The following is a 52,465-nucleotide window of genomic DNA, read 5'->3' as shown; positions in this document are numbered from 1 at the left end:
CCTGGACACTGGTCATTTGATTAATGAATTTGGTAAGTTCTATTTATTATGTTATTAAATGCAAAATTTATGATCCGAGTAAAATCTGTTATATTGTCAAAACGAATGCTATTAACCCAACTATTCACAGCTATTAAACTGGAGTTTAATAAGATACAACAATTAAAACTGGGTTTCTATTTATTAAGTGCGCGCGTCTGCATGTGCGTGCGAATCTCCAGCACGCGCCTTCTCTGTTCTGCAAAGAGACAGGCGCTCACATCATTTAAACGTTAACGGCCATTTCTTCTTACCGCGCTGCCTGATACAATACTTTAGCGGTTTATTAATATTCTTTCTTTACTTTATACCTTACATATGTGAGAGTAAACACATAGTTTAGAGATTTTCGATCAATTTGGCGTGTTTAAATCAACAGACCCTGATGTTTGTGAGTGTGATTGAAAAAGCTTTTGAGTGTTGTTTCTAAAAACAGACAACCTGCTAAACTTATGTGGTAAGACAAGACTATAATGTTAAGCTTAAAGATAATGTTTATTCATCTCTGTCTATAAATATCTGCTTTAAATCCTCTATATCCTCTATATTGTGTTGAAACAAGTCTTTGATTATTTATGTCATTTATTTCAGTATCTAAATAAAATATCTGATTGTGATGTACAGTGCTGTGTTGAGTTTCATCCATCTTTATACTGTGCTTTATACACATCTGAATAGAGAATTACTCCAATTATGCATAAAATCATTTTTATTTAATCCTCCATGTGAGGGATGATAATTGTTTAAATAAAAAAACGATTTTAACAACGTGACTGTTTGGTCGTTAGGACGTGCTCATCACGTCCCAGAAACATAATTTGGTACGTCGCTCTGACGAATATGGTACGTTCCAGGTATGTCTTCAGGAGGTAATCACCACGTCCCAGCAACGTCCAATGTTACGTCGTCACAACGAATACGGGAATCATAAAGTTACGTCGCTGGAACGTTATTTGGTACGTCGTGGCAACAAATATGGTCCGGCCCAGGTACGTCGTCACAACGTAACTGTGTTAGCTGTGTATAAATGTAGTCAACATAGTATTCAGTGTACACAATGTGCTAATATATTTAACAAAACTCATGCAAATATAGTTGCTGTTATCTGTCTCGCTCAAATCCATTTAAATAGGTTGACAGCACGGATTTGTTTGGAACTATTGAGGGCTCCATGAACCACGTGACCACACGGCGGCGAGATCCAGTGTCGTAACTCTCATATTCAACGGCTCTGGCCGGTATCTAAAAATTTGAACAGACTGCTAAAACAGCGTATACTGCTCAGAAAGTAAGCACCACGCTATTATTCTATTCTACATCATAGCCGTCGCATGGCATTCGCATAAAACAGCGATTACTACCTTAAATCTCCTAGTGGCGGGCTGCGCTATTTCCGGAATTCTACCTTAAGCGCTCAATGTGATCAATTTACGCACGCGTACAGTATGTTTCCGTTTTTCTCTCAGCGCGCTCGCGCGTCGGCTCGAAAACCCGCGAGCGTCACGTCGAGGGCAAAACACTGACGCACTTCATCCACTCTGTCACGCTTGAACCCCGTTAGCAATAATGTCCGAGCCGTACCGCGAGTGGATCCTGGGCTCCATAGACTCATTGAGGTCGCGGAAAGCGCGACCCGACCTGGAAAGAATTTGCAGAATGGTTAAAAGGCGACACGGGTCGGACTGGGACCGAACCCGCACAGAACTAGAGAAACTGATAGAGGAGCAGACGGTGCTGAAAGTGAACTATAAAGGCTCGGTTTCTTATCGCAACGCGGCAAAGGTGCTAAGAGGCAGGAGAAAAACCGAGCAGAGCAAGTGTGCGGTGAAGCAGCCGTCTCCACCGGACTGGAGCACCGGGGACAGCGCGCTGGGTCTCGCGGATGAGGATCAGATGGAGGACATGGAAGTAAGTAAACCAAGCGCTCGTGCACAAAACAAGTGGCTGCGGATTATCAACATATCGCGGACGTTTTGCGTTGCAAAACAAGGCTAAAGCGTCGTCCTTTCACTACTATTTGAACTGTTCGTTGGCGCATGCAACATAAAGGCAAGTGCGCACGCACGCGCGCGGACTGGCGCAGACGGGGAGCGGCACAAACCTTCACGAGCGGCGGAAAATCGCCAACAATGGAATCGCATGATCTATTTGGTCGAGATTTTCGAGAGCGAGCTTTGTGTAAGATTAGACACTGCACTTACAGACTTCAGCGAAAAATCCTTGTCAGTATGTGAATACGCCGAACTCGCGGGGGAAAGTCACGCAAACATCACGGATCAGCCGACTGGCGCTTTTCGCCCGAGGAGCCACTCTACAATTACAAAAAAGATTTTTTACTAACATGAGGTTGCGTTTTTGGGCCAATGCAAAGAGCGACAAACTCAATAACACCATTTTTAGAGATCACTGAACCGTAAGTCATTAAACGAATGATCCTTTATGTTTGTGCAGACGAAGTGCGAAGGAAGTCATCACTGCGGTTCGTAAACCTATTTTTTATATACGGGGTAACCCGTGCTGTCAGTCAAACAGTGCTTTTAAATGTGTTTAGATCCACTTTAATCATTGCGGCAGGGAAAAATGTCGGATATAGCCACGTTTAACGTTGGCTCGCTTTGGGACGCGCTTCTCTTCAGACAGGCAGCGCGCCTCGGAGAGCGAATCGGGGCGGGCTCGTGAATATTAACCAGTCCACGTGACGTTTGCCACTAGCTTGGCTAATTAATATACATGACCTCACCACGCTTCACTTTGAAGCCACTGGCTAACGTCACGCACTAAATATTCATGACCACGCCCCTCTCTACTTTGTGGGACTCGCTGCCTGCTACAGAGCCGTGGTTTCAGCGCGTCTCCGTTCAGCAAACTCACCCAAGGTTTTACTTATATTGTATTTTAAGTCATTTAAGCACGTTCGCTGCTCTGTTTGTGAGGCTTTCTAAACAACAAAGTGTCAAACAACTACCAATCGGGTTTAAAGAGTACGACAAACAACTGAGGTCATCTCAGACTGTGCGCGGCCTGGAGATACTGGAGCGCGAGCAGACGGTAATCCAGTTTTGCAGTGCGACAATTGTCACTGTAGCGTGATGCGGTGTGAACATAAGCACGGAATGCACACAAGAGTTGCGGTTAAAAAAGGTTTTGAAATGAAAGTAGTAAAATATGACAGCGCACATTTCTATTTCAATTGTATGCTTCTGTAACATAAGCCCGCGTGACAACATCTGTTTGTTGTGGGTCGTATTAGAGACATTTGTGCACAAAATGGGTTTTAGAATAAGCCTTTATATCTAGCTTACATAAAGTTAGTTGGAAGTGCTCATGTATAATCAAAGAGAAAAGGTAATGAAAATTCATTGATAAAATGTAGTTGGAATTCTGGGTATTTACTACCTCAATGATATAGTGTACACATGTGTTTCTATTTTGTCACAAACACAACACCATGTTTTTTGTGATGCCCAAAATGTTTTAGCCTGCCAAATACAATATCTTTGTTTTTTTGTAGTAATGTGGTATTTCAAGTGTTTTGGATGCATCAAATAATCACAATCCTAGTATCACATATAGAACGAATTTTTCTGGCCGTCATGCCACCACTAATCTGACTAATGGAGTATTCAATGTTTATTTACCTTTTCAATGAAAAACACATGTATGCCGGGGCCAGGAACAACATTCAAAGCATGTGTTCTAAAATCACACTGCCGTGTTTTCAGGATGAGATGTCCACAACAGCAGGAATGGATAGCAGTATGGATGAGGAGGGTGATGAGAGCAGTCTGGACACCATGTGCGCTCAGAGCACCACTGACTCTGGCATCAGCATGAGTCCCATCACCAGCAGTAACATCAGTCTTCCTGCGCCCTCCCCCACTACTTCTCCAAAGAGCTCTCCGACCCACGATGCTTTGCGGCAGGATGGGGACAGTGCTTATATCCTTCCTGATCATGCAGCGCAGCAGCAGGGCACAGGTACTTATGAACAACTGGCAAAATGCGAAATGTTGTTTTCTAAAAACAAGATAATGGGGATTTTCAGGTTTGGATGGTTTTCTTGCTGTCCTGGCAGCCTCAGGTAAAGTGATTTCATTGTCACCTGCAGGATCTCCAGAGTTGGGGCAGCAGCCACTGGCCATCTGTCCGTCCGCTCAGCAGAGCGCTCCTCAGGGAGAAGAGGGGCCGAGAGCGGAGGAGAGCGCGCTCACCTCTGATCCACCACTGTCAGACTGCGGAGCCATGCCAGTAAGCACGTCCATCCAAGCACTTCAATCACCGCATGTCAGTTTTGTGCCTGCTTGTCATACAGTCTGTGTTTGTCATTAGAATGATGCAGTGACGTCTGACAGAGCGCCTCATGCCGTCTCTGTTAATGTCGAGGATGGTGAGTGTTCTGCTTCTTTTACTTTGACACTATATCTGTCAAGTCACTGCAAATGAGTGCAGCTAGACAACAGGATCAATGCGACCAATGCAAAAACGAATAAATCGTCTGCATGGAGTGTCACTTTGGCAAATTGCATAAATGTGAATACGCATAAATGGACTTGTTTTTTTCAGGTGAAAAGTGCAATAATGAACTGAACAGCATGACAGAGGTACACAATGGAGGAATCAATGACGGAACGTGAGTGAAAGCCAAAAACATCTATCAATGGTTAAACATATCGAGACTTTAAAATGCTTGTTTTGCTTTATTCTCAGCGAGGCGTTGAAAGAGGAAATTGGCCAGGACCCCTCGCACTGGACCGTGGCTGATGTGGCCAAATACATCACTTCTGTGGGCTTCCCGGAGCAGGCAGCAGCTTTCAAAACACAGGTTAGTACTGTAACCAACCACCAGAGGGCGTAATTATGAAAATTTTTCATATTTCAAAAGGCATGATCAATTTGAAACCGTTTTAAAGGATGCGCTTTTTAATCATTTCAAATAATTATATGGATTACCTTTGTCTATACATAATACTAATTATTGCGAAAATAAATCGTGATCGTCAGTTTTGGCCTTCAGCAATTACAAAAACAAAACAATCGAGGTAAAACGATTATTGTGCCGCAAAGGATCCTCTCTTTTCTTGTGGTATAAATCCACAGCGCACCCCTTTCCTTTACAGTGGTTCAGCTGTGCTATTTCTTTACACTTAGTTTTCAGTTGAATTCACAGTTTTTTTCGATGTTGTTTTAAAAGTTAATGAGTAATCATGTTAAATAACCGGGATCTCAATATTGGCCAAAATAATCCTGATTATGATTTTTGTCACGATCGAGCAGCCCAACGTGTGCATCATTGATTTCATATTCATATTTGCTCCGCTATGACTCTTGAAGTTAAGTCTCCATGGAGCTGCTCAAAACTGACCTGATTTTCTCATGAATTCCAACAGGAAATAGATGGGAAGTCTTTAATGCTGATGCAGCGCAGCGATGTGCTGACCGGTCTGTCAATCAGACTTGGCCCTGCCCTCAAAATCTACGAGAATCACGTGAAGGTACTGCAGAGAAGCCACTTTCAGGACGACAACCGCCTCTTCTCATAGAGCTCGTTTTCACTGCGAACAGACTGAAACCTCCTGGCTCGGAACGTTAGCCATGAAAGGGGAGAACGGAGCTCTTTAAGACTGGATTTGCACAACGCTTTCATCTCCTCTGGACATACAGCATGATTCAGCCCTGCAGTCTGTTCCTCTGTTCTGTTTTGTGTCCTTCAGTTTCCCCCTCACAGGGCTGATGGGACCACTCGTGTTTTTTCTCGGTGAAGCGTTAAATTCACCAGCGTTCCTACTGTTTGTTGTCAGGTATGATTGACAGTGTCGCAATACTATATAAACATGGTTTATGTCCTGTTCAATGTACTATGTTCATTAATGTTATACAGCAGTCTTAAAAAAGCCATGTGAAGTTGTTAGGAAATAAATTCCAGTGTCAGAAACTGTGGTTTCAGTCTTTTCTGTTTTGCATTGGGACTGCCAAGCTGAGTCAGAAAGTGATTTACTGATGTGTTGATCCCAGCACTGCACAGCAATATAATTCACACAAAGAGATGTCTTCATAGTGAGGAGATGGCAATAGAAGTTGATTAGAATTTAGGTGGATAAATCTCACAAAAACACATTCACGAGAAAAACAAAAAGTAAGAAATTGTATTTTGAATAAAGAAAAATGGGAATGTTTTATGTTTGGGGTGTAATGTGTCATGCAGGTAGTGTAATCCGACAATAAAAAAGGTATATAAAAGAGTCGACATTCAAGATACATCTCTGTCATATCTCATATCACCGCTCTAGACTGAAGCTCTGAACAGAAACAGTCACTTATGATTTCTACATTGTGGTACTTGGTTAACAAAATCATTGTCACTTTGTTCCCGTAAATTAGCACCATTTTCTATATGTATCCAGATGTATATGAACAATAAAATATTTTTTTATTTATGATAATCTGTCTTTCTTTGTCATGACAAAAACACAACATTACAATGTCTCTTAACTTTCTACAGTTATATTACACATGAATATATATTAAGACTGATACATTTGTTAAAGAATGTTTTGTAGTTCACAGCTTTCCAAACGTTTTGATCATGGTTGAAACATCTTGAATGCATGGGTATTTCCTTTACACCATGTAAGGTGGTCATTTTATGGCATTTTTATAATGAAAGAAATATCGGGTTGCGTATAATTGGCCTTAAGCCCTATTGTAATTTAAAATGTATTTTTACTAACAAATAAAATGATACTAACCATTTGGCTATTAAACATGAATTGAAGAAATAAGGTTGACTTGGTCGTCTACACTACAGAACCCCAGACTTACTACAACCTCAGAGTTCATTGTATGACTCTTGACCATTTTTATTTATCACTTAAAATATATTTTACTATAGCAAAATGAATGGGATTGTTAGTTTTGGAGACAATCTTTACTGATGTTGCGAAGCATTCATTCTCATTGACTGGGATTTTCAGTGTAGGCTATAAGATGAAAGGTAAGATTGGGGAGCGCAGTGTGGGATACTCTTTAAACTCTTTTAGGTAGCTGCGATGTTTCCCTTTGGCCCAAACTGTCATCTGTAAAAATCCCACCACGGTGAAGAATAACACTGGGACACACTGGGTCATCAGCGTGAATCCAAGCCAAGCTCCCACCTGCAGAACAAAGCACTTTAGTTTTAGTGTTTGGTAGTTACTGTATGTAACCGCTAGAGGTCAGCATTTCATCGTTGTCAGGGCTATTGACAGGTTTTTACAACATACTTTCACGATGGTTGCCACGTGGCAGTTCACGATCAACGTAAAGCTAAACAACTGAAAATAAAACAAAATTAAATATTTGTTTAGAAATTATGCGTCGCGCCAGATCCGACGACTTTAAACAAATCGTCGCATGATCTCAATGTATCGCGAGAGCGAGTCGAAACCACAGCAGTCGAACACGCAGAAGAAAACACACACACGCGCACGCACGCACGCACGCACGCTCACACACGAACTACTGCTATTGGTATTGATCAGCGAATGAGGAGGTTCACTTTGTTTTGCTATTGTCTGTGAACAGCACCTGCATAGATGAAACCTTCTGGCTGACTCTCACCTCATATGTGTAGTTTGGACATGAAACAAGTGCAAATATCCACGTGAATGGATTCTTGGTTGGATAAGGAATCTTCTTCACCTTAGATCCTTAATAGAAAAAAATGAAACAAAAACATGCTTTTTATATACTACAGTACAGTTTAAAGTTTAGGGTGATTTTTTCCCCTCATTCATATTTTTCCATAATAGTAAACTTATCAAAACTATGGAATAACACGTGTAATCTTACACTCTTAAAAAGGGTGCTCAAAAGGTTCTTTGATGCCATAGAATAACCTTTTGGTTCCATAAAGAACCTCCAAAGAACCTTTCTGTTTCACAAAAGGTTCTTTGAGGCGGAAAAAGGTTCTTCAGATTATAAAAATTAAGAAAGAGATGGTTCTTTAAAGAACCTTTGACTGAATGGTTCTTTGTGGAACCAAAATGGTTCTTCTATGGCATCGCTGTGAAGAACCTTTTAATTACCTTTATTTTTAAGAGTTTATGTTACTCAAATAAAATATAAAATGAATCAAAACTGGTTCTTATTTCTATTATTAAACCATTTTTATTAAACAAAAATTGTTATGAAAGTAATTAATATGTTGGCACACTATACACAAATTGTAGACAGAAAGTTTATTAAGATTAATAAACGTTAAGATGAAAAGGTTCAAGAGAAACATTTACTCCTTTCACGAAACAAGTTTTCTTAACTCAAGATTGATGTATTTTGTATATCTTACCAGATTGCTTGATATTTCTCAGAGACATGTGAATTGAGAAGTTGCCAAGTTGACAGAACTGCAGAAATCAAAACTTTCGGTAAGAAGTTTGCTAAACAAAATGACAAGATTGTCAGCACAGGAAAAAAGTTCTTACCAGAAAGATTCCAAGTGCTGTTTTCACCTGCCTTTCTCCATAATCTGCATGTAAACATTGACGGTTCACTGCATTCAGAGTATTTACAGTGTTCGTGCTATTTGGTAAAAAGCATATTACATACATGGAGGTGTGTAGAGAGGGTGATTGATGTAATATGCCATCCATGCTGCAAAGCACCAGTGATAGGAACAGTTCTATAAAAGAAAGATTTGTTGTCAATTTTCATATACATTTTTTTTAAACGTAATTGATTTTGGTTTACATTAAAAATGCGTGCTGCAAATGTGCTGCAAATACAGTAATTGTAACATGCCATTGATAGATGGATTTTCTTTGTTCCCCAAACCAGCATAAAGGTTTAGGACCAATATAGGGGTGAGTAAAGAGAACAGAAATGTTAAATAGGTGAACTGTAATACGTGTTGGCGTACTGTCCTCTAAGCATCACGAAAACCACCAATAAAACACATATTTCTCATCCAAATTATATGACCCAAAAATGTAATGCTCACTTTGAAAATGTTGCGCATTGGCATGGTACCATGAGAAAAGCGATGGACAAATAACGTCTCCAAGATTCTCTTCGCATAATGGAAAGTGTGACACATACAGGCTATACTGAGGAGAAGAGAGAGAAGCCGTGAAAAGCTTAGGTCAACAAGTTCAGCCTAATACCAGATCATCACATAAAAGTTTATTCCTGAGACACATCAATCAAAACACTTGGCAGCATTATTCCTACTCCTCTGCTTGACCAATAGGTTGGGTGTCAAAAGGCACTGTTCATGGACTGAGTCCAACAGTCTTAAAGAAAAATCACACTATTCTTATCCAACGAGGCATCGGATACTTACTGCACAACCCAATGTTTACTGGTGGTGAATTCATACTTGGGAGCATAGATGAGAGGCAGTCGAAAATAAAACAGCAGGTATATGACAAGAGGTCCAATGCACTCGATTAGGAACACCTGCCAGGAGGAAAACACACACACACTCACACGTTCAGTTTTTATATAATGACGATAGTCTATGAAAAACACCCACATGATATTTGTTAGAATTAAACAGGCATTGTCTGCGCTTTTATTATATATGAAATGAGCAATAACTCTCAATCATACACAGGCTGTTTTTTACCTTCTGTTTCTCATGAAATGACGTGTTTAAGTACACTCACCTAAAGGATTATTAGGAACACCATACTAATACGGTGTTTGACCCCCTTTCGCCTTCAGAACTGCCTTAATTCTACGTGGCATTGATTCAACAAGGTGCTGAAAGCATTCTTTAGAAATGTTGGCCCATATTGATAGGATAGCATCTTGCAGTTGATGGAGATTTGTGGGATGCACATCCAGGGCACGAAGCTCCCGTTCCACCACATCCCAAAGATGTTCTATCGGGTTGAGATCTGGTGACTGTGGGGGCCATTCTAGTACAGTGAACTCATTGTCATGTTCAAGAAACCAATTTGAAATGATTCGAGCTTTGTGACATGGTGCATTATCCTGCTGGAAGTAGCCATTAGAGGATGGGTACATGGTGGTCATAAAGGGATGGACATGGTCAGAAACAATGCTCAGGTAGGCCGTGGCATTTAAACGATGCCCAATTGGCACTAAGGGGCCTAAAGTGTGCCAAGAAAACATCCCCCACACCATTACACCACCACCACCAGCCTGCACAGTGGTAACAAGGCATGATGGATCCATGTTCTCATTCTGTTTACGCCAAATTCTGACTCTACCATTTGAATGTCTCAACAGAAATCGAGACTCATCAGACCAGGCAACATTTTTCCAGTCTTCAACTGTCCAATTTTGGTGAGCTCGTGCAAATTGTAGCCTCTTTTTCCTATTTGTAGTGGAGATGAGTGGTACCCGGTGGGGTCTTCTGCTGTTGTAGCCCATCTGCCTCAAGGTTGTGCGTGTTGTGGCTTCACAAATGCTTTGCTGCATACCTCGGTTGTAACGAGTGGTTATTTCAGTCAAAGTTGCTCTTCTATCAGCTTGAATCAGTCGGCCCATTCTCCTCTGACCTCTAGCATCAACAAGGCATTTTCGCCCACAGGACTGCCGCATACTGGATGTTTTTCCCTTTTCACACCATTCTTTGTAAACCCTAGAAATGGTTGTGCGTGAAAATCCCAGTAACTGAGCAGATTGTGAAATACTCAGACCGGCCCGTCTGGCACCAACAACCATGCCACGCTCAAAATTGCTTAAATCACCTTTCTTTCCCATTCTGACATTCAGTTTGGAGTTCAGGAGATTGTCTTGACCAGGACCACACCCCTAAATGCATTGAAGCAACTGCCATGTGATTGGTTGATTAGATAATTGCATTAATGAGAAATTGAACAGGTGTTCCTAATAATCCTTTAGGTGAGTGTATGTACATATGTACAATAGAAATAAAGCCTCTGACCCTAAAAACTAAGATGCTCTGAGTCTAAAGGGTTCTTAGCAGTGTTGCAATGGAAAGGAGTGAAAGGTACAAAGAACCTTTTGCACAACAGAAAGATTCTATGGATGTTAAAGGGGTCATATGACACGGCTGAAACGAATATTATGGTTTGTTTTAGATGTAATGCAATGTTTATACATGATTTAAGGTTAAAAAAAGCTGTATTTTCAACATACCTTGCATGTTTGTATCTCCTCTTTGCCCTGCCTCCCTGAAATGCTCAGATTTTTTACAAAGCTCATTGCTCTGAAAAGCGAGGTGTGCTATGATTGGCCAGTTAACCAGTGCGTAGTGATTGGTCGAATACTGCAAGCTTGTGATGGAAATGTAACGCTGTCACGGTCCTGCATTCTTGGTTCTGTATTTCTAGTCATGTGGCAGGATCGGGACGGAGCCCTTAGGTTCTATGTGAGAAAGCCATGAGTTGTTCGTTATGACATCTCATGTGTTTTCTCGTGTCTTGTCATTGGCCCCGCCTCTCTCGTTTCATGTATTGCTTCCCTGCTGTGTCTTATGTTTCCCACCTGCCCTCGTCAATTATCCTTCGTTTGTCTTCCCTTTAAATTGCCCTCATGTTTCATTGTCTTGTGCTCTTGGATTGTGTATGTATGTGCTGATGTTCTTTGTGTGCATTTTCCTCGAGTTCCTGCCTTGTCCTGCTTTGTCTTGCCCGTGTTAGTTAGTTTTTGTTTATCTTTTATAGTCTTCTGTTATAGTGTTGTTTCCCCCCATCGAGGGTTTTTGTTTCTGTTTAGTGTTTAAATAAAATCTGTTAACCCCTTCACTGCCGCTGCCTGCATCTGGGTTCTTCCACCTCGCATTCCTGATAGAATCCACTGGGATCAGAAGGGGCTCGTGCATTCATTGCGTTCCATGTCTCCTGAGCTCTCTTGGTTTTCACACGCATGTTCCTGTTTAGTTGTCCGTCAAGTTTAGTAAGTTTTTGGTTTAGTTTTGTCCAGTGATGTTTAGTGTTGTTTAGTGTATATCAGTCTTCGTCCAGTTCATTTTCCTGTTTTCTTAAGTTTACCCCATCGTGGGTTTTTGTTTCGTTTTTATTTAATAAATATTCCCTTGGTGTTAACCCCTTGTTGCCTGCGCTTGGGTTCTGTCCACGCCAACCGTGACATAACGCCTCTTACCATATTTGGAACATCAGCTTCCAAAGCAATTGTACTGACAGGTACGCCCACCTTACTTGTGTATACATTTGGGCGGTCTTAGTCAAATCAGACCACGAACTGACGTAGATTTGTGGGGGTGAGGTTACACGAGGCGTTTCAGGCAGGTCTGGGTGAGCATTCGCTTTTAGATAGAATGCATCTTTTGTTCCCACACTTTCATTTGTGCAATTTTGCATGTCTAATACATGCATGGGCAACTTATAACACAGCAAAGACACAGAAAAACACGTGTTCGCGCCATATGACCTCTTTAAAGGGACAGTTCACCCAAAAATTAACATTCTGTCATTTACTCACCCTCATGTCATTGCAAACCTGTTTGACTTTCTTTCTTCTGCAGAACACAAAAGAACATATTTTGAAAAAAGTTGATAACCGAACAGCACCAATGCAATGCTAAAAAAAGAAAGTCATAAAGGTTTGAAATGACAAGGCGAGTATATGATGATAGAATTTTAACAAAATGACAAAGGTTCTTTGTGACCGACCGTTAAGAGTGTTTGTCTTGGGCGTGGGTCAGCATGGGCGCTATATGTGCAGAAGGTGAACAGGGGGTGATTGGGATCAACACCTGGGGACAATGGAGCCAGAGAGATTACGTGTTCTGAGAAAACGAATTGCTAACTGGTGAGGTGAGAGAAACTGAACCAGAGGAGTGAGTACTGTACACTAGCCTGAAATGCGTGCTGCCTGAATACAATCCAACTTTTCACTCTATAACACAATGAAAGATCATGAACAAGTAGTTATGACTATAAACTGTATTAGATGATCTATATGGAAGCTGCTGTAAAATGCAGACAAACACAAAGCCGTGACCAAGCATTGCTTAGCAATCACGAGTCTACAGTTTGACGTATTTTATATATAAAAAAACATGTTTGATCAAAAGAAGAAGCAGTAAACAGATTTGGTCCTCTATCAAGCAAACAGATTTGGTCCTCTGTTCCTACTTTTTTTTAAACAATTCATGTTGGAGCCGGTAGTCAGCAGCCCTTTGGTCGACTGAAGATAATATATATGAAGAGTTTGGTTCCAAAATGAGAACGCCGTTTTAAAACCAATTAAAAAATCATATTTTTTGTTATGTTATCACATTTTTATTGTGTTTTATTGTGTTAGTTAGCTGTATTTTTTTAGTTACTAAGGCTTAAATCAAAACAAACCAACTGCAGTTTGACATTTATTGGTATGTACAATAAAAAAACGTGAGTTTTGAACATTTTTAAAAACGGAGTTAACTCATTTTGGAACCAAACTCTTCATATAGATAGATATATCATTTCGAAGATTCAATTAATTTGCAGGTGCGTGGGTGTGTGTGTATGGAGCTCAAATCCATGTGTGCATATGTGGCTGTGTGTGTGTGTCAGTTGTTGTGTGTGTGAACTCTCACAGTTCCCCAGGCAATCTGGGCTCCCAAGTCTTTGAAGTAGAAGGTTGCAGTGGTTCCCACAGGAAGCTCCTGCAGGATTTCCTCATCTCGTAAGGGTTTTCCTTCTGAAAACAACCACCATCGTTTATTTCAGTATTCAAAGGGTATATGTGTATAAATGGGTAGTTGACAAATATTCTGTACATGTGTCCTATGGGTTGGCATAGCAACAATTTAGAAAACACAAAACTGTTCATAAAATATTATTTTATATAATTATTTATATTCATATCCATCTGTTATCCAAACCCACTTATCTTCTGCAGGGTTGCGTATGTACAGTTATGGCCAAAAGTGACATCCGACTTTGAAATTGAACTCTTTGCTTTTTATTGTAACACGTTATTAAGATGCATTAAAATGTGTATTATTAAGAGACATTAAAAATTCATATTGAAGAGCTATACTAAGAGTTAAACAAGAGTGTAAACTAAAGCTCAACTTTCAGTTTAAGGAGGCTTGACAAAAAATTGTGCAAAGATTATTCAGTCAAGACCCAGGAGGAGATCAACAAATATTAATACCAGTTAGTAGTCCATTTATGTTTTTTGTTTTTCTATACTTTTTCCTTTTGCCAAATAAATACCTCAAAAGTTTACAAAATTCATTAAAAATGTGTACACATAGACTCTCTTGACATCTCTATATGTACAGTCATGGCCAAAGGTAAGTCCGGCATATTTGGACAAAACAAACGAACAAACACAAAAATGTATTTATTGGACAAAATTATGCAAAAATGCAAAGTACAGTAAATCAGGGAATATGAGTTTTATTCAAATGCACAATAAAATGCATGGAAAAAAAGCTTGAAATAAATAAATGTAGGTGTAGGTACTGACTACAGTTTCATCTGTTAATTTCATTCATATTTCATTCATTCTGTCTTGTAGTAATATAAGGGTTTTGACTCAATAAGATTTCATGTGTAATTTCCTCCTTACATTCTTCTCAAAGCGGAGCTCATACTGTCATGATCCTGCCTCTCCTTGTCTTGCTTTTCTAGTCTTGTGGCAGGGTCATGACAGCCCCACGTGTTTAGTGTGGAGAAAGACATGGCACTGTCTGTTTTGGCATGCCATGCGCTCTCTCCGGTCTCGTCTCTTGACCTCGCCCCCTCGTTTCCTCGTTTAGCTTTCCAACGTTGTTTCATTACCCACACCTGCCCATTGTTATCTTCCCTTGTTAGTTCCCATATTTAATGCCCTTGTGTTTGCTGTCCTGTGCTGTTTCGTTTTATTAGACTTTGTAAATTCCTTGCAACATTAGTAAGAGTTTGCAACATTTGTAATTTGTGCCTTGCTTTGTTTGCCGTGTACCTTACCTTGTGGATTACCTTGCCCCTTTGGATTACCTTGCCCCCTGTCTTGATGTTTCGTGTATATCTAGTCTTGGCATTATCATTTTGTAAGTAAGTTTGAGTTATCCTGTTTCCTTTGCTTTTGCCCCCTCGTGGGATGTCTTTTGTTTCTGTTTATATTCCGTGACGTTCTTGTTTATCCCCATCATGGGCTTTTGTTTTTGTTCCAATTAAAGTTAAGTTGTTTCATACTGCTGCCTACGCCTGGGTTCTTCCCTTCCCTGAACACTCCTTGAACACCCATCCTAATTCGTGACACATTCAAACTAAAAAGAGTGAAGACTTTTGGCCACAACTGTATATGTTGTGTATGTGTACAACTGTCATACAGCTGATCTACTCACTTGGGTCCAGGCATAAAGACTGTCTGGCAGCATACCAATGTGGATCTGTGGAAATTGAAGCCTGACACGTAAGACTTTGCTATAACCATTATTTCAATGTCATCAACTTATCATGTTCCTTGCAGAAAGCTATTTAAAGAAAGGATTTGCAGCCTCATAGGTTCTGCACCAGAGAGAGGGACTCACTTGATTTGTGAAACATAGACTTAATGTCCAATATAGTTGCTGTTGGCTCAACCTGCAGAAAGATCAAAATCTTCTCAATATCTTCAACATTATATTTCAATGTTTGTGTTCCACTGGAGTGTCAATACCAGATCTATTTTTATACCAATGTGTTCTTAAAGCAAAAGTAAATAAATCTGTATAAAATCGCCTGTTTTCCAATTGTTATAATCTTTTCTGTAACGTTTCTTGTGATGGACAGACTTTTAATTTGCGTACTCTTTGTTTAATGTTATGCTACGTATAGTATATTTTATATTTCTATATTGTATTTTTCTACATAGACTTTTATTTTAATACTCTACGGTGCAGTTTTCCTATGCAGAGATCAATCAAACTCGCTGTACACTACACATGCATGAATAAACTCACATAGGAATTCCTGGAAGCTCAAGAGTCATTCTCATCTTCCAACAAGCGACACGACTACTGCTAAAGCACATTGCTACTAGGTTATGGCATGTGCTACAGTTCCAATTTTATTGTAGCCATCTATAATCGCTGACAGCAGATGATTTAATTTTACATTCAAATACCTTCACCTTTAAATATTTCTATTTAAACACCTAAAGCCACATACCTTATCCAGAAGTAACAGTTTCTCCTTGGTCTTGGCAGCCACAATCTCCACCTCGAAGTAAACGATGCGTTTAGGTTTTTTAGGAGGTTTTGGTCTGGGTTTGGCTGAAGGAGCGGGGGCTGGTGCACCATCGCTCTTAGCACTTTTTGCCTCTAAAGCTAATGTATCCATGACGCCTTCTCAAACTTCACACAATGGATCCCGTATTATAGACTTCTCTGTCGCGGCTCAGTTGTCACATACCACTCCTAACCTCTCAAACGTTCATCCGTAATCAATTGAAAAGTTCCTCAAAGTTTCTCTCCAGCGCACAGGGAGCAAGAGAGATCTCAAGAGACGTGACTGTAGACGTGAGTTCAGATTGCAGTGTGATTGGAATATCTCCCACCTATTAACACCTGCATGGCTACCCTGAAATCAGCTCTCCATGCATCACAATCGCTCCTCTGAAGACGAAATCTGAGAGTCCCAAGACATAATCCATGGCATGCCTTTCACGAAGCTAAATTTACATGCCTGCTTAGCTGAATGCCAGCCCTGTGACCTTGTGGGACTCAAACCCATCCAGTAGGCTCGGCCCCCTGCTACCACACTGCCTCTACTTGGGGTTAGGTAACATGTGCCATACAGCGAGGTTAGGATAGTGTATATAGATACAGGACAGCATGTAGTGGGAGTTATTTACAGCGGTGTTTGACGTATGGCACGGTTAGGGACGTGTGCAAGGCAGTAGGCACCCGCAAATCTTTAATAGGAGCCCACGGTCTGTTGCTTTTAGCTTCATGGATAAAAAAATGATACAAAAAGTATTTTTATCGGGGGCATAAAAAGGTGAACTAAAGTTATTTACAGGATGGTGCTTTGATGTGGCTATGAGAAGTAAAACATAGGCTTTAAAGGGATAGTTCACACAAAAATGAAAATTCTTTCATCATATTGTCATTTCAAACCTGTATGACTATTTTTCTTCTGCAGAGCACAAAAGAAAATATTTTGAAGAACATCAGTAACCAAATAACATTGCACCCACATTGACACCCATTTTACACACAAAACCACTGAGACATTTCTCAAAATATCTTCTTTTGTGTTCCATAGATGAAACATTTCATCCATAGATGGTCATTTACTCGTTTTGGTAAACTATCTCTTTAATACAATCTGGCTACCCAAACACTAATAATGAAATGAATGGGTATGTCTGGGATTGGGCAAAATGAATGAGTAAGTGGCAGAGTTTTGTATTCAGTTTGTTTATTTGTCAGTTTAACCCTTGTATCTGTTATAATGTTGGACATCTATTTATGCATAACTATGGAGCTTGTTTGTTCACAAGCCATTTCTAGAGTCCCTAGAGGTTCTCGCATTCAGTCCACTCTGTACAGACTTCATTTGTGTCTGTCAACTGTAAGTAGAACATAGTAATAAGCAAGCAAGGTAAGCAATACAATGTTAGTTTCCTTCAGCTGTTAAGGATTGTGCAATTGCACAGAATCAACCAGATCCTGGAAAATGCCCCAAAATGTATCAAATGCCTATGAAAAAACAACCAAAAGTTCTCAGATTATCAGAGTAATTAGTATCAAGTTTTCGTTTTGACACCACTAGGCATTAGAATGTCTCATGAACAATAAAGTGAATGACAACAAATACCAACATTTGTTGATTTTTCTTCAAAGCAGCTTAGCAACATTGTGAAAAGCAGAAGGAAGTGAACATTTGATAGATGATTTATGCTCAAATTTTTTAGGAGAAAAATTTTTGAATATTAAAATGCAGAAATTACATAGCTTTTTTGTTTTTGTTAAGAAAAACATAAAATCTAATATATGAATAGGAAATTTACGAATGCTTTTGGAAGGTGCTATATAGCTGCTCAAATGACATGAAATGATGTGATTAGTACACGTGAAGACAGTCTGGGTTGCTATATTTGACCTCACCTGCTGCTGAACCACTGGTGTTCTGAACATAGACGCATGGAATCAAACAAGAGCTTGTATTTCTGTAGACTTCAACATTTTAATTTGCAATGATAGAGTGTCTAAACATGAGATTAGAAGAATTTCACACTTAAGAACAATAATTTTCAAAGCAACAAATCATTTTGGTATATATTAGTTCAGTCTAAAATGTAGTATCTACTTCGTTGAGCATTTTAGAGAAATATCCAGTTGACTTTCGTGTGGACCAAATTGATTTTTGAAAGATATGTAAAGTTTTGGTTGAGGACCATATTTTAATCCAATCAGCATACTATATCGTATCTCACCTATACACCACTTTGCTATATGTACAGAGGTTGATAGACTTGGCATTTCAGACATTGATTAAACCATGAGGAAATGGACACCAAGAAGCATTACATGTTCATGTTCATCCTGAATGCTAAATGCAGTGTACACACAGTTGTTAACAGCCCCCCATTCACTTGCGTTGGTTACAATTGAAGTGAATAGGGGGCTGTGCTGTTCTGTTACCAACATTTTTCAAAATATCTTCTTTTTGTGTTCTGCAGAAGAAAGAAAGTCACTCAGGTTTGAAATGACAAGAGGGCATGTAAATGATGACAGAATTTTCATTTTGAAGGCGAACTACTCCTTTAAGGGGAACAGAAAGACAATCAAATGATTCTGTTTTTCACAAGCAATGCTGTATGTCCAATACAATGTTTCATCTATTGACATTGAGAGCTTTATTGTTTAAGTCGACTCTCACGTTTGTATTTCCCAACCTGCTTGCCATTATTTAAATTCTGGGATACTTTCCTTATAAGTCTGTTAAATAAAAAAAGTATTTTAATAAATAATTAATAAATGAATAAATAATAATCAAGCCAACATACCAGAAATACCAACGTGTCATTCTTTGTGAAATGTTTTAGGCTATTTAGAAAGTTTTGTCACCTAAGCCCTATAAAATCACAATCAATTGTCATTTATAAATCGAAAAGGAAAGGTTGTAATCATTATTATATTTTTGGCATATATATATATATGTATATGAAATGAATTTGTTTGAACAAATGTTGCACTGAGGAATCAATATTTTACAATAAACGCATTATGTGCTGTTGTTGCAAATCCTGCCGCTTATTGTTCGTCCTCCCATCCACAGGTGGCGCTGTGTTCTCTGCAGCGTCAGTCTCTACAGAAGCCGAGCGAGAGATTCTTCTCGCACTTTCTGCGGGCGGTCAGCGACGTTGTCAGTTACAGTACAGTGCGTGAGCAGGGAATTTTATGGTTTCTCTTTTGGTTTTTAGATGTACTCTTATTTAAAAAATCAGCACAGTCTTGGAACTATTATGACACATTCGCACGAGTCTACAGCGGTCGTGTGCGATCAATGACGGATCGGAAAAAATAACTTAAGGACAGTTTGATGAACTCCAGCCCCGCGCTTCAGGTTTGACAGGCAGCCGGTGGGTCATTTCCGTGAAGTTGTTGAATATTTGAGAAATATTCACACATGGAAGCGGATCGTTGTACGATAGTGATGTTTTAGTCGAGTGTTGTGATGGGGAAAGATTATTACAGGGTGTTGGGAATAGAGAAGGGCGCCTCGGATGACGAGATCAAGAAAGCGTACAGAAAACAAGCGTTAAAATTTCACCCCGACAAAAACAAATCAGCCGGAGCAGAAGATAAATTTAAAGAGATCGCAGAAGCCTATGATGTGTTAAGCGATGCCAAGAAGAAGGATATCTATGACAGATATGGAGAGGATGGTGAGTGCCGCATGAGTCGTGTGTTTGTCCCAGCAGAGACAACGTTACTGTGTTACTGATGGGATCCGATTGTTTCCTTTATAAAGAAAATGAAATCATCAAGTTACAAAGATATAGACATACACTCAAATGTACAGATATGTTAATGTCGTCTCATGAGGACCACAATACACACATGTTATGTAGTGTACAGTGTATCTATATACAGGTGCTGGTCATATAATTAGAATATCATAAATCAACTTTTTGATTTCACTAATTCCATTCAAAAAGTGAAACTTGTATATTATATTCATTCATTACACACAGACTGATACATTTCAAATGTTTATTTCTTTTAATTTTGATGATTATAACTGACAACTAATGAAAATCCCAAATTCAGTATCTCAGAAAATTAGAATATTACTTAAGACCAATACAAAGAAAGGATTTTTAGAAATCTTGGCCAACTGAAAAGTATGAACATGAAAAGTATGAGCATGTACAGCACTCAATACTTAGTTGGGGCTCCTTTTGCCTGAATTACTGCAGCAATGCGGCGTGGCATGGAGTGGATCAGTCTGTGGCACTGCTCAGGTGTTATGAGAGCCCAGGTTGCTCTGATAGTGGCCTTCAGCTCTTCTGCATTGTTGGGTCTGGCATATCGCATCTTCCTCTTCACAATACCCCATAGATTTTCTATGGGGTTAAGGTCAGGCGAGTTTGCTGGCCAATTAAGAACAGGGATACCATGGTCCTTAAACCAGGTACTGGTAGCTTTGGCACTGTGTGCAGGTGCCAAGTCCTGTTGGAAAATGAAATCTGCATCTCCATAAAGTTGGTCAGCAGCAGGAAGCATGAAGTGCTCTAAAACTTCCTGGTATACGGCTGCGTTGACCTTGGACCTCAGAAAACACAGTGGACCAACACCAGCAGATGACATGGCACCCCAAACCATCACTGACTGTGGAAACTTTACACTGGACCTCAAGCAACGTGGATTCTGTGCCTCTCCTCTCTTCCTCCAGACTCTGGGACCCTGATTTCCAAAGGAAATGCAAAATTTACTTTCATCAGAGAACATAACTTTGGACCACTCAGCAGCAGTCCAGTCCTTTTTGTCTTTAGCCCAGGCGAGACGCTTCTGACGCTGTCTGTTGTTCAAGAGTGGCTTGACACAAGGAATGCGACAGCTGAAACCCATGTCTTGCATACGTCTGTGCGTAGTGGTTCTTGAAGCACTGACTCCAGCTGCAGTCCACTCTTTGTGAATCTCCCCCACATTTTTGAATGGGTTTTGTTTCACAATCCTCTCCAGGGTGCGGTTATCCCTATTGCTTGTACACTTTTTTCTACCACATCTTTTCCTTCCCTTCACCTCTCTATTAATGTGCTTGGACACAGAGCTCTGTGAACAGCCAGCCTCTTTTGCAATGACCTTTTGTGTCTTGCCCTCCTTGTGCAAGGTGTCAATGGCCGCCTTTTGGACAACTGTCAAGTCAGCAGTCTTCCCCATGATTGTGTAGCCTACAGAACTAGACTGAGAGACCATTTAAAGGCCTTTGCAGGTGTTTTGAGTTTATTAGCTGATTAGAGTGTGGCACCAGGTGTCTTCAATATTCAACCTTTTCACAATATTCTAAATTTCTGAGATACTGACTTTGGGGTTTTCATTAGTTGTCAGTTATAATCATCAAAATTAAAAGAAATAAACATTTGAAATATATCAGTCTGTGTGTAATGAATGAATATAATATACAAGTTTCATTTTTTGAATGGAATTAGTGAAATAAATCAACTTTTTGATGATATTCTAATTATATGACCAGCACCTGTACATGTACTATGTGTGATAATTGTTTTTAATGAAGAAAACTTAAAGTTTACATTTGATTAAGTATTGCCCTGAATTATCTATAACATATGTTCACATATAGTCCACAGAATAATTACTGAATTAAAAAATATAAGTTACATACTATTGATTCTGAATATTGTGTCTCATGTTTATCCTGAGCCCTGCCCTTAAACTGGCCACTGGTCTTCAGTAAAATCCTCCAGTTCTGGCATAATCTAGTTTTCCAGCATCTTCTGCATATTTTACCCCTTTGCAACAGTGACTGTACGATGTTGAGTTTCAACTTTTCACACGAAAGACAATTGAGACTATTACAAACGATACAAACATTCACAACACAACCAACATTAAAGGGACAGTTCACCCAAAAATGAAAATTCTGTCTTCATTTACTCCTCGAGTTGTTCCAAATCTGTATACATTCGTTTGTTCTGAGAAATATATTTGGAAGAACGCTTGTAACCAAACAGTTCTTGTACCCCATTTTGACTTCCATAGTAGGAAAATTGCTTTATACATTTCTCTGTTCTGTTGAACACAAAAGAAGATATTTTGAAGAATGTAGGACAGCAAACAGTTCTGGGGCACCATTGAGTACCGTTGTCATTTTTCCTACTATGGTAGTCAATGGTGGCCAAGAACTGTTTGGTTACAATTATTCTTCCAACTATCTTTCTCTGTGTTCATCAGAACAAAGACATTTATACAGATTTGGAACAACTTGAGGGTGAGTAAATGATGACAGAATTTAAATTTTTGGGTGACCTGTCACTTTAAAAGCCAGGTGGCTGTAAACCTGATTATTGTCGATATTTTTGTTTAAATATCTTATGTTAATATCTGAATGAAAAAATGTTTTTTTATTTAACCGTCTTGAATTTTTAAAGTAAACAGATACTTGAAAGACATGCTGCCATTCATGTTTTTAAACCCTTACTGTGCGTTCACGCCGCCAGCGACAAAGCGAGGCAATGTCATTCATTTCAATGGAGAGCTGGTGACTTCCGGCGACACGAGAGATAGTGACCGTTGGCGACAGGAAGTGGGCGTGTCTACCGACGCGACAAAGTGGAGATTTGCTCAACATTATGCAAATCAGAGTTTGTTTATAAAAGTTACCAGAGCAACCAAAGCTAGGAACGCCTTCTAACGACCTCGTAGCAAGAGACTAGCGACACACAGCGACAGAGTCACTGGCGGTGTGAACGCACAGTTAGATACCATACCCTAACAGTTTCCATGTTAGTGCTCTAAAAACAAGCTTTGAACAAGTAAAAGAGTAAGACAAAAATTAGTATGGAAATAAATGTGTTGTATCAATAAAATGTGTTGATGAAGTGCACAGAATCTGTCCAAAGTTTTAGCAACTCTCAATGGCTGAAGCTTGGTGACATTTAGTGACCATTTAAGTTTTTTCTGAATGCTGCCAATACAGGAGCATGTTGCGTGGAATCGACGAGGGACTTTTTGACACCTCCTCTGACCTGCAGATTAAGAGTTGAAACTGTACCATGTGTCCGGGTTCCTGTGAGCTGGTTCTGCTGTTTCTAATCTATATGCTGTTTATTGTAATTACCACAGTGTTGACATGCTGTTTGTAGTAAACAGTTTTGTGTGTGCAGGTCTTAAAGGACACGCTGGCGGTGGGAGCAACGGCCCTAGCTACACTTTTCACGGCGATCCACACGCCATGTTCGCCGAGTTCTTCGGTGGCCGCAGCCCGTTCGATCAGTTCTTTGCATCCCACGGGGGCTTAGACGATGACATGCATATTGACGACCCTTTCGCTGCTTTTGGAATGGGAGGAATGGGCGGCTTCCCCAGGTCCTTCAAATCTCGTGTGACGGGTGCACACGGGGGCCGGGAAAAGAAGAAAGATCCCCCGGTCATGCACGAACTGAAGGTGAGCCTTGAAGAAGTCTTCTCCGGGTGCACGAAAAAGATGAGGATCTCTCGCAAGAGGTTGAACCTGGACGGTTGCACCATGCGCACCGAAGACAAAATCCTGACTGTGGACATCAAACGTGGCTGGAAAGAGGGGACTAAGATTACCTTTCCCAAAGAGGGGGACGAGACGCCAACCAACATCCCTGCTGACATAGTGTTTGTGGTAAAGGACAAGGCTCACTCTTATTTTCGGAGGGACGGCTCTGACATCGTTTACTCTGTGAAGATATCCCTGAAAGATGTGAGTGTCTAATGTCTTTTTTTGGGTTTCGGGCAAATTGTACTAAATGCGAATGCTTACACTTATTTTTCTTTGCTTTTGTCACATGCAAGGCTCTTTGTGGATGCACCATCAGCGCACCCACCCTGGACGGTAGAACTGTCACTGTGACATCACATGATGTCATCAAACCAGGCATGAAGAAGAGGATTGTAGGAGAGGGACTGCCCCTGTCCAAGTATCCTGAAAAGAGAGGAGACATGGTGCTGGAGTTCTTAGTAACATTTCCAGACAAGTTAGGACCGGGGACTCGTGAAGCTCTGGTTCAGATCCTGCCACCTTGATCATTGTGATGACTGAAGGAGACACTCCGAGCCGATGCTTCGAGAGCCACACACACGCCCTGTGATCCAACTGGTTTTCTACAGAACCAACTTGGAAAGCATCCGTTAGAAAAACATAAAAGAGCTGCAGTGTATGATATTAATTTATAGCCCTGTCATTATAATGTGTACAGATCACTGTGAAGCATTACAGAAGAAATTTATTGAGGTTGTTCTGCAGAACCAGAAGTTTTTTTTAAAACATTTTTGTTTTAATCCCATCGTTTTATTGCTTCAGGTTACTTGGACAGTAATCTGTGTTTGTTTTCTTATATTACATTTTTATTTCAGTTTTAAGGGTTTGGCAAAATTCAAAGTATAAGAATTGTCATTCTGTTCATCACGAGTCGAAATTCAAATTGAATTTGAAGTGGAATAACAGCAAAAGGAATTTACTGAAAAGGCATTTAAAGGGACAGTTCACCCCAAAAATGAAACTTCTGTCATCATTTACTCATCCTCAAGTTGTTCCAAATCTATGAATTTCTTTGTTCTGATGAACACAGGGAAAGATATTTGGAAGAATGTCAGTAACCAAACGGTTCTGTGCCACCATAGTAGGAAAAATTGCTTTATAAATTTCTTAGTTCTGTTGAACACAAAAGAAGATAAGTTTAAAGAATATAGGAAAGCAAACAGTTCTGGGGCACTTTTGACTACCATTTCAAATTTTCCTACTATGGTAGTCAATAGTGGCCAAGAACTGCTTACAAGCATTCTTCCAAATATCTTTCTCTGTTCATCAGAACAAAGACATTTATACAGATTTGGAACAACTCGAGTGTGAGTAAATGATGACAGAATTTTACATTTTTGGGTGAACTGAAGGAAATCAAACCAATACAACAGAGAGACAACCTACTTGTGTGTTATGTTTAAGGTTTTCTTCCTGAAAACCTGCTTCATGTTCTTTGATCCCAATTTTTCAGACCTGATAATTTTCGGATGGTGTTTATATATATATATAACTTATAATATAAATAACCTTATATATTGTACCATGTTTATGGCTAATTCATATAAAAAACTGAAATATAATGTTGTCATTTCTTTTAATTTCTTTATATCTTAATTCCACTTTAAATCTTCAACTCGCTTACAGTTATGTGGAACATACAAGAAAGTAATAAATAAATCACACTTTCACTCTTAAAATGATAGTTCACCCAAAAATGAAAATTCTGTCATCATTTGCTCACCGTCATTTCATACCTGTATAAATTTATTCTAATGAACACAGAAAGATATTTGGAAGAATGTTAGCAATTTTCAATTCTGTGACAGCATTGACTGCCATAGTAGGAAAAATTCAATGGTAGTCAAAGGTGCTCCAGAACTGTTTGTGTTTCTAAATTCTTCAAAATATCTCACTTTGTGTTTAACAGAACAAAAATATAACAATATTTTTTTCCTACTATGGTAGTGGATGATGTCACAGAACTGAAAATTGCTGACATTCTTACAAATATCTTTCTTTGTGTTTAACAGAACAAAGAAATGTATATAGGTTTGAAACAACCCGAGGGTGAGTAAATGATGACAGAATTTTCATTTTTGAGTGAACTATCCCTTTAATAAAAAAGTAATTTTAACTAAAAGACACTCGAGCTTTTATATGAACTATCTTAGCCTTTTTTGCAAACTGCTCACAAGGTGATTTTGTGGAAGTATGAAGTCAGTTCTGAAGTTCACAGAGTAACTATGGGTTTAGTACATGAACTGAGTGAGTGAGAAAACTACACAATGTCCAATTCTGGTCTTTCAAGCAGTATATACTGTATATATTATTTTGAGTTAAAACCTCACAAACTTTCTTTTTATTAAATGTTTTGCCTGAAAGTGTGCTGTTCTCTCTCTCTAAATAAATGCCACTTGTTATTTAGTTATGCTCAGTTTTGTGGGATTTTACAGCACAGATTTTTACACTATAAACAAAATAGATCATTTGTTGAATTTGTTGTTTGTTGTATGTAATATATTGCTTGGTATTCTTTCAGCGAACTTCTATCTTCAAACTGATTTTCTAAGCAATTATAGTATTTGTGCCAAATAATGTGAACTGGGTATGAATGAAAATGAATTTAATGTTGACACGTATGCAAACTATTGCTGTATTATCAGCATGCTGCCCCTAAAATTCACAACTTAACATGTTTTAGATGTATAGATCACAGTTCATGTGTGGCAATTACTTTTGCAATTACTATGTGTTTATAATGTAAAAAATACTTTGTAAAGCTGTTTTAATTAGCCTAATATGACATGCTTACCAACTAGTTTTCTTTGCTTACTTGTTTTTATTTACTGCAAATAAAGTCTTTACAACTGCTGTCTTTTTAATGTCTGTTCGCATTATTTGTTGTGTATTAATACATTTTGTGAAATAATGCAACAGTGTCTTGCAGTTACTGTATTAACATATATTTATACATATAGTTTATTGTTATTCAGTTATATTATATTAAGAGTTATGCACCGAGATGCCAAACTCAGAAACACACAGCAGCTTTAAGATGTTTTACTATAAAACAAATCTATTGAGCATTGTGAACGGCTTACAAGCTAATGCAATTGGTCTACCATAAAACAAGCAACATATTCAATATAATATTAAGGAGGCTTTTAAACTTTTTCATAGAAATACTTTGTCAAGTATTTGTTAAATCAAAATGTTATATCAAGTACACGCTCAATGCTGACACCTGCTGGTGTAATGGGGTTTTATAAGTATTCGAGCAATAGAAGGACCAAGGGGAAATAAAACAATACACACGAGCACATGCAAAAAGGTACATAAGCAATTGAAAGAAGTAAATAACATAAATACGATTTGGTGCCAGGTGTGTTCGACTTGTGCGCAGGGTAGGCGCAAGACAAAAACGTACCTCGAGAGCTGTACCTTTGACTCGCTCTCGCGGTACTTTGATGTCATTAGCTGATCGGTCTGCTCAGCGACGCATGAAGTCGTGCACATCCAAGCCACAACTTTTTTGCGAGAGTGATGCTACATTGAATTAACAATACAATTTTATTTTATAATGTATATAGTTTATATAATTTATATAGTGATAATTACATAAGAAATAATAAACGAAGAGAATATTAAACGCAAGAAGGAGTTACCGCTACACTTGAGCATGTTCCACTTCAAAATGAGATAACCCCGTTTTTTTCATGTTTTTTATTATATTATCGTGTTTTTATTGTGTTATTTAGCTGTATTTTTTAGTTATTATGGCTTAAATCAAACAAACCAACTGCTCTTCAAATATTTTTCCATCACAAAAAGACACGCAGTTACTCTAACTGACCGGCAGGTGTCAGCAGTGCGCATGCGCTTGAGTTGCGGTGCTGGACAATAGAGGAAGAGCTCCAGTCAGGTTGTGTTGAGTGATGTGATATCCGCCCTTCTTCAACATACCAGAGCGTACTCCCTAAACCTCTACCTTTTATTCCCTCATTAGTTATCTTCTGTGATAAGTGCACTATAATATTGACATTCCGGTTATTCAAGGTTTCCTCGCGGTCTGTTTGTTTGGTAAGTGTCGTGATATCCAGATGATGCTAACATGCTAACTCTCACTGTTGTCTGTGATATATGTCAGACAGCTTTAATCCTGACTGGAGAACTGAAACTTTTTGTAGCATTTAGTTTATGCTGAATTTCATTTAAACTATGCAGGGTTTTGTTTCGTAAAACGAGATTATGTGTTTTAATGAATTCTAAAAATAATGCATTTTAATTGTGCTCTTACCCCATACGAGATTCATTTTGCAATCGTTTATTTTTGTGATTGTGTTACATATACTTCATGAATGAACAACACCCAACTTTCCAGCTCTTCTTCTCTTTTTATATCATAGGTGTGGAGATTTCCTTGTGAATGGGTTAAACTGAAGAACTCACAGGCAGAGACTTCCTTTGATTCGGGTGCCAGGCTGTAAAGCCTTTCTGCAGATCAAAGACAGTGCACATCCACCTACAATAAACAAACACCCTAAAAATGCCTCTTGGATTGGGTCGCAGAAAGAAAGCGTCTCCTCTGGTAGAGAACGAGGAGGCAGAACCCATCCGGGCTGGGCTGAACGTTTCAGGAGTTGATAGACTGGATGGTGGGGTTAGCGTGGGTGAAGGAGCTACCCAGGAGGGCCTGCCACCTCCACCGACCAACATGCGACCTCGTCTTATCTTCCACACCCAGCTGGCACACGGCAGTCCCACTGGTCGGATTGAGGGCTTCAGCAATGTGCGTGAACTCTATGCCAAAATAGGAGAGGCTTTTGGGATACCTCCAACAGAGGTGAGGCCCTGAGTCTGTTTTCATTGGCATTATGATGAGGACAAAATTAGTATTTTTGTAAAATTTGTGATATTACCACTCATTTTCAGGTAATGTTTTGCACACTGAATACTCACAAAGTGGATATGGACAAACTTTTGGGTGGCCAGATTGGTTTGGAGGACTTCATATTTGCTCACACGAAGGGCCAGAGGAAAGAGGTGGAGGTGTTTAAAGGAGAAGATGCTCTTGGGCTCACCATCACTGACAATGGAGCTGGCTATGCCTTTATAAAAGTGAGAAGAATGATTGGATAGTTCACAAAAAAAATGTTTATTCACCCTCGTGTCAATCAAAACCTTTATTTTAAGAAATGTCTCAGTGGTTTTGTGTCCATACAATGGAATTCAATGGGGGCCAATGTTGAACTTGTTTGGTTACCAACGTTCTTCAAAATGTCGTCTTTTGTGTTCTTCAGAAGATAGAAAGTCATACAGGTTTGAAATGACATGAGGATGATTATTCATTTTTGGGTGTCTTTAAGGATACAAATAGTTTTTACTCTGTACAAGAATAAGATGCTGAAAGTGATCTATTTCCTTTGCAGAGAATCAGAGAAGGCAGTATTATTCATCAGATCCAGGTCATCAACGTGGGTGACATGATTGAATCCATCAATGGCCAGATACTCATCGGATGTCGCCATTATGAGGTTGCCAAAATGCTGAAGGAATTACCCAAAGAGAAAACCTTTGTCCTAAAGCTGGTTGAACCTCTGAAGGCATTTGGTATGTCTTTTTATGTCCTCCAACTACAGTAGTTTGATAACAATGAATCTGAGCTGATGATTTTTGAAATATGTTGTTTTTTGTCTTTGTTAGACATGATCAGTCAGCGCTCTGGAAGCAGGTCGGGTTCTGTACAGTTAGGAACAGGAAGAGGAACTCTGCGTCTGAGATCTAAAGGACCAGCCACTGTGGAGGAACTGGTAAGACGGGTACAATACTGATCTCAGTAAATTATTTCAGTTCATGGGTCACCTCTACCAGGAGCAAATGATGTGTTTGTGAAGATCTGGAGATAAGCCGGCATATCGCCAACTACCTTGCGTTACAAAACACACGTGTGTTTATAGACGGTTTCATCTTGACAGCATAAACAAACGTTACTGCGCATGCGCACTTTTGTTACCCCAACTGAACTTCCAGTACACATTCACAAACAAAAGAGTGCCTGTAGATGATTTCTGATAACAATCAAAAGAAACCGAGAATAACCGTTACTTGGCTAAACTCATCTCTCCAACATTTTGAATTTAGACTGCGAGACCAAACTCAACCGCTAGATATCAGTGTACCATACGGTTTCTTTAAATGCAACCGAACTACAGGACCCATTCAACAAACTGTTTATTAAATGAAACGAACATACAACAAAATTCAACAAATCGCTTATTTAATACAATTATTATACAGTAAAATAATTATTATACAAATTAATATGAACATAAATTAAATATAAAAACTAATATAAAATAGTTATATTATTAGTCACTAGCCAAACACAAACCGGAAGTTAACTGGGGGTCAGGTGCGCCTGCGTCTGAAGAAACGGTCTATATAATTCACCTGCTTGAACTACATATAATAGGAATGCACACATAACTATATTAATGTAAAGATTTGACCTATCCATCCAGCAATAACAAAAACGTGAGACATTGATGTTTTGCACAGCTTAATCTTAAGATAAGGGAACAGAGTTGTTCTTGTCATGAAAAATTGGAGGAATTATAGAGTTGTGGTTATCCAAGGCTGATAAAAGCTTTGAAATGACAAAGATCTGTAGTGAGTCTAATGCTCACCTTTGTGTCATTTATTATACTTTAGATAACTATCATTTGTAAAACATTTGTAAATCATTAAAATAAATGTTAAACCTAATAGAAACATGTTTATATAATACTATACTGAAAAACTTTTCCTGAACTAAATCAAAAGTAAATTCAAGAGTGAAATTTTTTTTTTAAAGATTTATTTTTGGCATTTTTTGCCTTTATTTATAGTACAGTAACAATGAGAGGACAGGAAACGAAGTGGGTGAGAGGGGGGGTGGGATCAGGAAAGGACCACGAGCCGGGACTCGAACTTGGGTCGCCCGGAGCGCAACAGCGCCATATATCGGAGCACTAACCACAAGGCTATCGGCTCCGACAAATTCGAGAGTGAATCTGTAAAAATGTGAAATTCAAATTTTGTGTGATTTGTGTTGCAGCCCTCTGCATTTGAAGAAAAAGCTATTGAGAAAGTAGATGACCTATTGGAGAGCTACATGGGTATTAGAGACAGTGAACTCGGTATGTTTACAAGGCTTTTTTATTCTTTTTCTCTTTTTAAACGGTGTTTGGAAGATGCTTCTATCCAAAGCGACTTACGGTGGATATAAGCTATACATATATCATCAGTATGTGTTCCTAATACAAAACTGTGTTTAACCACATTGAGAGTACGTTTACACGATCAAAAACGATGTTTTAATCTAAAAGCGCTTTTAATACACTTTGTCTGTGTATGTGTGTTTATAGTAGTGTGCATATAATATATGTTTGCGTTTTCGTGTAAAAGAACAGCCAAAACGCATAAAAAGTTTTCCGTTTTTAGTTGAAAACGGCCTCTAAGTGTCTATGTAGCTCTATTTCTCACCATCACACTTCTTTACAGCTGCCACGATGGTGGAACTCGGAAAGGACAAAAAGAACCCGGACGAGTTTGCCGAAGCTCTGGACGAGACTCTGGGCGACTTTGCGTTTCCAGATGAATTTGTGTTCGACGTGTGGGGTGCCATAGGCGACGCGAAGGTCGGTCGCGTGTAATTCTAGAAAACGCTGCTCCAAGGAACACTATATAATTTGTACATTTTTGTGCTGTTTGGGCGTATAATCCGAGATGTTTTAAAGATCGCTGGAACCACCTGTATGTAGTTTTTCTGTGTTTTTTTTAAGCTGGAGGACACAATGTTGGATGCAGTTTTAAAATGGTCTTACTAGTAGAATATTAAGCGTCGAGATGAATTGAAGGTGTTAATCGCAGGCTTTGGCTGCAGACGGGAGACTTTAGGGGTCCTGAAACAGCCATCCCTGTGAAGTTTTTCTGTTACATACTGTGACTTTCTCTTGCACTGTGTTGGCCTGCGCTGTATAAACAAACTGCACGCTATGGCACAGCTCACAGAACACACAGACAATACACAGTGCTGTGCTGGTCTGCACTGTAGTGACCTCCACTGTGTGGATCTGTATTATTATTGAAGAGTTATGGACCAACACTAGAAGCATGTGCTATCTTATGTATCATGTTCTCTCTTTATATGAAGGCTTTGAAATCGTGGTAATGAATTGTACATTGCTGTGACCTCTAGTGCTTCTTTCCATTCCCAGTTCTGTGACTTCCATTGACATAGGCGTTATCTTTTAAAAGAACACATTTTCATTGTAGGAGTGCGGTGAAGTACCTTCTAATGCCAAACAAAAGGAAATCTTTTTCAGTATTAGCAAAAGTATTATGAACAGCGTTTCAGCTGTTGCAGTATTTATCATTCTAAGAATTGCTGTCGGGTGGAAACCTTGTATCTCCATGTTTTTGTATCTTTGTTCACAAATCTTGACGATTGGTCTTCCTTCATGTTTTGTCTGTGGGGTTTGCTTGTTAACTCATTGACAAAACACAGTGTTTCATTATTTACAAAACACAGTGTTTTTCCCATTCCTGAATAGTAGAGGACAGTCTGAAGATCCAAGGTTTTCCGTTTGACAGCATTGAAACGAATGACATATAGGGCTGGGTGAGACATTGCTTAAAATGTTTCTGTGAAGGTAAAATGTAACTGGACGAAAAATATGCACACCAGTTTATCGTCTGATCATGTCTGATGTGAATACATCCATAGGGATCTATAGATTCAAAAGAACCGTTGCATCATTAATTCGTCGTTTACAAACTAAACACAAGCTTGATATTTCCTTGTTTTGTTTATGTAAACAAAAACACTACATGGTAATGTACATACAGCAATATGTACTGTTTTACTAAAAAATTTTTCGTGCATGAGGACATGTGTGAACAGTTCTGAGCGATAACTGGAATGAATTGAAGATAGGAATTGATTCATTGAATCGACAGTCTGAACAGATTCACCAAATCTGTCCGAATCAAATAGTGATATTAACACTGCTTCTTGATTTGTTAACACCCAGTTCTACATAAATGCTAAAAGATGGATGGGATGATGGAGTGAATGAAGTGTTTTTTACAGAAATCACACTACAGCCATATTCTTAAACATGGCTAAGAATAGCACACGTGTTACAGTATCCATGCCTTTAAGCAGGCACTTCAACACTGTACTTATGTATTTCACATCTGTATCAGAGCATGTTTGAAATGTTAAATATATTGATTATGTGATGGTAAAACTCTTTTCTTTCATTAATTAGCCGAATGTCTTATTTTCTTGTTTTACGGAGCAGAGCTGAAACGTTTTCTTTTTGTTTGTTTGTTTCTTTTCATACTGTAAAGCTATGCGTGTTGCTTGAACATAGCTCTCTCGTGCACATTTAGATGATGTTTCTAAGAAGTTATAGTTTACACTGATAATGTTTTGATGGTTTCATGTCACACTGTACTACCTTTATATGGCAATAATCATTAAAGAGTCTGTTAAATCTGTATTATTCAGGGCAGAAATGGTATTGCACCACATTGTATTGCATTTTTTTGTTAGATCAGTTTCTCGATAGTATTAAAGTGCAGAAAAAGATTTGTGTGTGTCGTGTTTCTTTATGCTCTGGAATGCTTTTTACGGTTGTTCATTGAAACATTGCTTGCGTTCTCCTTGGCTGAATAACCTTACCAAGGGTAAGGTTTTCTATATTTGCTATGGAATTGTAACCGTATTGACTTGCAATCAAAAGTGTAACATTTTTTATTTTTCTGAATATTAAACTATCTTGAAATAGGATAATCCATCATTAAAGGGCCAATGTGTCATTTTTTGAAGGATTTATTGTCAAAAATATAATATAATATACATAACTATGTCTTCAGAGGTGTATAAAGACCTTACATAATGAAGCGTTATGTTTTTATTACCTTAGAATGAGCTATTTCTATCTACATACACCGCGGGTCTCCTGACGTGGAATTTGTCGTGTTGTTTCTACAGTAGCCCTAAAGGGACAAACTGCTCAACAGAGCGCATATCATAAATACATTATCTCCTTCAGCAAACAAGCGAAAATGGGATTACATCTTAGTCTTGTGAGAGCCGTAGTAGTGTTTCAGAAGGGGTGGAGTGAGTCGTTGGTTGCAATTCACAACCTCACCACTAGATGCCGCTAAAATATCCACATTGCTAATTTAAAGCTTGCACAGAAAGCTAGCCTTGATAGGCAAGTTGTAGTCTGAAATGTTGTTTGAAAATGTTTGAAACGTCACTTCCATCAATGCTACTAAACACTATACAACAGTCTTGTGAAAAAGACATTAAGAAAAAAATCTTATGATGCATGTCTAGACGAACATTAACTTTGTGAGAGTTTGCGGTGTTTTATTTTCTAAAGGTCCTCATAGAGCCAAAAATGCCTCTAGAATAACTATTTATTTCCCACTTTTGTATGACCCTTTTCTCCTATAAAGAACATTTTGTGTAACAAAAAGGTTCTGTGGACGTTAACGGTACTTCTTGGAACCATACAGTCTGACATGGGAACCTTTAAAAGTGAAGTTTCGTTGAAGAAACACATGTTTTATTGAAACCCCTCACACCGCAGAGTATCCAAAACACTACTGCTTACACCAAACATTTCAAGGATCAATGACGAAGCTTGTTTTCCCCTCAAGCACCAGTTGATCCAGTAATGACCCAAGACCAAATATTACACCGCCATAAAAATGCTCGAGAGCATGAGGTGTGGTCAAACTCAGACTTCTCAGAATTTCCTGCTGGTGGTTTTAGTTAAGGATGGTCACAGCTTTATAGAAGGTCGTTATTGCCAAGACCAGCCTTTTTCCAGGAGATCTCACTTAATTCACGAGACAACACAACATTGGGAATAAACAACAGATACAACTTAGGCTTGTTGCATGTTCTCGTTTCAAAACCCAGAGGACTACACACTGTCAGTCATGCCTTTGCGACCGAGAGCTTCTTCTCAACCTGGACGAGCCACCACCCTTCCAAGCTCCAAAGTCACCCCGGTCGTGCGTCAGAGGGCTCTGTCTTCTTACTCCAAGTCGGCTTTAGAGGATGAGCTCTCTTGTCCGGTGTGCTGTGAGATCTTCTCCGACCCCGTGGTCCTGAAGTGCAGCCACAGCTTCTGTCGTCTCTGCCTTCAGCGATTCTGGAACAAGAAGTCAGTCAAGCGGGAATGTCCGGTTTGCAGGAGGAAGTGTTCTCTGACCGAACCCACGGTGAGTCTGGCTTTGAAGAACGTTTGCGATGCCATCTTAAAGCAGCAGACCGTGCCCGCAGGTGCCCAGTCTGACTCGGTCAATGGTACATCCAAACCGGAGGCTCTTTGTGCTTCTCACGGGGAGGGACTCAAACTCTTCTGTCAGTATGATGAAGAGGTCCTCTGCTGCGTTTGTCAAACCTCAAAGAAACATCAAGGTCACAGCGTGTGTCCTTTGGAAGAGGCGGCGAATGATCTCAAGGTAATGCCAACCTGTGTAGTTTAGTTGAAGTTTAATTTGACAGATTGTTCCTTTAGTAAACCCCCCCTAGAATTCTCATCTTCTCATGTACATTAATGGCCAAACGTGATGTCTGGGGGTTTATTTGTACAATATTTGAAGAGTTCATTTTCAAAAATAGATTAAACATTTCAAATGGAATTCGCCATGTTGTTTCTACAGTAGCCCTAAATGGACAAACTGCTCCACAGAGCGTTTCGTAAATACGTCATCTCCTGCGGCAAAGCAAAAACATGACGACATTTTAGTTCTGTGTAAGCCACCGTAGTGCTTCGAAAGGGAGGGTTGAGCGGTGAAGTGAGCCTTTGGTTGCAATTCACAATCTCACCACTAGATACCGCTGTTGTTTGGACCTCTACTCAAAACAACCCAACCGCAGTTTAATTGATATCACTTGGAATGCACAATAAAAACACGCTTTTTGAGAATTTTTAAAAACAGAGTTATCTGTTTTTGCAAATGAATTCAATTGTGAAAACCTGCATTGAGTTCAGTACACTCTCAGAAAGGATGTGCTAATTGTTAACACGTTGTTCGTGTTATGCTATTTAACACCTTGTGTCATCTTGTGTTTTTTTACACATAGTTTGTCTCTCTCCATTTCTCTAGGAGGAAATGCGACAGATCGTCACCCCTCTCAAGAAAAATCTTCGACGCCTCTATGAAGCCAAACAGGAATGTGATGACGCTACTGTCCACATCAAGGTAACCTCCAAATACAAGACAAACATGACACGCTAACCATCAACATCAACCAGCATCTGATATGTGTGCTCCTGTACGTGACAGAACCAAAGGCAACAGACGGAGAAACAGATTCATGAGGAGTTTGAGGAGCTCCGGCAGTTTCTTCTCGAAGAGGAGGCCGCGCGAATCGCTCTTCTGGCTGAAGAAGAAGAAGCAAAGAAACAGACCATGAAGAAGAAAACAGATAGCATCACTCGTGATATATTCACGTTTTCTCAAACGGTCGCGGCCATTGAAAACGAGATCGCTAGTGAAAACAGCGTCTTCCTGCAGGTAAGCGTCTGTGTGTGGATTGTCAACTGATTTTATCCATACAGACTGAAGTAACCACTCTCACGGTTTTCCACAGACCTACAAGAATGTCAAGAAGAGGTGAGTAGACTTAAATCAAGTATTTCATTGATATTTGTATGACGGAAAACTAAACTGACTGCCGTTACAGAGCTCAGTTGACGTTTCACGAACCAGAAATTGTTGAGGAATCTCTGATCGACGTGGCAGAGCACATCAGCTCTCTGAAGTTCAAAGTGTGGGAGAAAATGCAGAGCTTGGGGGAACACAGTGAGTGTCACATTCATATGATACTGTAATGCTGGGTTCACACCAAACGCGAACTAAGCTGCTTGCGCAAGTAAATTACATGCAAAGTCAAAGTCGACGCGAACTCGCGGCAGGCGATGCGAATGACACGAACGCTCGTCAATCTCGTCTTCCACGCAAGTTGAAAATATTTGTCAGCTCGCGTCACTCACACGAAAATACGCGTCATTTGCATCGCCTGCCGCATGTTTGCGTCTATACGTGTCTTTGCATTAACTTTGTATGTAATTTACTCGCGCAAATCGCTTAATTCGCGTTTGGTGTGAACCCAGCTTGAGGGGTGATTCACATTACGCATCTAAAACCACGTGGAAAACTCGAGCTGTGCCGCTTTCTCTTGTCAAATGACCTGCGGTGCGCACGTGGCACTCTGAAAAGTTGAAATATTTCCATCTTGATGCGGCACTTTGAAAAATGTGCGCACCGCATTGTATGCGCCTCGCGACCGCATCGCTTCCTATTAAATGTCTACGTTTAAAATAACGAACTTGCGCAAAAGACGCGAAATGTGAATCGCCCCTAAGAACTCTTTAAGCTCATAAATTCAAATGGTCTCACCCTGCATCTTTTCCCATCATTTAGCTCTAGTGACGTTGGACCCCAACACGGCGTACCCCTGTTTGTCTCTCAGCAAGACCTTAACAAGCGTCTCTAACACAGGGACTATGCTACAGCTGCCTGACAATCCCGAGCGCTTCGACCACTTTGTGTTCGTGCTGGGATCCAAGAGTTTCAACTCAGGATGTCATTCCTGGGAGGTGGACGTGAGTCAGAACAATGACTGGGTCATAGGTGTGGTCAAGTCATCCATAGCCAGGAAGGGCAAAATCGGCGGCTGTCCAGAAGGAGGATTCTGGACAGTCGCGCTGTCAGATGGGAAGTACGTGGCCATGACTGCCCCACACACGGCCCTCACGGTGAAGGGACACCTGGAGCGGGTTCGAGTCAAGATCGACTACAATGCTGGAGAGGTCAGCTTCTTCGACTCGGTGGGCATGACGCTCATATACACATTTAAGGACCATTTCACTGAGAAGATGTTTCCTTTTTTCTGCCCGGGGGCAAATATCAACGGCAACAATCCTGGCCCGCTGAAGATCTGCCCTGTGAGAGTGGCAGTGTGGAACAGCGCCACCTGGTGACAGTTATGTGCAAGCTACTTGGTGTATTTTTACTTCAGTCAACCAGTCTACGCATTCTTTATTATTACTATATAACTTTGCTATATCACATATGTAAGTATTGTAATTATGTAGTTGACAACGAGTTTTGTTTCTTCATTTTCTATTTAAGCTTTCTCAAAGTAGTCTTCATTAGCATGGATTACAGCTGTGAACACACCTGTCCTTCTCTCATCTAACATCATGGGATCTTGAGATGCTTTTTTAAACATTACTGAAGAAGCTTTCAGGAATTTCTTCACTATTCAGCCCAGCTCATCCATTTTAGAAAATCAGTCCTGTTAAACGGGTCATGAGAAACCAATATGTTAGAAAATGTCTAATCGGAATCGTAAGAACGTAGTGAAGTAGTGAATCATACAGAGCACAAACGTGTTCTGCCCTCCGAAAGAAAAACACAATAGTGCTGTATAGTTTGTTCAGTGTTTTATTCTACAGAAGACTTGAAGAACGTTGGTAACCAAACAACATTGTCCCCCATTGACTTCCATTGTATGGACACAAAACCACAAAATATCTTCTTTTGCGTTTGAACTTTTACATATAACTGTATGGGTGAAAATAGGTGAAGTAGTGACCTTCCAGATGTGCGAGTCTTCTGCGTCATTTTGGTTTTACCAGGGCATTGTTTTTCCAGTGTAGTCCATAAATCCACCATGTTCCTTCTCTGTAAGGCTGCTCATGACCCGCAGAATCCCCGCCACACTGTCTCTTGACTCAAGAGGTGCCTGGTGGACAATAAACACAATGTGAAGCCGTGTCAGCATTAAAAAATTGTCTGTGTTGGTCTGCACCCTGTTTTTGTTCTGATGTGTTGTACGACAATGGTGACCCCTAGAGGATTCATGATGGTATTGCAAGAGATCTTCCATATGTTGTTTGATATGAAAATAATGATAAAAGGCAATGTAAGTATGTAATATAAATGTAATAATAAATAAATATTAAAAGGGACAGTTCACCCCAAAATGGACAATTTTATCATTTATTCACCCTCATGTCATACCCGAGTTTTATCAGTGTTTTCATTGTACAGAAGACTTGAAGGAAATTCTCAAGAATGTCGGCACGTTGGCCTCCATTGACTTTCATTGTACGGATTGCAAATCAGACATTTCTCAAGATATCTTCTTTTGTGTTCCACAGAAAAAAAGAGGGTTTCAATGACAATAGGGTGCATAAATGATGACTGAAGTTTGATAGTTTTCAACTAACTTCTTTTTAAGTTTTCAACTTCAAATATAATTCACCGCCTTAACGTCCCATGAAGGTCAAGTTTCTGGAAATTACGTTTCCAGATACATTAGTAGTAGTAAATCTATGAAATAAAATGAAAATGTTGTTTAGTATGTTAACGGCACATGACTTTGTATAAAAAGGAGAATTATTTATATCTTTCTAATGTAAGAATCATAACAATCCATTCGTATGGCACTATATTCACGTGTTATAGGCCAGACTTCAAATGGTCAATTTTATACAGTAAATAACGTGGGAGGGGGCTGCTCTTCCTCTCTATCCATCATGGGATTTTTGCCCTAGAGAAAGATTCCCAATAAAATTATTGTTTATTGAGGCTGCTTTTACTTTTTCCAGAATAAAAGTTTGTGTTTTGTTTTTATAATCACATACACATACAAATACATGTACATATTGAGGGATATATTTGCAAGTATATATTTAGATATAATTTAAATGATATATAAACATTTAGTGACTTTTCTTAAATTTATATGATGTGTTTATAAATATACAATTTATACGCACAGGACACAGACATATATTATGTTAACACAAACTTTTATTCTGGCTGCGATTAATCGTGATTATTCATTTAACAGCCCTATTATTTATATTTAGTGTTTATGTGTTTGCTGACATTTGGACTCTAAACAGTAACATTACTATATATATTATAATTTCCGTCCCATTTCTGGTAAAACTGAGGGATTCAATCATGTTTGTCTGCACCGTCTCCTATCATATTTATGTAGGTTTAACGGCACACTTTTGATTTACCATATCTCCCCCCATGTCAGTCTTCACCCATCCTGGATGAATGGAAACACAGAGGATCTCATCTTCCTTTGACTCCATAGCCGTATAAACTGTTAACATGTTGAGACCTGCCTGAGAGAAACACATTTCACCCCATAAAACCTGATTTAAATCACACATCAATCCAGAATATGCGATCTTTCATAGACAATTATGATGCTCAAACTACAAATAAATAACACCAAAAGTGAAGGTCTGTGTGTACCTTGCTGATGCTGTAAGGGAAGAGAGGAAACGGCGCTTTCGACGCGTGTACGAGACTCATGGAGGCTGAATCTGTTGAGATGTTGATTATAGCGGCTTTATCACATGACATGCCAGGTTTGCCTCTGGTTTTAGCTGCTGAACGCAGGTGAGGCAGAAACTCCTGATAAAAGAACTCACAGCGTTTTTTTTACTGTGCAGAAGAGAGTTTTGCTTTGGATTTGCACAAGAGTTTCTCTTTACCCTGGTGACTAACAAAGGTCCGATCACATTGGTGTTAAAGGTGTCCTGCATGTCCTCCACTGTGGTGGTCAGCATGCTTTTCTGTGGCAGCACGGCCGCATTGTTCACCAGCAGATTCAAGCCGCTATTCCCCAGGAAAGACGACACTTTCTTCACAGACTCTTTGACACTGGATGGATCAGCAACATCTTACGGTCACAAAAAAGTCATTTCTATTATAAGTTTCAGAACTCTAAAACATCTATTCGTACGTATAAAAAAGCAGTGAAATATCAACTTACCAAGGCGCACAAGAGTCACAACACCAGGATGTTTCTTTGCCAGTTCTCTCAGTGCCTAAATAAAAAAGTGATTCATAAAATCTAGCTTTCTGAAACCGTTTAAGCCTCTAAACCTCTTCTCACCTCAGAATTGGGTCCGTCTGGGTCACGGCATCCAGCAAAAACTATAGCGCAATGGGCCTCCAGGAGTTGCTTGACTATTTCCAAACCCAATCCACGGTTGGCTCCTGTGACCAGAGCTCTACATCCCTTTACTGCGGCCATGTTCTTTAGTTCAAGTTTATCGCCCACACCGTCTCTCAGGAATGCTTTGAGCTGGTGTGGTGTGTCATATTTTATAGTGATTGATTGGTTGATAGCAGGGAAATGACCTACATCATGGTGACTAGGCATAAAGCTAATAGCTAACCGCTAATGTAAATACTGATTAGCAGCTGCTATATTGTATATTATCAGTGGATGTATATACTGCATTATGGGACGTCAGTGCGGTGCTTTTTCGTAGCCTCAAACGAAACCTTTATACTTGTGAATTACATACTGTTGTTTTTCTAAGGTACTGTTAACGATTACTGTAACTATTAACCAACAAAGCATGTGACCGATAAGGACAACTGTTGCAAAATACTTGTAGGGTGAAACAATAAAAATGGCCATAACTGCTGTCAGTGAATAGTAGTAAAACATCCAATATGAATATGAATGTGGTGCAATAAAAACGACATAGAAGTAAAGTTGTTGCAACTGTTTTTTTATTGAGCACCGTAATGTCTGTCATAAATATTAGTGGCCGTTAAGAGTCCATGAGGATTTTGACTTTATACGGACGTCTGGATCTGGATTTTAGATCTGGATTTTAGGATGTTTATTCTCGGTAAGACTGCTCATGACGACTCGAAGACTTTGTAAATATAACTATAGCTGAATTCACAGCAGTTGAATGATTTAATAAAAATCTAACTGAATATGGGATTCTACTAACGTTACTTCTGTTCATCATACTCGTCCTTGACAGCTGCTGGACTTGCTAAAATTTGCATTATATTTTTCTGCAATATATACTTCACGAAAGACGTACTGTAGTTCTGTCAGATGTTAACTCTCAAAGATAAGCGCATTATTGTTGCTGCTGTTCTTTTTTCTTCTGTTGTATGTATCTATTTCAATGAATTGCACATTTTTGGCTGCAGTGGTGTGTGAATGAAGTTCATGAACGAGTTGAATATGCCTCATATTTCATAAGTCATATTTCCTAACTCTCTTTAATGCTATGTTTGATCCGTTTGACCTGTTTTCCTGGTTTAGTTATATTTTTTTATCTTGTCATAGTTCATTTTAAGGAAATAAAATGGTCATTATAATCGTTGATTGACATTGCAATACATTTATATCACATTATTTTGGCAGTTAAAATTTGGGCTGGTTTTTGTTGGAGTGGGCGGGTTTTATTGAGCCTTTGGTCTGGAAATTGTCCACCCAATCTGGCAACACTGTCCGCGCATACTGGTGGCAGTCATAAAAACTGTGGAAACAAAGCAGCAATGAGTGAATCGGAGGAGACAATTCCTTCCAAAACTCGTTTTTGTGTTGATACCGTCGTTGAATATGCCATTTTAAGCTAAACAAAGCCATTAATCGAACAGCCTGGTGAAATCATCGAGAAGGGTCTGTCTGCAGACCAGATGCACTCTCAGGCCAGATGCACTGTCAGACACGTGTGTGAATTAAATGCACCTACAGGCCAATTGTAAGTATATTTATTCAATATTCCATTTATTTATTCTCTTACAATATTAAGTCGAAGTAAAAGTGTTATTATGAATGATCAGAATCAGAATCAGAAAGAGCTTTATTGCCAAGTATGTTTGCGCATACAAGGAATTTGTTTTGGTGACAGGAGCATCCAGAACACAGAAACAGCAACAACAGTACACAATGATTTAAATAAGGGCCTATGGGTATAAAAAATTAAGAAATACAATACAATAAACATAAGATAAAGATATAGAGAGTGTAAAGCTATGTATGTATGTAAATATGTACAAGTAAAAAATAAGAATAGACTATTGTAGTACAAGGTATGTGCTATACAGCAGAATGAATGAAATATAATTTACAGAAAAAGTTGTATAAAAATAGATAGTGTATTATCTGGAGGATATAATTAATATTGCACTTAATTATTATTGCACAGAGTTATTAATTGCACGGTGTGTAAAAACATTGAACTGTTCAAGAGGTAGATGGCCTGAGGGAAGAAGCTGTTTTTGTGTCTGGTTGTTTTGGTGCTCAGTGCTCTGTAGCGCCGACCAGACGGCAGCATTGTGAAGAGATGATGGCTTGGATGTGAGAGGTCCAGGGTGATTTTCTGAGCCCTTTTCCTCACTCTGGATGTATAAAGTTCTTGGAGGGTGGGCAGGGGAGCACCAATGATCTTCTCAGCAGTCTGAACCGTCCTCTGTAGTCTTCTGATGTCTGACTTTGTGGCTGATCCAAACCAGACAGTGATGGACGTGCAGAGGACAGACTCTATGACAGCTGAGTAAAACTGTTTTAATAGAGTTTGTGGTAGGTTGAACTTCTTCAGCTGATGTAAGAAGTACAACCTTTGCTGGGCTTTTTTAGCAATGGAGCCAATGTGATTGTCCCACTTCAGGTTCTGAGAGATGGTGGTGCCCAGGAACCTGAATGACTCCACTGCTGCCACAGTGCTGTTCATGATGGTGAGAGGGGGGAGTGCAGGGGGGTTTCTCCTGAAGTCCACAATCGTCTCCACTGTTTTAAGCGTGTTCAGCTCCAAGTTGTTATGACTGCACCAGACAGCCAGCTGCTCAGCCTCCTGTCTGTACGCAGACTCATCACCATCCTGGATGAGGCCAATGAGTGTGGTGTCGTCTGCGAACTTCAGAAGTCTGACAGAAGGGTCCTGGGCAGTGCAGTCATTTGTGTACAGGGAGAAGAGCAGTGGGGAGAGAACGCACCCCTGGGGGGCGCCAGTGCTGATTGTGCGGGTGCTGGATGTGAGTTTCCCCATTCTCACTAACTGCTGCCTGTCTGTCAGAAAGCTGGTGATCCACTGACAGATAGAGCCAGGAACAGATAGCTGGGTTAACTTTGTCTGGAGCAGTGATGGGATGATGGTGTTGAAAGCGGAGCTGAAGTCACAAACAGGATCCTCACATAGGTCCCTGGTCTATCCAGATGTTTCAGGACAAAATGCAGCCCCATGTTAACTGCATCCTCAACAGACCTGTTTGTTCTGTAGGCAAACTGCAGGGGGTCCAGTAAGGGTTCTGTGATGTCCTTCAGATAAGCCAGTACCAGTGACAAATGTAATCATTTGACAATGATTACATAATTTTATCATAAAATAATTTTACTTGACAAATGTAATCGAAAACGTTCTTTAACATTATCAGACGAATAAGGCCTTAGTTGCAAGTGTTTTATAGTATTGTTGTAAGTATATTGATTTCATTCATACAGTATTAGATAGATGTAAAAGTATTGTTTTAATATATAAGATAATGTTTTCGAAAACTAACTTAATCCTTATAATCAATGATACCAGATATATCGCGTCTATGATACTTGGGTAACGATACCTGTTCTTCATACAGTAATTTAGTGAAGAACTAACGTTATCTAAATTAATTTTGTAGCGTTTGGCTGACTCTGTGTTTTGGCTGTTGTTCTGAAAACTGACAGGAAAGTTTGCAGGTGACCTGCACTATATAATTATTTTTTAGACAAGGTGTTACTCAACATTATTTAATATGATGTTGAAATCTATAAAATATAGGGATGTAACGATTCACTCAGCTCACGATGCGATTTATTTACAATGATTAAACAAATTAGAAATGAACAACTTCCCTTGCATTATTTCTTAAATGCTTCACGTTTCTTTGTATAATAAAATTGTTTTATTTCAAATAACAAAACTAAACTGCATTTTATAACAAATTAATAATAGAAAAAGTCTCTTTAATTTAAACAAACTAATACTGTCTGGCTTTCTTTTATATTTTCTTATATATATCTTATATATATATTATTATAATATATATATATATATATATATATATATTATATATATATATATATATATAGTATGTGTACATAATAAAACTTTATAATTAAACCATCGATTAACAAGCACCTGTTTATTGTAGAATTGTAGAATGTATATATGTGTGTTTGTTTATATATATATTATATATATTTTATTTTATAGGCTATTGAATAATTTTAAACACCATTGACCAACGTTAGCAATATTAGCACAGTAACGTAAACAAAGTTGCTCAAAGAAAGTTTAGCTGTGACATCATTCAGTTAATTTAATCAACGGGACATACGGTAATATTCAGAGCTGGGTATACTTATGAATTGTAATCAGTTACTGATAACAGATTACATGACAAAATGTGTAGTCAGTAACGTAGTCTCTAAGATTACACATTTTTGGTAACGAAATCTGACTACTTTTGGATTACATTTAGATTACTTTTGACTTGAATCTTATTTGATGTCACATTTATTGAAGCAGGATAATTTTGTACTATTTTGACATACAAAGAGGAAAAATATTCCATTCTTTAACAACAACAAGCCTCAACATCTTTTTACGTACGAAACAGTACTAACACTGATGTAACTTGCTGTTAGTGTTTACTGATAGTAACACTGAATAGTTTTCCTATGAGTTTCCTTAGAAATGAAAGGGTGTCTATTGGGGTTTGAATAGATCTCGTGCCACAATATCTCGCAAGATTAAAATGTGACAAGATTTCTCGTCAAGGTCTTGTGATATCAGCATGATACAGCTCGATGGTGAATTTAGTATTGAAGATGTCATGCCACTTTTAAATCATATTATAATGAATAAAAACAGACGTAAAATTACATTTTCATAATGCACCTATTTTGCATTTTGTGATTTTCAGTTGAATAAAAAATAGTGTTAAAATCTTGTCTTGTTCTCGTGAACCCAATCTTGTGTCTCATCTTGTGGAATAAATGTATCATCACACCCTTTCCGCCCACAGAATCGCGTCAGTCACCCTCTTTGCTAACAAAAAATATGGAGAGGATATTATTTTTGTAGGCTAACCCGAAAGCCCTATGCATTTTTCCCACACACATTTGGAAAAATGGAACCGGAAGTCCTAAAATGCTAACTCGCTTCCGGGGTTTGCATACAAAAATACGTCATCTCTGAGCCTCCCTATTGCTCTGTGTCACACTTCAAGGAAAAGGATAGATCCAACAGTTTACTCTGTATCAGCTGCTGGCTCTACCTACATTAACAATACAGAGGTATTAAAAACATGTACAAAGCAACTGTGTACTGTAAAAGTACTGAAGAAATCAAGAAGTGAACAATAACCCTTCTTAGTTCCTTTAAACAATTTTTAAGATAATAGTGTCAACACATTATTTTTAAATAAGTTTTGGTATTTTAGTTATTTTGAATACATTTCTGAATAATATGAGTAAAAATAATATTTATTTATTTATATTTTGTACTATTTCTTGGAATCTATAATTTACAGCAATAAATGCACATTACACATTTTTTGTGGCTATGACTGCTGATGCTCCTCATCTCATAATTAGATTCTGTGATTTTAGCTTGAATTTCACAGACAGGGTCACAAACAAATGTTGTTTGAGCATTATTTACCAACAAATATTTACCATGTTTTAAACAAGATCAAAAGAAAACAAACAATTAGTCCCCGTTGTACAACAGCACAATTCAGATGCCACATGGCAACTTAAATTTCTTACAATCTCACAGGTTCTTCTTTGCTCTTATCTCATCGTGACCTCTGACTGATAACTGAGATGAGGGCATCACTACTGAAATACAAGGTTGTCATGGAAATGGCACTATGGAATGAGGTCTTTTCCATCATTCACAAAAGATACATTACACATATTTGACAGTGCCCCTTTATTTTATTGCATGGAATTGAACAGCTCTGACATTCTCTATATTATTCTCAACACAAGATTATATGTTCCAATTGTACAATTGTTGTCACGTTTCATTGATGGCTGGTAATTTATTTTATGATCGTTAATAATGGAGATTGTGAACTCGAATAAGGCCTATAAGTGTAAATAAATCACAGTAGTTCTCCTGCATTACCAGGGCAAAGTTTTTCCTGTGTTGTCCAAGAATCCACCATGTTGTTTCTCTGTAAGGCTGCTTATGACCTGCAGAATGTCTGCCACACTGTCTCTGGATTCAAGAGGTGCCTGGTGGACAAATGACATTTAAAAAGACATCAGACTACTTTCATTGGCTGAGCAAAAACAAACAAAATGTCAGACATAAATTATGTGATATTAAATACAAATGTTTAAAGTGCTTTTGGCTTTTGTTGTACTATTCTGTGCATCATATATATATATATATATATATACAGTTTTTTAGGCTTGAAATTAGCCTCACCTTATCTCCACCCATGTCAGATTTGACCCAGCCTGGGTGAATGGAAACGCAGAGGATCTCATCTTGCTTTAACTCAATAGCGGTGTATACAGTCAACATATTAAGACCCGTCTGTTGAGATGAAAAAAAAATGCAAGTATTTCAGATTTATTGGTGTAACCAGATTAAGCAGGAGATGAACTGAATGAATTTCAGAGTGGCCCTCTAGTGGCTGAAGGTGGGAGTACTGTATATGAAATGCATCTGCACCTTAGTGCCAGAATTGAGCAAACCATACACTAAATAAGTACCTTGAGGGTCAGCAAATTATGGACTACATTTTATTTTTGGGTGAACTATTCCTTTAAAAGCATAGCAGGGCCATTTTTGGGATAGTTTTAGTTCAGTTCACAGAAGGCCGGTTTGGAAAATTTGGATGGCACAGAGAGCGATTTTAAGACGGAAAATAAAATTGAACTGCTGTTGTTGACTTTACGTATCATGTTTAGTCAATATCTGAGAAGAAGCTCTGCGTACCTTGCTGACACTGTAAGAGAATGTTGAAAAATGGGAGTACAGGGAAAGCATCTGAGTCATGGAGCCCAGTCCAGCAGAGATGTTAATGATAGCTGCTTTATCACATGACATGCCTGATCTGGCACTGGCTTTAGCTGCAGCGCGTAGATACGGCAGGTACTCCTATCAGAAAAAAACAAGGACATGTAATAAAGCTGCAAGCAGAGATGATAGTGATGACCATATAGAGTGGTGCTTGGCTCTAAGAAAACAATGCATGGTAGGAATGTGAATTTAAATAGGTAAATATCAGGGGATTATTCTTATGTTGGAAGTGACACACTTCCTTCTGCCAGATGGTGGTGTACAGATGGACACTTTCTGTTTCAAAGTCAAAGATTATTCAAATAAGTAAATGAATAGTTAGGATAAAACAATAGAAATGGTCATACTTTCAGTGCTTAAGCCTTAAAGGGGTCATATGACACGGCTAAAACGAATATTATCGTTTGTTTAGATGCAATGCAATGTGTATACAATTTTAAGTGTCTAATACATGCATGGGCAACTTATAACACACCAAAGACACAGAAAAACACGTGTTCGCATCATATGACCCCTTTAAGAAACGCATACTTGAGGCACTATTGACCTAATCCCTATTTCAGAGCTGCTAACAGCACTTTTCTCCGTTACCTTGGTGACTGTGAAAGGTCCCATAAGGTTGGTGTTAAAAGCATCACGCATTTCCTGATCCGTGGTGGACTGCATGGTGCCATGCGTGAGCACGCCAGCATTATTCACCAGCAGGTTCAAACCGTTCTTCCCCAGCAGAGAAGACACTTTCTTAGCAGACTCTTTGATACTGCACGGGTCGCCTACATCTGAATGAAGCGTGAGAAAGCACCAGCGCTGCTGTAAAATCAGCTGAGTGACACGTACTTAATATAACAAGTACTTTTAATCAATTTTTTATTTTTTTATTTACCGAGACACACAATGGTAATAATGCCGGGATGCTTTTCAGCTAGTTCTCGGAGTTTCTGAATGAGAGAAAATCAAAACAAAACAAATTTACTTCAAGACTTGAATACTGCCGTTGTGCTTTCCTAATGTGTCAATTGTAATTTATTTTATCTTTTTCCATATATACTATAGGTAAAGTGCTTATGAATCAAAGTTTACTTACTTGTACACTGTAAACAGGCAAGCCTCATGCTTTCTGGCATCGGAATTTAAAACTCACCTCAGATTTTGGTCCATCAGGGTCACGGCAGCAAGCGAAAATCTGCCGCTTTGGACAAGGGACCTCCGAGAGTTGTTTGACCATTTCTAAACCCAAACCTCGGTTGGCCCCTGTGATCAGGACACTGCATGCTTTCACTGCTGCCATGTTTCACTATCAGCAGTCTCTCAGGAGCTGCTCTTAAAGTGTTCGTACAGCCTGATGACACATCCTAGAATGTCACTTCACTGAATAGGAATGTTTGTGTATTGTGTAACAAGTCATGACTCGCACATGGGTGAACGCTACGGTACGTTTCATGCTGACTAAGCATAAATCAGCTGATACATACTGACTTAACACAAACTACACGTCCTCATAAATCTCAGACCAGACATTAGCAGCTCTTCCTAAGAAACGTCTGTGGCCAATGGGAAAGACTTTTCATCAGGATTCAGGACAACACAGACTTCTGATAAAGTACATTTGATTATTACATGACTCCGTGGGAAAACTTGGTTCTGATTGGTCAGTTGTGGCATTGATAATCAATGTTTCTGAATAATGACGATTGTTGTTCATGATACCATAAGACACAAAGATTCCCCGTGTTCTCTCGCACTCTTCAGTCTGGTGTTAGTTCAGTAAGTGGCTGGTGGATAAACAAGGATTTTTCGTGTGTTTTGATTTTTCATCATCTTTTGAAAATTAAATATGAACAATAATTCAAGCAGATATCATGCGTTAAACATTCTCTAAGAAAAATGTTACATCATGTACCATGATGTTTTTGTTTTTGTTACCCAGCCAATGTTTACAGTCTAGTGACCCACAACATTATTTGTTTTTTAATCAATACAGCCACGAAAATGTTTATTTTAGCCCAACATATATGGGTAATATTAGTCATTTATCACTGTCGCTCCTGTCAGATGTCGTTTAACTTAATAAAGTCTTTTATTTTGTTGTAAATTAATCACATAGCGCTAGAGTCTCTCTCACTCCTGTAGTTTATGGCAGGACAACTCCGTCATCTATACATGCCAGCAACTAACACAAATATATTAAAGAGAGAGTTCACCCAAAAACAGAAATTAATTTCAACCTGTTTGACGTTCTTTCTTCTGCAAAACACAAAAGAAGATATTTTGAAGAATGTTGGTAACCAAACGATGGCGGTACCCATTGATTTCTGTTGTATGGAAACAAAACCAATGAGGGCGATTTATTCATGACAGAATTTTCATTTTTGGGTGAACGATCCCTTTAATGCGACAGAATAACAAAAAACAACCTTTTCGTCAAAACAAAGAAATAGCATTACAGATCTTATCAATGCAAACATCAAACACATACAGAAATGATCAAAGTGGAAGTAAATGGGGTCTGCGCCCTCCGTCTTTTTTACGCTCTATGGTCCAGATAAAGGCTTCATTATGGAGCTGTTTTGAATTTTGAAAACTTTATTTTCTAAACATGTTTCAAGTTGGTAATGAATTTCATTGTTGCACATTTACTATGTTTTATTATTTTATTCTTACCTTGTGTGTATTGTATGTGCATATTTATGATTTCTTGTCACAATGTTTGTTACTCAAAGTATAAAGTAATTAAACATAATTGTGTGGGTCTATTGTTGATGTAAATATTTCAGTAATATAAGTTGGATGTCACATTTGTGTTTTGCTCTGTTTTGGTTTTGTCTTCTATGTTCCCTTTGCCTAAGTACATTATTAGTTAATTAGCTCCGCACCTGTTTCTGTTTCCCTTGATTATGTATCCCCATGTTTTTAAAGGGGTCATATGGCACGGACACGTGTTTTTCTGTGTCTTTGGTGTGTTATAAGTTGCCCATGCATGTATTAGACACGTAAAATTGCATAAATGAAAGTGTACCCTAGATCTGCTTGTTTTTCACATGTCCATCAGACATTTTCAAGAATAGATTATTTCTTTACGGATAAAAGGCTTATCCCTGCAATAAAAATATTGAATATTCTGCAATTGTTGAATCAGACCATGCCCCTGTATTTCTTGATATTTGTTTTTCTTATAATTACCCAACGCGACCAGTATGGAGACTAAACACAACTCTACACTCTGATGCAACTTTCTGCCAATTTATATCTTGTGCAATTGACAATTTCTTATTAACAAATAAAACAGACTCCATATCACCATCATTATTATGGGAGACATTTAAAGGGAGAAATAATATCATACTCTGCCTCACGTAATAAGAAACGAACACAAGAAAAGCTTATTGAATCTATACAGAAAATTGACCATCAGTATGCTATATGACTCCAACGGCAGAATTATATAAAGAAAAACTAAGCCTTAAGTCAAAATTTGATTTATTATCGACAGAAAGAGATTTAGTTTTTTCCCGTGCTAGGTTTTATGAACATGGTGAGAAGGCGGGCCGTCTCCTCGCCCAACAATTAAAAAGTAAATCAGCATCTCAGCTTATCCCAAAGATTAGGAAAACATCTCAAGAAATCACAGTAGATCCCCATGAAATTAACTCTACTTTTAAAAAATATTACACCGATTTGTATTCATCGGAATTTTCACATGATAACTCTATGTCAAAATTCCTGGCCAATGTTAACTTACCCTTAGTTAAAGAAGATCGGAATTTTTTTTTTGGCAAACCACTGCAAGTCCAAGAAATAAAGGACTCAATCAGAACCATGCAGAGCGGTAAAACCCCAGGACCGGACGGATTTCCCATCGAGTTCTATAAAAAATTCTCCTCAAAACTGTGTCCTTTGCTCCTTAATATGTCCAATCACTCTCTTGAACAGTCAGTACTACCATCAAGTCTTCCACAAGCCCACATCACAGTTCTCCTAAAGCCAGATAAAGACCCCCCTGATTGCAGCTCTTACAGTGCAATTTCCTTACTAAATGTAGACGTCAAAGTTCTATCCAAACTAGTAGCTTCTAGATTAGAACATTTAATACCAGCTATTATTTCACAGGACCAGACAGAATTCATTAAAGGTTGCCATTCCTTCATTAATATTCGGAAACTTCTCAATGTTATGAACTCCTCTGCGTCGGAGAGCGATTCTGAAGTAATCGTCTCTCTAGATGCAGAGAAGGCATTTGACAGAGTCGAATGGAATGATTTACTAGCTGTATTAAATAGATTCGGATTCGGTTCAAAATTGACTTCCTGGGTTCGCCTGCTCTATAACCAACCAAAGGCAGCAATAGTCACAAATAAGATCCTCACAACACTTCCCTCTGTCTAGAGGCACAAGGCAAGGTTGTGCCCTAAGCCCTTTGCTGTTTATTTTAGCCATTGAACCACTATCATCTATACTTAGATCATCACAGTCTATTAATGGTATTAAAAGAATGGGGGTCGAGTATAAAGTCTCTTTATACGCCGACGATCTATTACTATACATAACTGACCCACTATCATGTGTCTCCGAAGTTGTGAAAATACTAAAAGAATATGGATACTTCTCGGGTTATAAATGAAACCTCTCTAAAAGTGTATGCTTCCTTATAAATCATAAGGCAGATCAGATTAAGGATACAGACTTGCCCTTTTGTATGTCAAAATCAGGAATTTAGGAATCAACATCACTCGCTCATACAGTGCTTTATTTAAAGCAAATTATACTCCTATACTTAAAAAACTTGAATCTGATTTCCAGCGATCGAGTGTTATACATACGTCTTTAGCTGGTAAAGGCAATTGT

At 38.8% G+C, this 52,465-nt stretch overlaps 7 protein-coding genes across 10 annotated transcripts; 4 read left to right on the top strand and 3 right to left on the bottom strand.

The window, feature by feature from the left end:
* Nucleotides 1–1,417: 1,417 nt before the first annotated feature.
* On the top strand, nt 1,418–6,444 carry samd1a (sterile alpha motif domain containing 1a). The gene is made up of 7 exons (XM_057345081.1): nt 1,418–1,947; nt 3,762–4,017; nt 4,148–4,287; nt 4,369–4,426; nt 4,603–4,669; nt 4,747–4,861; nt 5,427–6,444. Exons 1-7 carry the CDS (start codon nt 1,606–1,608, stop codon nt 5,577–5,579), a joined length of 1,131 nt encoding a protein of 376 aa, XP_057201064.1. The 5' UTR covers nt 1,418–1,605; the 3' UTR covers nt 5,580–6,444.
* Nucleotides 6,445–6,619: 175 nt separating this feature from the next.
* Nucleotides 6,620–16,639, bottom strand: tecra (trans-2,3-enoyl-CoA reductase a). The gene is made up of 11 exons (XM_057345083.1): nt 16,098–16,639; nt 15,479–15,530; nt 15,293–15,337; nt 13,550–13,653; nt 9,356–9,471; nt 9,014–9,119; nt 8,623–8,695; nt 8,499–8,542; nt 8,363–8,420; nt 7,636–7,724; nt 6,620–7,190 (listed from the first exon to the last, which is right to left on the bottom strand). Exons 1-11 carry the CDS (start codon nt 16,266–16,268, stop codon nt 7,017–7,019), a joined length of 1,032 nt encoding a protein of 343 aa, XP_057201066.1. The 5' UTR covers nt 16,269–16,639; the 3' UTR covers nt 6,620–7,016.
* A 2,627-nt stretch (nt 16,640–19,266) lies between these two features.
* On the top strand, nt 19,267–26,544 carry dnajb1a (DnaJ heat shock protein family (Hsp40) member B1a). Of its 4 annotated transcripts, XM_057346151.1 has the most exons (4): nt 19,710–19,824; nt 23,100–23,191; nt 23,287–23,852; nt 23,945–26,544. In XM_057346151.1, the coding sequence occupies exons 2-4, from the start codon at nt 23,176–23,178 to the stop codon at nt 24,173–24,175; spliced, it is 813 nt and encodes a 270-aa protein (XP_057202134.1). In that variant the 5' UTR covers nt 19,710–19,824; nt 23,100–23,175; the 3' UTR covers nt 24,176–26,544. The 4 variants fall into 4 exon arrangements, with proteins under 4 accessions (XP_057202132.1, XP_057202134.1, XP_057202133.1 ...); XM_057346149.1 differs by lacking the exon at nt 23,100–23,191 and having other exon boundaries at nt 19,267–19,824; XM_057346150.1 differs by having other exon boundaries at nt 19,801–19,824; nt 23,100–23,852.
* Nucleotides 26,545–27,566: 1,022 nt separating this feature from the next.
* Nucleotides 27,567–33,309, top strand: gipc1 (GIPC PDZ domain containing family, member 1). The gene is made up of 7 exons (XM_057346361.1): nt 27,567–27,752; nt 28,079–28,515; nt 28,605–28,790; nt 29,102–29,282; nt 29,376–29,482; nt 30,769–30,850; nt 31,215–33,309. The coding sequence occupies exons 2-7, from the start codon at nt 28,219–28,221 to the stop codon at nt 31,364–31,366; spliced, it is 1,005 nt and encodes a 334-aa protein (XP_057202344.1). The 5' UTR covers nt 27,567–27,752; nt 28,079–28,218; the 3' UTR covers nt 31,367–33,309.
* A 1,151-nt stretch (nt 33,310–34,460) lies between these two features.
* trim35-12 (tripartite motif containing 35-12) lies at nt 34,461–38,370 on the top strand. Its single transcript, XM_057346360.1, has 6 exons — nt 34,461–35,204; nt 35,853–35,948; nt 36,033–36,263; nt 36,340–36,362; nt 36,433–36,551; nt 37,173–38,370. The coding sequence occupies exons 1-6, from the start codon at nt 34,635–34,637 to the stop codon at nt 37,730–37,732; spliced, it is 1,599 nt and encodes a 532-aa protein (XP_057202343.1). The 5' UTR covers nt 34,461–34,634; the 3' UTR covers nt 37,733–38,370.
* Nucleotide 38,371: 1 nt separating this feature from the next.
* Nucleotides 38,372–40,821, bottom strand: LOC130561791 (C-factor-like). The gene is made up of 6 exons (XM_057346363.1): nt 40,681–40,821; nt 40,558–40,612; nt 40,277–40,464; nt 40,035–40,196; nt 39,791–39,901; nt 38,372–38,499 (listed from the first exon to the last, which is right to left on the bottom strand). Exons 1-6 carry the CDS (start codon nt 40,819–40,821, stop codon nt 38,386–38,388), a joined length of 771 nt encoding a protein of 256 aa, XP_057202346.1. The 3' UTR covers nt 38,372–38,385.
* Nucleotides 40,822–46,099: 5,278 nt separating this feature from the next.
* On the bottom strand, nt 46,100–48,976 carry LOC130561790 (C-factor-like). Its single transcript, XM_057346362.1, has 6 exons — nt 48,765–48,976; nt 48,507–48,561; nt 48,215–48,402; nt 47,540–47,701; nt 47,024–47,134; nt 46,100–46,827 (listed from the first exon to the last, which is right to left on the bottom strand). The coding sequence occupies exons 1-6, from the start codon at nt 48,909–48,911 to the stop codon at nt 46,714–46,716; spliced, it is 777 nt and encodes a 258-aa protein (XP_057202345.1). The 5' UTR covers nt 48,912–48,976; the 3' UTR covers nt 46,100–46,713.
* Between the last annotated feature and the right edge of the window lie 3,489 nt (nt 48,977–52,465).

The sequence above is a fragment of the Triplophysa rosa genome, linkage group LG11 (genome assembly GCF_024868665.1).
Source record: "Triplophysa rosa linkage group LG11, Trosa_1v2, whole genome shotgun sequence".
NCBI lineage: Eukaryota > Metazoa > Chordata > Actinopteri > Cypriniformes > Nemacheilidae > Triplophysa > Triplophysa rosa.
The sequence above is the reverse complement of the archived record's forward strand: the minus strand, read 5'-3'. Positions and strand labels throughout refer to the sequence as shown.

Bases quoted from the DNA above. Each gene is read 5' to 3' on its own strand.
- LOC130561791 (XM_057346363.1), bottom strand. From the start codon at position 40,821: ATGGCCGCAGTAAAGGGATGTAGAGCTCTGGTCACAGGAGCCAACCGT. The intron at 40,197-40,276 runs GTAAAGAGAAAC...TTCTTTTATCAG, and splicing joins GACCTTTGTTAGTCACCAGG to GAGTTTCTGCCTCACCTGCG. The intron at 39,902-40,034 runs GTACACACAGAC...TGTTTCTCTCAG, and splicing joins TCCCTTACAGCATCAGCAAG to GCAGGTCTCAACATGTTAAC.
- tecra (XM_057345083.1), bottom strand. From the start codon at position 16,268: ATGGATACATTAGCTTTAGAGGCAAAAAGTGCTAAGAGCGATGGTGCA. The intron at 7,725-8,362 runs GTAAGATATACA...TTTTCTATTAAG, and splicing joins GAGAAATATCAAGCAATCTG to GATCTAAGGTGAAGAAGATT. The intron at 7,191-7,635 runs GTGAGAGTCAGC...TTTGTTCTGCAG, and splicing joins GTCCAAACTACACATATGAG to GTGGGAGCTTGGCTTGGATT.
- samd1a (XM_057345081.1), top strand. From the start codon at position 1,606: ATGTCCGAGCCGTACCGCGAGTGGATCCTGGGCTCCATAGACTCATTG. The intron at 4,670-4,746 runs GTGAGTGAAAGC...CTTTATTCTCAG, and splicing joins GGAGGAATCAATGACGGAAC to CGAGGCGTTGAAAGAGGAAA. The intron at 4,862-5,426 runs GTTAGTACTGTA...GAATTCCAACAG, and splicing joins CAGCAGCTTTCAAAACACAG to GAAATAGATGGGAAGTCTTT.
- gipc1 (XM_057346361.1), top strand. From the start codon at position 28,219: ATGCCTCTTGGATTGGGTCGCAGAAAGAAAGCGTCTCCTCTGGTAGAG. The intron at 28,791-29,101 runs GTGAGAAGAATG...TTTCCTTTGCAG, and splicing joins CTGGCTATGCCTTTATAAAA to AGAATCAGAGAAGGCAGTAT. The intron at 29,483-30,768 runs GTAAGACGGGTA...TTTGTGTTGCAG, and splicing joins CAGCCACTGTGGAGGAACTG to CCCTCTGCATTTGAAGAAAA.
- dnajb1a (XM_057346149.1), top strand. From the start codon at position 19,614: ATGGGGAAAGATTATTACAGGGTGTTGGGAATAGAGAAGGGCGCCTCG. The intron at 19,825-23,286 runs GTGAGTGCCGCA...TTGTGTGTGCAG, and splicing joins TGACAGATATGGAGAGGATG to GTCTTAAAGGACACGCTGGC. The intron at 23,853-23,944 runs GTGAGTGTCTAA...GTCACATGCAAG, and splicing joins TGAAGATATCCCTGAAAGAT to GCTCTTTGTGGATGCACCAT.
- LOC130561790 (XM_057346362.1), bottom strand. From the start codon at position 48,911: ATGGCAGCAGTGAAAGCATGCAGTGTCCTGATCACAGGGGCCAACCGA. The intron at 48,403-48,506 runs GTAAATAAAAAA...CGCTTCATTCAG, and splicing joins TATTACCATTGTGTGTCTCG to ATGTAGGCGACCCGTGCAGT. The intron at 47,702-48,214 runs GTAACGGAGAAA...TTTTTCTGATAG, and splicing joins GACCTTTCACAGTCACCAAG to GAGTACCTGCCGTATCTACG.
- trim35-12 (XM_057346360.1), top strand. From the start codon at position 34,635: ATGTTCTCGTTTCAAAACCCAGAGGACTACACACTGTCAGTCATGCCT. The intron at 36,264-36,339 runs GTAAGCGTCTGT...GGTTTTCCACAG, and splicing joins AAAACAGCGTCTTCCTGCAG to ACCTACAAGAATGTCAAGAA. The intron at 36,363-36,432 runs GTGAGTAGACTT...CTGCCGTTACAG, and splicing joins TACAAGAATGTCAAGAAGAG to AGCTCAGTTGACGTTTCACG.